Below are 72,089 nucleotides of genomic sequence, written 5' to 3'. Positions count from 1 at the left end.
TGGTTGCTTAGGCATTGGACCCGACTACTGTCCCCCCAGCCATGGGACAGCTGACATTCGCTTTTGAGGGCGAAGTCAGAAAAGGGTGAACACCTAAGGCAGAAGCGGAGTCGGGCAACGACCCAGGCTTCTCCCCCAAATGCTCCCTAGGACTCCGCTTGGCCCAAGCCTCCCACCACTGGGTATGGACGAAAGCAGAAAGAGTCCCTGGATTCTTTTAACAGAATACCCTTATTTTCAGGGGTAGGCCCAACCAATTTCCTACCCCTGCCCCGCGCATTCAGAGGTAGGCCCAGCCTATCCATACCTCTGAAGCAGCGTTACTAGGGGCAGGCCCAGCCTATCCTGACCCCTAGTGCAAGCAAATTTATACCAATGCCTAACCGCCAACCTTACAAGTTGTGACGATTTGCTACGTAGTAGGCAAAACCAGTGACAAAAGCCAATCAGCCACCGGATAAATTCCTACCAGGCTCCCGCTTCAAAGCAGACAACCCCATGACAGGCATAGCAAGGTCAAGCAGCAAAAGCGCCGTTCCCAAATTAGGGAGGGCGGGCGGGAGATCCGTTGCACACCGCAAAAGTGAAACCAAAGTTTCACAAACTTAGGTTATAAAGGCAAGAACTGTCAATCAACCAACTAGCAACATGCTAAACTCCCCAGCAACTTGCCTTAACCAATCCTAGCTGTGGCCAGCCCAAAACCCCCTCCCATTAACTTGGAGCTGCTCCTTTAACCCTTCTGCAACCCGTGCTCTCTTCGATGGGAGAACACGCTTTGCATGTCGAGGTTACCGTCCCAGCTCCCCCCAGTAATTTAGACATGACACATTAATTTTGGTTTGGGTTTTTGGCATAATTTTGGCCACAACTTTATTTAAATACAGCCAATGTGAGTGGTTGCTTAGGCATTGGACCCGACTACTGTCCCCCCAGCCATGGGACAGCTGACATTCGCTTTTGAGGGCGAAGTCAGAAAAGGGTGAACACCTAAGGCAGAAGCGGAGTCGGGCAACGACCCAGGCTTCTCCCCCAAATGCTCCCTAGGACTCCGCTTGGCCCAAGCCTCCCACCACTGGGTATGGACGAAAGCAGAAAGAGTCCCTGGATTCTTTTAACAGAATACCCTTATTTTCAGGGGTAGGCCCAACCAATTTCCTACCCCTGCCCCGCGCATTCAGAGGTAGGCCCAGCCTATCCATACCTCTGAAGCAGCGTTACTAGGGGCAGGCCCAGCCTATCCTGACCCCTAGTGCAAGCAAATTTATACCAATGCCTAACCGCCACACGAGCTACCCCAGCTCGCCGCCAACCACTCACCATCCCAATCCAACCTTTCAACCCTCCGCAATATCCTCCAGCAAGATATCACTCCAACGGGAAGAAAGGTGGACTCCATCAGCCCGATAAAGCTGAACTGCCCTGGCAGAAATCCTCAGGTGCCTAATAATGGACCCACCCAGCTCCAGGACTTTAGAGGAAGCAACCAATTAATGCATTTCCTGGAATTTCGGTACCCACCGGGCGGAGGCTGCCTTGCCATTCCCGCCTCTGCCACCAATGCGATCAGAAAAGCTTAGACCCATGCACCAGCGACATTAATTCCCCCAGATCCCTCTGAATTGTGGAACGTAATGGAAGACAGTCCATGATCGGCAAATCATTTCCCCCCAAGTGCACCACTATTGCCTCAGGCCGACCATCCCAACTCCAGCGGTGCCGAATCAACGGTAAAAGTTCGCCCCACTGCAATCCATGCCTGGCTAACCATGACACCTGCACGTGATGGGGAAAGCCGAGCCCGGCACCGAGCCCAGACTCCAAAGCTCGGGCGCCATCCCAATGGACAATGCTGTGTCCCACAATCCAGATCCGGGTAGCCGCTACACCTGAGGGGTCAAACAGAAAAATATAAGTACCACAATAACGCTTCCTCACATAGCCCTTATAGGCGTCAGAGTTCCACTGCCCCATGTTCCTGATTCTGTCAATCCCCAATGAGCGGCTGTAGATGCCGCCCCAATACGGAAAGATCGGGGGGCAAAATGGACGCCACGACCCCACAGGCTGTGATCGCCGTACGCATCACCCAGGAAAACAGCTGCCGCGTCAAGGGGAGCCCATTGGCATGGATCAACAAAGGGCTATCGCCTGCAGGTTTAACTGCCAAAAATTTTAGACATGTCCCACGCTGGACGCGGCCCCACTAGCCCGATGGCCGGCAGGGAGACGGCCGTCCCCCTCCTCAGCTGGCCTGTTGCAGAGCTCCACATGGCCAGGGTAACCTCTGAAACAGGTAAGTCGACGGCCTGATAAAACAAGCCCCTGGTAAGCCCGGCCTCCGAGGTTTCCAAACCACCTCGCCCATCCGCAGTGCGCCAAAATGCAACAGGAAAGGCCGCTGAAAAAAGTCTGGCCTCGAAACGTGACCAACAATGGAATGCAACCTAGAACACAGGTTGGTCAGCAGCTCAAAGGAAATGAGCCACCTAGCAGCTGCTTGGGGAGTGCGGAGCCTACCCCAACCTTCCAAAGCCTTGCGAATCGACAGATTCTGCGCAGGATCTGTGTCGAAAAGGGGCCTTACAGAAAAGGAAATGGCGGCCAACTGCAGCTTAAGTGGTCTTGGCAGCCCTCCCCCATTGGAAAAGGTGCGCAAGGTACCGCAGCACCTGGGACAATGGGGATGTAGTTCCACCCCCACAGTCACAGACTCCCGGTGAACTGCCAGGAAGTCTCTCCAGGCTTTATCATAAGACCTAAGGGTGTCCAGCGAAACAGCCACCGCTACTCCCTGCCCAAGTACATGCTGCCAATATTCCACCGGTGCACTGGAAAGGGGTTCCGGGAGAGGCTGAGCCTGAATTGCTCGATCTGAAAATGGGAAAGGGCGACAGCCACCTCGTTAGTAACCCCCGGCCCAAAGCGAGCCGAAACCAATGTTGAAATGCAAACCGTGGAGCACAAATGGCTGAAGCAGGGCTGATACCCGAGGCGAGCGGGAGTACTGTGTGACCAGAATGGGCACCACCGCCTGGTTGACCGTCCAGAAACACAGACAGCGGTCCTTGAAGTCCTCGACCCAAATATAGACTGCTATAGGGAAAAAACTCCAGAAAATTAATCCTGTGTGCCGGCCTCCCTTTGCTAGGTGTGCGGCCAATGTCGTGCCACCAAAGCCCATTTCAATAGAGGCCGAAGCTTAGCGACCCCGCTGCGTCCGAATGAACTAAAGGCCGATGTGCAGGTTCCCTACGACCTGCCACCATAACCACCAATTGAAATCCTCCAGAAATTGCAACCAAACCTGCAGGTTTGCCTTCCCTCTCTAGGCAGCCGTTGCCCATGGTGCGTGTGCAATGGGAGGAGGTCCTGCATAACCTTCTGCAAGGCAACTAATTTATCTTCAGGCGAACGAGACGTTTGCGATACCATAACCCATTGGATACCCCAGTGAGTTAGCTAGGTGGAAGGGCCCTCCGTCTTCCCGCAGCCAGGGAAACGCTCAATTCCTCCGACAGGGCCGTGAAGGCCCACATCAAGGTCAAACAGTCGCCTGTATCGTCTGATGAAACCAGCAGGAAGTCAACGAGATAATGGGTGACCCCCCATAAGGCCAGTGTAAAAGTGGAGGGCCCAATCAAGGAGTGTGCTGAAGCACTCAAAGGCTGCCCAAGCAACCGAGCAGCCCATAGGCATTGCCTTGTCAAAATAATATGGCCCATCAAAGCGGAACCCCAGGAGCCAGAAGTCCTGGGGATGAATGGGCAACAGCCGAAATGCTGACTCAATGTCGCATTTGGCTAACAAAGCCCCCGGGCCAAATCTCCTGATTAATTTTATGGCGTAATCTAAATCGGACGAAGCAGCACTTGCTTCAGAGTAAGTATTACAAGTTAACTTCCTTCAGGCAGACAGCATCTGCATAGGCAAGCGGTATATTTGGGCAACGATATCCATCTGGATCCCTAAATACGTTAAAAGGGAAATAATATGGCCCTCCGACTAATCCGCTGCCACAAGGACGCCCAGCTCCTCAGTGAGGGAATATTTGACATTTGATAAGCTTAATCACCTGAATCCAGGGACTCCTATGTCATGAAATAAAATGCGGGATAGCCTCTGAGTTGCAATTAATTATGTATCATACAGAAATCACATGGGGCTTCCTTAGGGACAATCCCCCATGGGGATAACTGCAAGTCAGGAATAAAGGGGGAATCAAAAGGAGTCCCGCCATAAGTCTCAATGCAAACTCCTACCATCACCCTTTTTACTGGCTACCACAGGTAGCACTCTAACCGACTTTGAATTGCTGTATTCCGGGCCACCAGCTGGCTGTGGGCCCCCTTCACCACCACAAGATGGGAGGGTGTCTGCCTATACCACAAGCAGCACAAAAAAGTGCATCCATTTGCAGGAGGATGGAATTAACGATCAAGAATGGACAAGCAGGGAGGGAGCCTGAGAGTCGTATTGGGCAAACTACCGTGAAATGCAACAGTTGGTTCACCATCCCATTAGAACCACGCCAGAGCCTGCTTAGCACTGCAAGCTTGCAAGCATTTTTTTCTTTTTCTTTTTGCTGCATCACCAAGAGGTGCTCCCATCCTGGCAAACCGCCCCCTGGACACCTCGAGGTACCTGTGAGAGGCCGTTGATGAAGAAGAATCATCGCCTTGACTCCTTATGGTCTACTTTTGGAACGTCTCTTGTGGCAACGCTTTCCGCCTGAAGACGTTCTTGCTGGAACTGACAGGCTGACCTCCACAGAGGACTCAGGCGCAGGATCCTGCCGCAAAGCACCTGGGAGAGGCTGAGGAAAGGAATAGGTGAGATACCAACCCCAGAAGAAAGCCTGTGTAAGAACTGAGAATACCTCCTGGAACGGGAAGGGGCCTTTTGCTGCCCCCTGCTGCTAGCTGCCCGCTGAGCTGATGCTCCCACCACTCGTACTGGGGCCTGTGGAAAGAAAGGAACTGGACTCCGTGAAAATTGGGAATCAGCAATTAAAAACCCCCGATTCCGGGAGCTCCTCCCCTTCCTCGCTGGATGCCGACGTAGCAGGAGATGAAGCCCCAATTGGGGGTGGTGGCCCTGCTTGTGCACTGGTTTGACGGGTGGAGCGTTGAAGGGGACCATCCAACCCAGATGCAAAGCAGGCCAACACTTCTGGATCACCATCCAAACTTGCATGAAGGATTTAAATACGGCCCCCAGCACAACTAGGATTGGGCGAACGAAGTGACTGGGATGGCCCCTTGATAGCCCTCTTTGCTGGGATAAAGGAAGCAGGCTGAGCAGAAGGCTTCTTTGGAGCCATTCTAGCTGCATACAGATAAAAGGAATCAGGCAAAACTATCACAGACCAAGCTGCTGAACCATTAAACCCCTGGCAATCAGATCCTGTGTGAATTGCCTTGTATATTCAAATTTATTTATGGAACAATAAGCCTCTCCCCCAACCACTAAGGCTGTGGTGGTTAAACAGGCCAGTTGATTGCTGTATTCCACTGGACCACTAGGCCTATTAAGGCAAAGCCCTTTTCCAGTGAAATAACAGACGAGAGGTGACCTGCCGCCTGTCTAGGTACCCCTGCATGCCCTTCTTAGAGAGAGGCACCCCCTCGGAACCCATAGTTCTTTCTTTTGGGGGGTGGGGTATCAATAATATCACAAATGGGCTTCCCTCAGGCAGGGGATATAGAAACATGATAAGCTGCACCAACAGGGTAAAGAACAATTTCTACCCATGGGCTGAGGGGCTGCTGAATGAAAGACAGCAACATTGCAGCTGACATTAAGGGTTGGAGGTAATATGACAGCACACAGAGTGTGACAGTGACTGGGAGATTGGGGGGAGCAGGGCTCACTCAATCTCACTGTAAACATGTGGTACAGTGACAATAAGTATGTCTATTTCTATTCCACCTACCCCATAATAGAATAGCCCCAGTAAGGAATACCAAGAAAAAATAGACATCTAAAATCGTGAGCGTCACTATCAGGGCAAAACATAACTGAAGGCAATAAACTTGCTCAGAAACAGGATAGCTCAAGAGCATACACAGAATGCTCATAGACATATGAGGCACAGATAGTCACTGGCTCCACTCTGTCTGCCTCAGCAATGCATTAGCAACAAGCTACTGAGCCTGCAAACAGATACATTTCTATAGAGAAAATGAGTCACATGTCACAGAGACTCAGCCACATCTGCTAACAGTGGAAGGCTTAGGCTTGATGCAGGCCGAGTAGGCCTCACTGATTCCACTCTAAGGATCTTTGTCATGATGAGGCCCACACAAAATAAAAAAGAAGCAGCCCAAAACAGTGGTAACATCAAAACGCTAGGAAAGCACCCTTGCAATAGCAACAGCTGCAGTATTAAAAGAACCTCACCACAATGTTCCTGCCCAAGGCTAGATAAAATACAGCCAACAGCGCTGCACACCCCCAAATAAAGGCAGCCATCAGGGATACTAATGAAAGTGATTCCAGCCAAATAGGAATAGCCCTGACCAAACCCCACCATTATAAAATGTGGGAAAGGGGGGAAAACATTTTGTGTGAAGGAAAGTCCCAAATGGGGGCTATCACTATTGGGAAGGATTACGCATGGGCAGCACTCCCAGGGACAGGGGGAATCTTCCAAAGGTGCAGGGGTAAGGGCCCAAACAGGCTCCTAGTGTGGCAAAGCCCCTGCCAGGGGTGGGGTGGGAAATCAAACAGGAAAAAGGGGGAATTAAAGTAATTAAGGGATTGGGGAGGAGTGGAAGGAAGGGGAAATGAAGAAATTTAACCAGACAATGAGAAGATCACTCCACTGTCCTCCAGGTGGTCCGAGTGTTCTAGGAGATCCGTTGCACACCGCAAAAGTGAAACCAAAGTTTCACAAACTTAGGTTATAAAGGCAAGAACTGTCAATCAACCAACTAGCAACATGCTAAACTCCCCAGCAACTTGCCTTAACCAATCCTAGCTGTGGCCAGCCCAAAACCCCCTCCCATTAACTTGGAGCTGCTCCTTTAACCCTTCTGCAACCCGTGCTCTCTTCGATGGGAGAACACGCTTTCACCCTCTATGTGAGTGTTACCCATATAGGCTCTTTATCTCCATCTCTTATGCAAGACACTCAAAACACAAACAAGCTTTAGTCAAGTGTTCTTCACTATTCTCTGCATGTACTTTATAGTGCCCCTCCAGCTTTTAGTTTTCTACCTTTTTATTCTGTTGTGTATGGTAGACTCCCCCCTCCCCCATATCACCAGCAAGTCAAATTTTGGAGATAGCATCCATTGCTTTACAACCTGTCTTGCCACAATGACTCCATTTTCCTTTTGTATTTGCTTTGAAATTATGTCATTTGTGGATGGTGTTTCCATGAAGATAACTGTAGAGGTTTGGAGCTTTTAGAGTTAACAAGCTCAACCAGGTTGTCCCACCCACAGGAGGAAGAGCGTCACCGGATGCTCTGTGTACTGTTGTACTGTGTAATGTGATACTTTCTGTTTCTGTTGTCCGGAGAACGGAGAGAAGGGAGAAGCCACCAACATGGCTTGCGACTCTCCCGGAATGTAGATTTATGCCTTGTAAAATAAAGCTTCTAGATTAGAAAGAAGCCGGACTCTGTTGTCTGTAATATGCTGGCATACACAACCCCGCTGCGTGAGAGAAAATAAGAGAAGATAACTCTGCTGAATAGCACAGGAGACGGCAGCAAGGAGAACGTACAGGAGAGGTACGTGCGCTGAAGGAAGTGTGCCGGGCTCCAAGGTGTACTAAGGTTGGTTTGAAGTGTTTCCAACAATCAAAAACACTTCAGGTTATGGGCCCAGGCTTTTCCCCATTCTGGATTGATTCTGGAGCAGTTCCAAGGATCCAGAACGTGTGTGCCAAGCTGAGAAGTGCCTCCCTGGTTTGGACTGTGATGGAGCATCCAGGGAAGTTTGCTTTGCCAGCAGGAGCATTCAGCAGTCTGCTGAATGGCTCAGGAGCCTAAAACCTGCTGCCAGAGGTTGGAAGGCAGCAGGGAAGCCCAGATTGAGGTGTGCCCAAGCAGTGTGCCCTCTCTGGTGAAACCCCCATCTGTGGAGCCGGGTGAGAAGCTACAGATTCGTGAGTACGCTACCCCTGGGCAAGATGGAGGGAGTCATAGCATTCCCAGCAAGGAGGAGGGAAGCTTTTGTTTGCAAGCACCTCCAGCCTCACAGCTTCAATGCAGAGGGCTGTTCCCTGAGAGCGTTGATGTTTTGGCCAACACCTGTGAGGAGGAAGGTCTGGCCAGTGCTTGTGAAGCCTGGAAGAAGACCCTAGCCCAGTTTCATGGGGCTGAGGGACTGGCTGCAGTGGCTTTGGAAAGCTCGCCCCCAGCTCGGCTTATGGCTGTTGTGCAGCAACAGTGCCATGGAAAGCAGGAGGGGGGCCAGATCGCCGTGGGCTTTGCTCCCAGAAAGGGAGGGGCTGTTTCCAAGTCTGAAGCCAGCGTAAAGGCATTGATTGTGGATCTGTGTTTTGGCACGTAGCCTGCACCTGGTCTTTTGTTGACGTGCATGGCTGAAGATAAGGCCAAGGACATGACGTGTGGTACTGGCCATGAGAATCGCAACAGCTCTACCACAGCCCAGGCGGAAGAGGATGCCTACTGTTGTCGTGCAGTTGCCGTGGCAACGAAGGCCAACCCTGGTGGGCTGCGTGTGATGGTTGCCGTCGTCATCGTTCCTCCTGGTGGACTTGTGAGGAACTGCAGCTCTTTTTCTATAGAGCAGTTTGGAGAACTGACTGTTGGAGGCAAGAAAACGCTTGACTTTTTGCTAACAGTCAAGGGACAGATCCAAGGGACAGAACTGGCGTTTTCTGTGGCTGTTGACATAACTGTGTATTGTCTGTTTATGTCAAACCTTCTGTCCAATGTTTTTGCTGTTTGTTTTGTGCTTATCACCTGTTCTGCTTGCAGGGGCCAGAAGATGCTTCTACGCATGGAATGCAGCCAGGACGGGCTGTTTGCTGTTAAGAAGCCTCAATCCAGAACAGGGGGAGGTGGCACTGATGGAATGTTTGCTCAGCGCACCAATGTGCCCATGCACCACTTGTGTTTGTGTCAGTGGTACCAAAGGCTGGCAAATGGCCACTGGGACAGTGTGCTGAAGCAGCCTGAGTTCTCTGAAGGGTGCAAGTTAAGGGCATGTAACAGCTTTCTTGATTGCAGGGTTTGCAAGGTCGAGGAGTCGACATCCTGCTACCCCGCGTCTGAAAGGGAAACCACGCGTCCCTTTTCCCTGGTTCATGTGGCTGTTTCTGAAGGGATGCCAGAAGCTAACCTGGGGGGAGCGTGTTGTTCTGTGTGTTTGGCTGATGTTTTCTCTCACCACATGTGGTCTGCGTTGCTCAAGGAGGCAACTGAGGCAGCACCACTGGTTGCAGTGGAACAGCAGGTTTCTACTGGAGTAGGCTGTTCCCAGGTCCTCAGTGAGAGGGGGAGTAAGCACAGTGTGACTAACCTGTTTTCTTCACAGGTATGTGGTCTTGCAGAGAGGCAGCAAAGGATGCTGCATGCTGCCACTGAAGACATACTCTTGGATGCAGAGCTTCCACAAGGGTTCTGGGTGGAACTGGGTGGTACCAAGGTTCCGAAAGTGTTTTTCTGTGGGTACGAACCCAGCTTGCGTAGCTGGAGGTTAGTTAGCCCAGATAGTGACCAGACCCAGGTTCTAGTCAGCAGGAGTGCTGAATTCTTTGAGCAGAATGGATTGGAACACATCCCTAGAAGCCATGATGTTCTGGATGGTCCTGTCAGTGCTGGACAGGCCAATGCGCCACCTGCTGGTGGCAATGGTCCAGGTGGATCAGCCCCAAGAGGGGGTATTGCTGTGGCTTTAGCACCTGCTGGTGGCTCGGGCCGAGTTCCCGGCCATCACCAGGGTGCAGCGCAGCTAGTGGTGACTCCAAGGCAGCAGCCTGGGAGTGCACCCGCAACTCCTATGTCACGGACTAGGAGGCAGGCCACGCATGGTGACTCTTTGTGTGGCAACTCTTCTCCAGGAGAGCCTGGCGCAGGTCTCGTCCTGGTGCAAGAGCAGGGTTCTTTGGCAGTGAAGCAGGAGCCCAAAGGCGCGCCAACGTCATCCTTGGGTGGTTCAGTTAGGATGCACAGGCGCAGCAAGTCTGTAGGTGAGATGCCTGACGTCAAGGACGTGCAGGTGGAATCCAGTGCAACTGGAGCAGAGGGAGAATCTGAAGTGGTATCACAGCAGTCTGCACGATCCACTGAAGGGATTCTGCCCGAAAGGTTCACGGCCACTAGCGTGAGTGCTTGTTTGGTTCAGTGTGAACCGGAGAGCCTCGTAAAGGTTCAATGGGTATCTCAAGGTGAGGCCCAGAAATGGCAGGATGCCATGGTAGAGCAGGTAAGCTCAATGAGGTCTTTGGGTGTGTGCACAACCACGACGCTGTCAGAAGGTCGTTGGGTGTGCAGACTCAAGACGGTAGCAACTGGCGAGTTGCAGTGCGAGGCTAGGTCAGTAGCCAGAGGTTTCACTCAGGAGGAGGGGGTCCATTGTTACGAGGTACTGGACGCGCCCTCTCTCAGAAGCGAAACCACGCGCATGCTGTTAGCGGTCGCGACTCAAAGCAGTTTTGAGGCAAGCCACTTTGGTTTGGATGCCTGTTTGGATTCCGACCTGGATGAGGAGAGGTACGAGGTACCTCCGCCAGGGTTCGAGGACAACGGGCCAAATCAGGTGTGGAGTTTGCACGAGGCAATCACTGGCTTGAAGGAGTCAGCCAGAGATTGGTCCTCAGGCGTGCAAGAAGCTTTGAGAAAGCTAAGTGTCAGCCAGAGTCATGCTGATAGCTGCCTGTTTCTGGCAGGAGTAAGCCCAGAACAGGGTCTAGTTCTGCAGTCCGGTGCGGACATGCTTTACCTGGTGGAGACCAGGGGACAGGTGCAACGGTTCGCAGAGGAGCTTGGTCAGTCTTTCCAGCTCAGGAACCTAAGCCCTGTTGGTGTTTACCTAGGTGTGCAGGTAGACAGAGCCGAAGACGGTAGTGTCTTGCTCAATCAGACTGGCAAGGTAGTGCAGTTGTTGAAGAAGTGCAGAGTGTCTGAATGTGCTATTGTCAGAACACCCATTTTTCTTGGCTTTTGCTAAAGTAACAGTGGACAGGAGGTGCTTCTGAATATTTTAATCTCTGAGGCCACCACAGTTCACAAAGCCATCTGTAGATTGTCCTCAAAACTGTGGTTCTCCCCCAGCCTTTAGAGTGCATGCAGTTCCATGAGTTCCCAACCCTTATTTGGTCATTATGCTTGTAAAATCAAAGTCTCTGCAATCTCTGGGAGTTTTGATGTAAAATGTTCCTGCAACAAAGTCACAATTTCAGCAAGGTATTCAGAGCATGGCTTCTCCAGGTGTGTCAAACCACAAAGTAAGTGCACTGCCATTCTCCACATATGAAGCCATGCAGGGACTTTGTTTTCATGTGGAGTACCATGGAGTAGGAAATACTGGCACTGTGCCAAAAATTTCTCCTGCATTTTTACAACCATCCCACAACAATGAATGTGAAAATAAATGCCATTCCAAAATTATGAAGGGGGAGAGAAATATTCAGTGAAATTCTCATGGATGAGATGTGACGTTTTTGTTGTGCTTCACTTACATTCCAGGTGGCCAAGGGGTGTTTGTGAGTCTACAAAGCATTTCTCCGATGGTCTGAATTCCATAGACTTCATGGGACCCCACATTTCCTGAAAAACCCATAATGTGCTGGACTTCCCTGCAATCCAGAAATCACTTACCACATGTCTGTTTATTGTTGTTTTCAAATAAAGTACTGGTAATGTCTTTTTACCTTTAAAGTTATCTATTCAGAATTTTTTTAATTTAAGATTAAAAAGGACTTTACTGAAAACAAAACCATTGAACACACTGACCTCAGGTGCTCTGAATCCACCACACTTCAGTTACTTCAATTAAAAACCCATGTCATGAGGGGAAATGCCATGAAGTTAACTTCTCCCATGAGGCCTTTTGAGACCAGACTGCTCAGGGAGCTGGGCAGCTGTAGAGTGCTGGGAAAATGTTTACTGGAAAGGAAAGGAACCATCACCCAGGGATGCCTTGCAATAATAAGGCAAGCTCAAGTCACACCCGCCAACAGTATAAAGAAATTCTAAAGCTCCCTATGAAGAAGGCTATAAAACAGAAAAAAGACACTTCTCCTGTGAAGAATACTGTGAAATTGGAAAACAGGCTTTGGCTGAGCACTACAAAACACTGCTCCAGACATTCAACATATTCTTCTACAGTAATATCAGAAGAGTCCATATACTTTTTCTGGAATATCATTTTTTAAAATATGAATCTTCATAAAGTTATTAGATGGTCACCTCACACACCCTCCCAACTCTTCCTCCTTGAAGACTATGTTCAGGCCTAGTTTTTATAACACCCTTTAAATTCCACTGCTCTTCTACTGATAACTGTTGTACTACAACAACAGTGCGAGTCCTTCCCTTCCCATCCTCATCACCACCACTCAGTATGTGTGCTGCACTAATAATTTCTGGAAGACAGCACCGTAACAACTGCTTGAGATCTTGGCAGTCTATGGGAGGGAAAGGCAGTATGCCTCTGAATCCCAGTTGCTATGAATCACAGGCAGGGACAGGGTTTGGGTGCTGAAGGTCTACTTCCCAGCTTTCCATAAGCATGTGACTCCCCATTATGAGAACAGGATTCTGGACTAGGTGGGCCATTGGCCTGATCCAGTAAGTTCTTCTTACGTTTTTATGCAAATAAAGTATTTTGCTGGGGCGTGTGCATAGTGCCCACCCAACACGCCAGCAGATTGTGCAAATGGAAAACCCAGAATCAGTGACGGAGCAAGCCGATCGGGTGCTTGGGGCAGTGTGCGCACCCTGCACCCAGGGGCGGGGCCAGCTGCCCACAGGGCGGGGTGAGCCGCGGCAGGATGCTCCACAGGGCCTCCAAGGACTCTGCCTGCCTCCTTCCACTCAGCCGCCCTACAGCTGAGGGGGAGGCAACGAGGGGACCGTTTGGACAGCGGGTGCTCAAGCCACCGCATCACTCCCAGGAGGGACAGGTGGCTCAGGCGCACTGCAGGCCCCGCAGTGAGTGCCACCCAGCATTTTGTCACCCCCCTCAGTGATGACATTCGGGTCAAACTGCCCCCACCACACACCCCTTCCTCTGCCCCTGCCCAGAGCAGTTACACACAGTTGTAGCATAAAGTAATCCTGCCTCAGTCTGTCCCAACAGACAGCTTACAGCCAAAGTAATAAAAGGTATTCCAAGCAACATGTTCTCCTTGCAGCGTTCCAACATAGATTAGGCAGGAGCTGAGAGTAAGTTTGCTACAAACACAAGGGTATTTATACTTTATTTATTTATTTTTATTTATTGAATTTATATACCACCCTATACCCGGAGGTCTCAGGGCAGTTCACAGAACAAAATCAAAATAAAAACAACAATCCAATAACACCCCCCCCCCAAGTCACTCTCTGACTCAATCTCACAAGTTTGCTGACTCACAATTAACCAGCTGCAGGTGTGGGGCAACCACACCTATGTTAACGCTTTCTTGTCCTAGTGTATGCACAAACCCACATGCACTAACATATAGTTGTATGTATGGTATTAAAAAAAATTGGGGAGAATACGGCACTATTCAGTTAACCCATCTATACATTAAGATCTGCAGAAAGGGATGGGAGGTGGTGAGTGAAAAGAGGCTGATTTAGATGAAAACTATAAAATGTTTGTGAAGCAGATTCTCTCACCTCTCTTTCCCCTCCTGTATTTCATCCCAGCGAAGAGATGCTCAGATTGCTTGCCAGAGGGGGAGGAATGTGACACAGAAAGTGAGGAGGATGACACGGCTGCATTTAGATTTAGGAACTGATAGATATAATGAGGCATGTTTTAGTGAGGGTGGACTTCGTTATCAGAAATAGAAAATAAGTCATCTGAGTGTGGGCATTCAAACACCTGCTTCCCAGCTGAATTGAGATGTCAATGTGCTACTTTCTATGCAAACCTCTCACCTAAATTTTGATGCCTCTTCCCTTGCTTTTTGTCCAAGCTGTACTCCTAAATCCTTTGAGCTATTCAAAGCATTGAAACTTAGAAGCTGCCCACCAGTCAGTTCAGGGCTGTGTAGTCATGCATATGCCTATATTTCCAAGTAATAATTTCACAAGTGACAAAAATGGGATTGACTGTGATAAAGGACAGGCTACCATGGAAAGGTCAAATCTTCTGGACATACGTCTCCAGTGGAATGTGAATGCCATTAACGTACCTATTTAGTTAACCATAATTTAGGTCACATTTCATGACAGAGTCCTCACAAGAAGTGTGAACCATAAACAATTTTGCTAATACAGTGGTACCTTGGTTCTCAAACTTAACCCGTTCTGGAAGTCCGTTCCAAAACCAAAGCGTTCCAAAACCAAGGTGCGCTTTTCCATGGAAAGTAATGCAAAATGGATTAATCCATTCCAGACTCTAAATAACAACCCCTAAAACAGAAATTTAACGTGAATTTTACTATCTAACAAGACCAATGATCCATAAAATGAAAGCAATAAACAATGTACTGCAGTCACACAATCAATCAATCAGTAGCTGAACTGGGTTCCACACAGTCACAAAAAAGAGCCGCAAAAACAAAAACACAAAATAAATAGCTAAAACAGACAGACCTCAGCTTAACACTCAAAACGGAAGTGTGGCACCCCAAACAGAGCATGCCCGGCTTCCGAAAAAAGATCGCAAACCAGAACACTTACTTCTGGGTTTGGAGTGTTTGGGTTCCAAGTTGTTTGACTACTAAGGCATTTGAGAACCAAGGTACCACTGTATGGCACAATTTAGGAACATAAGGAAGGCCCTGCTGGGTCAGGTCAGGGGCCCATCCCATCTAATGTTCTCTTCTTACTGTGGCCAACCAGGTGTCTAGCTATGGGAGCCCCCAAGCAGGACCTTTCCCCACGTGTGACTCCCAGCAAATGGTATTCCAAGGCATGCTGCCTCCAACACAGGAGGAAAACATAACCAAAAATAAAAACAAAAACAACCAAGTGCAATACCTAGAGCTAATAAACCATTATAAAAACTCAGCACTTTCGGCATGCATGTGTTTCCTCTACCTTTCCATCACTCATTTCTCAGCCCCTTATCTCGCACTCATGCCTTGCTTCCATTCCCATTTTCCAAGCGTCTAATGCCCATCATAACCTTTCTGAGCAAGAGAGCATGTCACTTATGTTCTGTTATCACCCTGCCTGGCACACCATGGGCACTAAATAAAATTTAAATAGTAAGGGTAGAAGTTACTTGAGCAGTAAATCTTCCAAGCTTTTGAGCCTCACAACATTTCCTCCCATAAATCAATGTAGGCTGCGTGCTCCAACATTTTTAAAATTTCATGACAAAAAGCTCCGAAAAGGGAGACAGCAGCAATTCCAGGACGCGATCAGCCAACGCAGTTTGTTAGCAGACATATGCCTCTGTCTAGTCATGTTTGCTTCCTTGGCAGCTAGAGTCATTTGCTGTTGTACATTAGCCGGCATTTCATAAAAAGAGACAGCTTTGCAGTGCTGGATGAACAAGGACATGAAAGTGCCCAGGCTGAACCGTGTTCCAGAACTCTGACTCATATGCCACACTGTCTCTTCCATTTCATTCACCCTAAGGCAGTCAGAGAGTTGCAAAGAACCACTTCAGCCAAACATATTGGGAACATGGTGAGCTCAGGCTAATTTTCAGTGGACTTCTTCTTTTTTTCTTGTAAAATGGAATAGTCTTATGACTATCCAAGCGGGATTCATGCAGCCACCCCATTTCTGAGAAGTCGTACCTCCACATGGGCCTGTCCATGGTTTGCATGCTCACGGCAGTCTTTGTGACTGTCATGGACTGAGGCAGCTGTGGGAAGGTGGGGACCTTTGGTTTCTGCAACTGCTCCATAGGGGCAACTCACAGAGAGAAGCACCTCTACTTTATGCCTCTCCTCTATTCAGAATGGATAGGAGGCTTGGTGTCCAGTCCTGGCATCCAATGAAATGTGAGCATGTTTACGGGAGTGTGTTTAATGTAGGGGAGGCTGAGCCAGTGCAAACAGGAATGGAGCAGGAAGAGAAAACAGACTCTCAGGCAGCGTTAATTTTTGAGGGGTTGTTTACTGAGACCTTCTGTGGGCACCATGACAGGTACTGGAGGGCACATTGGACACACAGGTGCTGGATTGGTGACCCCTGCTTTAGCATGTAAGAGTGTGTCTGTGCATGCATGTGTGTGTTGCACGCACGCACACACACACACACACATCTTGCAGTGGATTTCAGATTATGCTTTGTTATTTTCATTTTTTGAAGCACGTTTCCCAAAAGAAAAGAAAAAATCAAAAGCTTTATAGCAAGCCAGATTGGTTTTTATTTTTACTTGAATATTTGTCAAAATAAATATCCCTCAGGAAACAGTTTGGGCAAGTAACTGACTACTTTAGCTGTTTATTTTCCTAATATGGATGTAATTATGGGTAATGCAGTATGTTGTTATTGCATTAATTGTGGCGGAGCTGCTAGTATTTACACAGCAAGATTCTCGGAGGCAGAGTTTGCTTTGTATTGCAGCTGGTATGGGTGTCTTCCGATTAAAATAAATGACCTTTTGAGTAATTCTTCATGTAGCATTCTGACCTAGGATAGTGCTGACTAAAACCAAATAAAAGTGATGAAAGCTTTAAATCCTTTGAGATTAATGAAGGCTTTCCCACACAATCAGCCAAAACATCACTCAAGTGCATTTTTGACTTTTTGATGACAATAGCACAATATCCCATCTGTACAAGATAGATTCATGGAAATGGTGAGAATAGCCTTGCTGTTCTCTCCCCTCTCCCCCCTCCCCATTTTTAGATCTGGATGCATGAGCGTGAGCGGGGAGGTGCACAGCTTCAAGTATATTTTCAAAATATCCCTGTCTCCTCCATGAGTACACCACCAAACCCACACTCAGAAAATTCACAATACAGTGGAGCACTTTTGAAGAAGGAGGTAGTTATTGCTGATCCTTTCAGTTTGATAGATATCTATAGCTCCTGCCTACTCTGCACTCAGTGTGCTTGACCGCTGGTTTGGGAACTGGTGTATACAACATGTAAGACACAACAATATATATCCTGTAGTTCCTTAGGAAATGATGTTTTCTCCCAAACATGCTTCAATCTGAATTGAGAAAAGGAGTGTCTCCACCCCCATTGTTCTGCTCGGACACTGAGGTCCAGTTCCGAGGACCTTCTGGCAGTTCCCTCACTGCGAGAAGCCAAGTTACAGGGAACCAGGCAGAGGGTCTTCTTGGTAGTGGCACCCACCCTGTGGAACGCCCTCCCACCAGATGTCAAAGAGAAAGAAAACTACCAGACTTTTAGAAGATATCTGAAGACAGCCCTGTTTAGGGAAGCTTTTAATGTTTAATAGACTCTTGTATTTTAATATTCTGTTGGAAGCCGCCCAGAGTAGCTGGGGAAACCCAGCCAGATGTGGGCGTGGTATAAATAAATTATTATTATTATTATTATTATTATTATTATTATTATTATTATGCCAATAATGTGCGCACAGCCACAGGGGCGGAGGAAGGCTCCGCGCTGAACGGGGCAGCAGTGCGGAGGAGGTACCCCCCTGGGGGCAGGGCGTCCTGACGTTGTGTCGTGACATCACGATGCAACGTCAGGACAGAGTGCGCACGTGCAAAATGTTGCTCGTGCGCACTCCATTGCTGGGCCCCCGCCGCCGCTTTTGCGGCGACATTGTGAGCCCGCCAGGTGAAAAGGCGGCTTCTGGGGCTGCCACGCACGATTGGCAACTCCCCACAAGCCGCCTTTTCACCCAGCAGGCTCGCAACGTTGCCACGGAAGCAGCAGCGCCGGCCCAGACGGAGTGCATGCGCACTCGCGTCTGGGCCGGCACTGCTGCTTCCGCGGTGGCTTGCTCGGGGGCCGCTGGCAGGGCGGGGCGGGGCGGGGCGGGGCGGGGCAACCCAAGTGTCACCCCCCTCCCCTGGAACCCGGGGCGGCCCACCCCCCACCCCCCTTGCGATGCCGCTGCACAGCCATAAACTGGCGTCATAGTCATTCTCTTTCCCTGTGGAAGGGAGAAGTTAGGAAGGGACCTCTAGCGGAGAATACTTTGCCCCCTGACCAAACTTCAATTCCAAACGTTCATGAGAAGTTAAACTGTTATGAGCCAATATAAGTTTGCATGGCAAAATTGTCCTCCAAAATAAGTATATCATTGAATGCTTATATGCAGGAGTATAGGGAGCAAACAGATTCTGGGTTTTTTTTAATTGTAAAGAATATGCAATCCTTCCTCAAATAAGTAACAGCCAGGCAACGGACAACCTTAGTGATTCATTTGAAGATAATATTTGATATGCCATTCAGTGTACAATTAGTGTCAAGCTTATTATAATGACAGGGTAACTATCAATAGAAATTCTACTCAGTGGGTTATGTGATTTAATGAGGCAGGCTTGGATGGCAGCCAAGGGACATATGGTTTGGGGAAAAAATGACCTCAGGCAGATATTAAAACATGATATTTCTTTTGTATGGATTTTATGAGATTAAAAAACCCCGCACACGCACAATCTTGTATGGAATTGTTCTAATGAGTGTTTCTTAATGCCAAACACAATTTAAATAGTTTTAATGCAAAATTTCAGAGGAAGTTAGGCATGCGGTATAGTGAGAAAAGATGTGTGTTACAGGAATAAGGATCAAAGTTGCATAGGCAAAAGTCCTTGCACGAATGGAATAACTTCATTGGATACAACCCCTAGTCTTTCATGCCTGCAGCTGACCATCAGCAGTGTGGCTGAAGAAATGGTGGAGTCATATGCATACGGTCAGTTCCTGACAGCTCTTTCAATGCTATTAATATCACCATTTCTTCCCCACCCTTCACAATAAGGTCCTAGGGTAACCCCATCTGATGGGATGGGTAAGTATATCTTCTCACAACATCTATCTGTGGACAGAACTTAAGTCTTTATGGGATATGCATATAAGATTAGGAAATAATAGTGCATGTTGATGTATCCAGTAAAGAGATTTCCTTCCAATTTCGTTAGCTAGCCTACTGTTTTCATAAAACAAAATGAAACAATAAAATGGCTCATTAGCTTAACTTTGATGCAAATTCACTGTTTGTAGTCCTATTCCTTCTCATAAAAGCATAGGTACTATATACAGGTAAATGTCAAATGAGACTCTCCTTGGAGAAAACACCAAACCCTGCATTTCAGAAACAGCCACCAAACACTGACAATGACGGACAATCTCAGAGCATGGTACTGGGTGAGATTACTCAGTCTCTTAACAATTATGCTATGGGGTGCCATCTTATCATTAGTGCCTTTTAACATCTACGTGAAGCTGCTGGGTGTGATAATTAGGAAATCTGAAACATGATGCTATAATCATGCCGGCAATGCCCAACACTGTTGCATCTGTGTCAGGTGCAAGTGTGCAAGGCTGAGATCAGTGCATAGACTTAGTGGTGGGCTAGATGTGGAGCAATAATCTGAATCCCAAAAAGGCAAAAGCCTTATGAGTCAGTTCCCTGTATATGGGCATATTGTCAATTTGTTCAGATATATAATGTCCCATGCTTTAGATGAGGGGTCAGCAAACTTTTTCAGCAGGGGCCGGTCCACTGTTCCTCAGACCTTGGGGGGGGGCAGACTACATTTTGGAAAAAAATAATGAACGAATTCCTATGCCCCACAAATAACCCAGAGATGCATTTCAAATAAAAGCACACATTCTACTCATGTAAAAACACCAGGCAGGCCCCACAAATAACCCAGAGACGCATTTTAAATAAAAGGAGATATTCTACTCATGTAAAAACACGCTGATTCCCGGACCAGATTGAGAAGGCAATTGGGCCACATCCGGCCCCCAGGCCTTAGTTTGGGGACCCCTGCTTTAGATGACCATTCCAGTTTCCCTTGATGATGATGATTTGTCCTCCAGCTCCATTCTAGCTGCCATAAGGTTTCATATACATGACGCATTTTATAGTAGCAAGAGAAGTGAACTTTGATATTCAAGTTGTATGTCTTCTTTAAACTAGAAATGGAAGCACACTAACACTCCCAGGAGGCCAAAGGAAAATTTGCTGCTGACTTTGGTGCACTTAAGGGACGCGGGTGGCGCTGTGGGTTAAGCCACAGAGCCTGGGGCTTGCCGATCAGAAGGTCGGCAGTTCGAATCTCCGTGACGGGGTGAGCTCACATTGCTCAGTCCCAGCTCCTGCCAACCTAGCAGTTAGAAAGCATGTCAAAGTGCAAGTAGATAAATAGGTACCACTCCAGCGGGAAGGTAAATGGCGTTTCTGTGTGCTGCTCTGGTTCGCCAGAAGCGGCTTAGTCATGCTGGCCACATGACCCGGAAGCTGTACGCCGGCTCCCTTGGCCAGTAAAGCGAGATGAGCGCTGCAACCCCAGAGTCATCCATGACTGGACCTAACGGTCAGGGCTCCCTTTACCTTTACCTTTTTGGTGCACTTAGCCTTTTCCCAGTGCTCAGAGTCTTTTACCTCACAAGAAATGGTAACCTGCCCAATGACAGAGATAAATGGCTTCAGTTAGCAGATTGATTTTCCTTGCAAGATATTTCCCCATTTAAGCCCTGATTCTAATGCATTAGACTGGGCTTAGCAAGCAACAGAATGTGTCTTGCCAAGATTATCCCAAGTGCTTTCTACATAAAAAAGAAACAACAATATGCCTTCGGATATTTTAGCGCACAAAACAAGGAGATTGAAAAATATGTGCCAGAAAATCCTTCTCAAAGCAAGGGAAATGATTTCCACGAAACATTAGTAGTAACATGTCCAGATTACTGTCGAAAGGGAGTAGTTGAATAATAAGAATTCAATGTGTACAAGTTCCAAAGGATAGGTAATAAAGTTTTTCTTCTCTTATGCAATATATACAATAGGATGGTCCTATACACTTTCTCAGCCTCAGTAGTGCCATGCGCAATATGAGGAAAATAATACCAAGTTACCACTGCTGCGAAGTACTCTAAGCATGTGAAAGTGCTATGCAGGGGCGCCAATTCTAGGGGGCCAAGCATTTTTGGCCCCTCAATGTTCCCTGCCGTCAGGGGGGCAGAGGAGGCCTAGCACAGAGCCAAGCGCAGCTTCAGTGGTTGGCTCCACCTCCTCCAGCCATGAAAGGCTGCCAAGTGCAAGAGAAGAGGAGCCACCAGCCACTGCTTGCAGCTCCGCCCCCTGGCTCTTCCTGAAAAAGCACGCAACATCAGTCATCCTGTGCGTGACATCACACGTGCTACCCGACCCCCTCAATCTTCGGCGTAAGTTGGCACCTCTGGCACTATGCAAATATTATCAGTAGCAGCAGTCATGGTGGTATTTTAGAAATGTATTTAAAGCAAACGTCAAGGGAAAGCTTTCTTTTAAAATGAAGTGATGAGAGGAGAAAAAGAAACCACATAGGCAGATGTAGTCTGTTAAGCTTCATTTTGTGTACCCGAATTGCTTCCACTTAAGACACCACAGGAAAAATTAGCTACTCAATATTCACTACTCAGCAGTCCGCACTGCATTTCTTGATCTTTCACTAAAAAGTGACTATGCTAGGATAAAAGATACATGATCCCCCTTTTTTCTCCTTGGCTCACTTGAGCTTTTCCTGGATGAGACTTGAGCCTCCCCCGGAAACCTTAGAACCCTTTTGCCAAATGAAAGTGGCAAAAATTGCAATTTGACACCCACACAGAGAACTATATAAGTAGATTTGGAGGCTTGAACTACCACATACAGAATAAAGCACAGATTAATTCCATTTCTGCTTTTTGCCTTGCTTTAGAAATGTGATACAATTAATGTTGCATGCGATGGATAGATGTCAGCATTTTACAGGTAAGTAGCTTGGGGTTTATGACACATGATAATCTAGGCGATAGTATGCCAACCACATAAATGTCACAGATGGACCATAAAACATGGTTAGAACATGATTAAAATCTCAGTTAGAGGCCAGATAGATGGCTATAAAATAAGAAACATTTGTTTTTTAAAAAAAATAATAATCCCAGGAAAATAAAGTCAGAATGATTGAGTCAATTGCTTAAAAATGAAGTAAACATATCAGCAGCCCCGCTATAAAATGTGGCTAGTTTAAATTGTAGCAGTTGCTCCTTATCAACCCAAAAGGCTATTGGCAGCAGCAGCAGCTGCAGCAACAACAACAACAAAAAAGCTGCTATAGAACAATATAGTGGTGAAGAGTATGTGCTATTGATCAGGAAGGTCCCAGTTTGAATATTTTCTATTACCATGAACTCCCTAACTGGCCTTAGGCAAGCTATTATTTTTCAGCCTTAAAACACACACACACACACACACACACACACACACACACACACACACACTATGGGAGATAATAATGGAAGGATAATGATACAGAGTTTTTGTAAGAATAATACAGGTGGGACACTTTTAACCCTCAGAGAACTTTTTTTCACCATTTGCTTTTCATTCTGACTGTGTTGAGGAGAGAAGAGATAAGCTTCCTATCCCTCACCTATGCCTGTGAGTAAGAACTAGACATGTAGCTACCGGTGCATGCCATGTATCTGGTAGCAAATGTCTAGTTTGGCCCTGGGTTTTGGTTTAACTGGTTCAGTTTGGTTTGGCTGGAATCTCTCTTTCTTGTTCATCACAACTTTAGCAGAAGGACCATAAATCTGGATGTGGACAATGCCGCTAACATGCTGAGGGGAGCAAGGTCCCCAGCAGATTCAGATGAAATGGAAGATAGCAGGAAGATGCTCACAAGGCTGGAACAGCTCAAGGGGGAGGATGCTTTCCATATTTGTGAAGGTACGGTGCAACCAGCAGCTTTAGAATCCTGTCTCATACCTGCCTCTCCCCACAAGTGGATTGGGTTATCACCCATCAGGCATAGGTCAGCTCAGGCTTGAGCTTAGTGGTAACAGAAAGATACTGTGACCTGCTATCTATCTATGTCAGTCTTGCTGGACCACTCTTTGGGAGGGATTATTAGAGCTATCCTCTCCACATGGGTGGAGCTATGCCATGTTCACCCAGAAAAGTTGTGTGACCTGTCTAATTCCAAATACTGGTGTCCAGCTTTTTCTCACCTTACTCCACTCTCAACTGTAGCAATGGTTCGTTGGAGACATGCTGGAAAGATCTTTCTCTTTCTGTAATATTCCAAAGTATAAATGCAACTGAAAGTTAGGACATACCAATAGAATCTTCCTCCTTGAAAATATAGAGGAAATATGACATTCCAAAGACATTCTTCATGTCAAACCAGGACACTATCCACATTGCTGTGTGACCCTTAATCCCTGGTGAAAGAAGGAAGAGACTGCCCCAGTTTTATCAAAGTGATGCAGAAAAGAATGTACTGCTGACAAGTGCAGGCATGATGCCAAAAGGTGACCTGAGCACTGTGTTGATCAGAAGGCTAATTGCACATAAGATTGGAGGAAAACTAAAATGTAACATATTTTTTACGATTGTGGAAACACCCCAGGCAAACTAAGTTGTCTTTTCATTCTATGTAGTCTGTAAGAAAGTGAAGGCAGACCAATGATATTTGGTCTGTATTCCTTTGAGCTGACTTTAGATTTGCACATTTTATAGCCAGTGATGTCATGTTTTTCAGATTGGATCATGACATGGTGGCTAACAATAAAATGCATTGCATAGACAATCACATATTTGTGGCTTGTGAGTGCAGTGGGAATAACACCAGTGTCAGATGAAATTGGGGCACAACTTTATTGATGAAACAACAGGTAAGTGGGCTTGGCATGGCAGTGGGGCAAGAATTAATTCCTCTTCCCAGTCATCCTTTGCCCATGGAATGGCATTGCACTCAGGATAGGTAAGAACTCAACCTGCTAGCATGGTAGTTGACCAGCATTGAACCCTGGTGTGGTGGAAACCAAGTGTTCAGGGTCCCACTAGGCAACCAGTGGAGAGATTCTAGCCAGGCAGAGTGCCTGCCAGGGCTTAGGACATGCCTTGAGCCAATTCTCTGTCCAGGGCCCCTATGCCCTGCTTTACTATGCCGACCCTGACTAATGTCATTTTATCATAGAACCATGGAATTGTAGAGTTGTAAGCTGCAATGCAGGACTCTTAACTAGATTGTGCATGACAGATGCCCATCCAACATCTGCTTTAAAACATCCAGGGAAGGAGACTCCGCTATCTCTTGTAGGAGTCCGTTCCACTGTCCAACAGCTCTTACTGTCAGAAAATTCCTCCTGATGTTTAGTCAGAATCCCCTTCCTTATAACTTGAGTCCATTGGTCCCAGCTTCCAGAGCAGGAGAAAAAAACTTGCTTCATCCTCAATGTAATAACAAAGTTCTTGCAATCACCTAACATAATGAAGCATTTCACTGAGGGAAAGGCAGGAAAAAACCCTAATCAAGGTACGTGTGAGGTTGGGAGGAAATAATTCCTTTCTGGACCTGTCAACCAGTGGCCCAAGTACCTCCAAGGGGGTGCATCTAAGACCAAAGTGTGTGGAAGGGAGAAAACTTGTGGGGCAAGATAGCTCCAACCGCTTGTGAGCAAGGCCTTTTTAGACCTTGGCCTCTCCACCCTCTCATGGAATCTTGTGGGACATTCGTCATCCCATGAGATATCACTAGCTCCTGTGCCACCAGATAAACTTGCCTCATACAGAAGGCTTATCTGGAGTGAGACATAATGCACTTGTGTTGTTATTCTGATGTTATGTCCCAAGTATGAAGGCAACATGCCTGCTGTGTGTTCAGTGCTCGGTAGGATCAACTTTTGTTTACAATATTTTCTTGCCAAGATGGCCAAATAACACTACTTATCTCCCACAGGGTACAGAACATCCAAATCTCAGCAGAGGTACAAAACACTGTCCCGTTTGTCATATCAAACTCCTTCGTTTTAGAACAATTCACAGTTCCTGTAGTGATTTGGCTATTAGGCTGTCTCAATTAGCACTTCGGAAGCTGCATTGGGGACCGTTACTGAGCCCATTTCCCCAGGGCTGCACAATGGAGCTTGCATGACAGACAATTCAGTGTGATGACTTTGGAGTATTGAGGCTATTTGATTGATGGCTGCTGCTTTTCCAACACTGGGACAAATCCCAGGTCCAGTAAAAGAACATAAATTTGCTAATGCAGCACCAGAATCAAGACTATCCCTGGAAGGGCAAGACAAGACGAGACAACTCATTTCAGCCAAGAGATGCACAGTGAACAGGTTAACTGCTTGCAGGTGTCTCAATCTGCCGGTAGCATTGTGACTCAATGCCCACTGGCAAAAGATCCCACCTGTTCAACTCTTGGGCATTCACATTATGCAATGCTGAATGCATAAATTGCGGGGGGGGGGGGGCGAGGGAAGTAGTCACAGAGAAGCTGGAGAAAGAAAGCAGTTTAACAAAGAACAGCTTTACTATTATGTCCAAAGCCCAAGGGATAGCAGCTCCATAGGGGGAGGTGGGGGGAGGATTAATTCCTTCTTAGATAAGGCTATATAACTGAATATGTGGATTTCTTAAACTATGTTGTGATTTCTTTTGTCATTTATCTGATTTTAATACAGAGTTTTACTACAGGGCAATAGAAAACGCTGTCCTGATTTAAAATGTGAATAAAATCCCAGCCCATTCAAACTAATATGGATGGTTACACAGGATAACAGAAATGAATGATTTTTTATATCTATATAACTAGTGAAGATCTGTTCAACATTTGTCCAACCATTTTTCTCTAATTGTAGACGTCTACTAAAAGAAAAAGAAAAGGGCAAGCACGTTATGACAGAAGGACAAAAACAGATGATGGAATTATGAACAGACTTATAATGCGTAAGATTTTATGTTGTTAATGGCCGAGGGCCTTTTCTTCTGTAAGTTTTTCCTGCACTGGAATGCTTTTTGTCATAATTCCTATGGAGCAATAGGGCTAAGTTTGAAAGGTGAGGTTTATATCTAACAAGCCCTGCACCAGGTCTTCCATTTGCGCAACAGGGGTTCCACTCTCTCCTCCCATGACCCCAAGTATTGGCTCAGGGCAGACCAGAGAACCCACAGAAGAGCAGGGAGAGAGTTCTATCTGGCAAGCTGAAATACGCTGTCAGAATGATCAGCTTAGCGCTATGTTGAATTCATCCCATTGTCTTGGCGATTCCCCCAAAGAATCTAGAGAATGGTAGTTTGCCCCTCACAGATCTCTAATTCCCAACAGCCTTAACCCATGACATCTCCCAGGATTCTTTGAGGGAAGCCATGAACTTTAAATGCATGGTGTGGATGTTTAAATTTCCAGATGAAGTTGTGTCAATAGCTACTGATAATTCTTGCATATCATGAACACACACACACACACACACACACACACACGCTGCATATTCTTATTAGATCAACTTCACAATTGAAAATCACCAGCTAATTTTGGCATGCATGAGCCTTTTACAAAGAAAAGGGGGCATTCAAGGAGACAGAACGAAATGCCAACATGTTCATATTACATTGTTCTCGAAGACAGATTTTTTTTCATTGAGTGAAAAAAAAATAGATTTTTTTTCACTAGGAATGGAAAAATAGCTCCTTAATCCTTTCTTCCAGAAATAGACAAAAATGATTCAATGACAGGGGAATCTTATTCCTTTGAAAGGAGTGCACCCTTCAGCTGCAGAATTGCTCACTAAAACCAGACTGAAAACACATAAGTAATTGTAATGGTAGCTATCTATGGTTCAGACCAATCTCATTCCTGTCATTTTTAGTGGCTAAAATCATAGTACTTGATAAAAAGAAAGCTTAGGTCACAACACACTCAGGGCTCCTTTGGCCATTGCTCGTGGGAATGCACTAGAGACAACCAGGGTACAAAGGTCTTTTACAGCATGTCACAAACTCAGGTTTTTCTAGTTATGGGCCACCTCATATTTTGGGCACTAACAGAAGGCATAAATAATATATGCTAATTGATCCAGTACAGAATAAGAGCTAGTGCATTGGTCATTTCTTTGTATCAGACTCTAGAAATACAGAAGAAATCTTCAGAAAAATCAACCTTTTGAGGTGTGATTAGGGACGGGGTGTGTGTTCAGTTCACATTTTAATGCAAATCTATGTAATTTACCTCTCCTAAAACAAAATGCTTCTAGCCTTCAAAATTCGCACCTCTCAGAATTTTGCAATCCACTTATCCACCCAAACATGCATATATTAGGGGAAAGTATGCATAAAAGTGCATATTACAGTGAAAGCAACAACTGAAATGTAATGCATTTCTGTAAAGATGGCTTGTAAAAATTAGACAAAATTGCATGCAAAAATGTGTATATTGAAAGATGAATGTGCCGATGAATTTTCATTAGGACTTTTAAAAAATGGAAAAAAAATTGCAAACAGATGCAAAACTGTGACAAATATTGGGAAAATGAGAAGCTGTGAAAAAACTGAAAGTAACAGATTCATCCATCCCTAGCTATGATTAAAAGTTTTATTGGCTAGTAAGATGATGAAAATTTGATTGCCTTGTACTCACTTCTTAGCTCCTTATTTACTTTTAAGAGCTCCTTCACGTTCTCAGTGATGATGAGTTCTATGAATTCAGAACCTTCCATAATCTTTCTTTGCACCAACTCATGATTCTCTCCCCCCCCCCCAGCCACATCTGCAATCTGAAGTCTAAAAGTTTGAGGACAGTTTTACCATCACATTTTTTAAAAAAAATTATACCAAATTTGGAATAGTGATATTACCTTATTTCCTTTACAAAAACATGATGCTTATATTTACTAGGCTTGGTTGTTATATTAACTGTTGTGTTAGTATTTTTCATTTAGATGTAATGTGCTTCTCCTTAAAGTCCATGGCAAAATTTAAAGAGGGATGTTGTTATTGTTTAGTCGTTTAGTCATGTCCGACTCTTTGTGACCCCATGGATTAGAGCACACAGGGCACTCCTGTCTTCCACTGCCTCCCGCAGTTTGGTCAGACTCATGTTGGTAGCTTCGAGAACACTGTCCAACCATCTCGTCCTCTGTCGTCCCCAGCCAGTGTGGTGTAGTGGTTAAGAGCGGTAGACTTGTTATCTGGGGAACCGGGTTAGCGTCTCCACTCCTCCACATGCAGCTGCTGGGTGACCTTGGTCTAGTCACACTTCTCTGAAGTCTCTCAGCCCCACTCACCTCACAGAGTGTTTGTTGTGGGGGAGGAAGGGAAAGGAGAATGTTAGCCGCTTTGAGACTCCTTCGGGTAGTGAAAAGCGGGATATCAAATCCAAACTCTTCTTCTTCTTCTTCTTCTTCTTCTTCTTCTTCTTCTTCTTCTTCTTCTTCTTCTTCTCCTTGTGCCTTCCATCTTTCGCAACATCAGGGTCTTTTCCAGGGAATCTTCTGTTCTCATGAGGTGGCCAAAGTATTGGAGCCTCAGCTTCAGGATCTGTCCTTCCAGTGAACACTCAGGACTGATTTCCTTCAGAATGGATAGGTTTGATCTTCTTGCAGTCCATGGGACTCTCAAGCATCTCCTCCAGCACCATAATTCAAAAGCATCAATTCTTCAGCGATCAGCCTTCTTTATTCAGCTCTCACTTCCATACATCACTACTAGGAAAACCATAGCTTTAACTATATGGACCTTTGTTGGCAGGGTGATGTCTCTGCTTTTTAAGATGCTGTCTATGTTTGTCATTGCTTTTCTCCCAAGAAGCAGGTATCTTTTAATTTCGTGACTGCTGTCACCATCTGCAGTGATCATGGAACCCAAGAAAGTAAAATTTCTCACTGCCTCCATTTCTTCCCCTTCTATTTGCCAGGAGGTGATGGGACCAGTGGCCATGACCTTAGTTTTTTTGATGTTGAGCTTCAGACCATATTTTGTGCTCTCCTCTTTCACCCTCATTAAAAGGTTCTTTAATTTCTCCTCACTTTCTTCCATCAAGGTTGTGTCATCAGCATATCTGAGGCTGTTGATATTTCTTCCGGCAATCTTAATTCTGGTTTGGGATTCATCCAGTCCAGCCTCTCTCATGATGAATTCTGCATATAAGTTAAATAAGCAGGGAGACAATATACAGCCTTGTCGTACTCCTTTCCCAATTTTGAACCAATCACTTATTCCATATGCAGTTAACAGGAATACATTACATGAACACACATGCACACTTCTTTCTTTTCTATCTTAAGAAAAGATAAAGTCCTTTTTTGTGAGAAAACCTGCTGTGATCTTCAAATTGAAAGAATACTGCCACTCAATCTTTGTATAGCTGATTCTCTCAACATTAAAAGAGACAGATTTAACATCTTTTATAATCTTTTTATTTGACCTGTTTGATGCTCACAGTGGTAAAATTCCATAAGATAGAGGAAGAAAGATTTAACAATCAATATAAACTAGCAGATACAGCAGACTACTAAACTGTTTAATTTATAAGACATTTGCTCAGTTCAGAGGAACATGGTATGGATTTTTTGGGAATGTGCCATGAGCTCTTGTCTCTCTCATATCCTCTTATCAGTTCCCTTCTCCATAACTGAATTACTTGTGACCAAAGTTTGCCATGCCAACTGAACTGAACAACTGTGTTTAGTACTTAGCACTTACCTCCAAACCATTGTTCACAAACCTACTTCATAACAACACTTTGAACGATAATTCACATGTTCCTGATCAGCTTATGTCCAATTATTCATGTGCAAACACATCTTTTGTCAACTAATCCAGCTGTCACATGAAAGGACCATTGGTAGAAATTTTGTCTGGAGATTACAGTTTGCTTCTCTAAATATTTTGTCCGCTGATGCAAAATGATTTTGTCTGATGATATAATCAGTCTTGGACCATTAATTCTATGGCCAACAATTTGGCCCTCAGTTCTATAAGTTTACATTCCTATGGTGGCATAGAAAACCGTTGTTCAGAGGTACCATGATATCCTGTTCTTGCAAACATATTGTTTCTATTTGGAACTGCTCCAAAGGTCCATCTTCCTTCTCAACCAACCTATTGTAGAAATCCTAGGTGGAGGACTCCTGAAAGTAGGATGCAGTTCTAGTGATAGAACCTCCATGGTGGGTTGTCAGAACACCATTATATTTTGCTGTATGAAGAGACGTATTCACAAGGGACAAAGGTGGATTGCACAATGCCACTTATTTCATATAGGTTACTTCTTCTTGTGGGCCATCTAAACATCTTTAAGGAATATGATAACACATGTTTGATCACTGGAAAATATTTGTCTTCTGTTTATGAAGATGAGAAAAGGAGAAAAAGAGAGAAATAATCCAAGGGTAAAAATAAATCACATTTATTAGTCTCCCCCCCCCCCAAAAAAAAAATGTGGGATGGTTTCAAGTATACAGTATTCTTCATAGATATTTTTATACACAACAGAAACCCTATATACAGTTTACTTCCAGACTTTCATCTAATAGTCATCTCAAGCAATCATCACAGTATTGTAACACTTCCTTTTACTGATTTATCAGTTTATTTTCCTACTTTTTCATTTTTGGTTAAGGTACAAACAGCCCTGGGTTTTCCTTGTATTCATGAAGACCCACTCTCCCTTTTGTGGTACCTTTCTGAATTTATTTGTGAGATACTTCTGCAAATTGATTATCTAAATTGCAAAGGCATTGAGGTTTCCAGTTCATTTCCAAAACTACTAGAGACATTTGAAGGAATAACAAAATCGAAAATTCTTTCTAGTAGCACCTTAGAGACCAACTGAGTTTGTTCCTGGTATGAGCTTTCGTGTGCATGCACACTTCTTCAGATACCAGTGTGCATGCACACGAAAGCTCATACCAGGAACAAACTCAGTTGGTCTCTAAGGTGCTACTAGAAAGAATTTTCGATTTTGTTTTGACTATGGCAGACCAACACGGCTACCCACCTGTAACTGGAACTATTTGAAGGAATCTTATACAAAACCAAATCCTTGTTCATCTGGATCAGTACTGTCTACCCTGACCAGCAATGGCTCTTTAGGGTTTCAGGCAGGAGTCTTTCCATATCTGGAGATGCTGGGTATTGAACCTGGGGTCTTCTGCATACAAAGCATGAGCTACAGTCCTCCCCCAGGAGTTACTAGTACCATTTCCTCTTTATTTAACCTTCCTCTTGAGAATGATAAACAGTGCATGGTAGGGTGCCAAGGTCACAGCTTTGCATAATGGTAGCAGTAAATTAAATTTGATCCTGTATAGCACTCTCCCCGCTCCCTTTCGGTTCCCAAATCCCAGAAAAAAAATTGCACTCAAGACTGCAAGCCAGCTAAAGAGAAGAATGACTTAAAACTAAGGCAATCTACTATTTAAAACAATGTTCCCCATCCTTTCATGCAGTGAAACATGCCAAATATTCCATTGTGTTCCTAAAGCCAGACAAAGATGCACTGTTGTTTCTTTTTACTGGTATAACATAAGTCCTTATCTTATGAAATCATTGGTTCCCAAACTATGGCTCCATGGCAGGCAAAGTTTGGGAACCACTGTACTAAATAATCTGATCCACAGGCAAAAAATGTGTTCAACTAGTTACTTTGTACTAAGTTCTTTTAAAACTGTGTTTCTCCCCGTTCTCACTGGAGATGGTGGTGATTGAAGCTGGGACCTTCTGCATACAAAGCAGGTGCTTTACCACTGAACTTTGACCCTTCTCACTGGCAAATATTTGACAGATCCATGGAACTGAGAACACAAGGAGAGGTACTTCTGGCTATCTTAGAAACTGGTGTGTGAAGTTGGCAAGCCATAATGCTTTGGGCATCAGTTGCAAAATGAGTCACCTAAATTTAACATATTGCTGAATAACATCTAATTTAGTAATAGTTTATAATAACATTTATTTAAACATGCTATTTCCTTCCAGGAAATTGTGAAAACGGGAGAGATCTACACCACACATTTAGAGCACATTCAATGCACATTTAAAGCATAAACTACAGACCTTTATTCAGGATTCACCTCTCTCACTACTACTTTATTTATCAAAATATTTTCTAAAACTTTGTTTTCAACTTATTTAGTGGTATGGAAACTGTGCTGAACATGCACTTCACTAAACTACTGGGATGTCCACTCTACTATTTGGCATTCACTGGCTCATTTTAGCATAACGTCCCATCCGTCCAGGAGCAGATAATTTTGAATATTAATATATAAATAAACTGTTTCATTAAAAAAGAAAGAAAGTTCTCAGGTTCATCAAATTTCAATTGCTTTTTAGTTCTCATATTCCTACCATCATCCTCATTGCCTCTTACACATTAAGTCAGTTTTATAATTCCCCATTGGCTTCTGTTGTTTTGTGTCATAAGTTGAGGCTGTACTTCCTGACCTACTTTCCAATTTGCATCCAGCTAATATGTTTTGCATCCTTTGCTCCCTCTTTCATTTTGTTAATACTTTTGAAGGTTAAAAGCAAAGGAAGCAAATAAGCAACCAAGACCTAGAAACGTCTGATCTCATAGATCATTAAAATAAATATTATTGTGTATGTATTAAGTGGATTTGTCTTATATCAACACGCTTAGCGTGATCAATTATTTGATAAAAATCTGACTATTTATATAACTATATACCTTACTAGACTTTTTTCACTGTAGGGAATATTCAGCTCTATTGCTTACTACTGTTTGTAACACCCATGGAAATGGGAGGATAGCTTCAGATTTCCTAGGCAAGAAAATTAGAAACATGGCATGGGAATGGGGTAGTCCAGTGGCCCCCAATTTGCTAAGTACTGTGGACCCCCTTTTTTCAAAAGCCAAGCCACAGACCCCCCTACTTTTGAAAATGTTGATATCTCTGTGCAGGGTTCCCCCCCCCCCTGATGGAACTTGCCAGAACTTAGTTTGCATCACCTCTCAGGTGGGTGCCATTGCCATTATAAGAGAACAAGGGAGGTGTTCATGGTGAGTTCTGGCACCTCTTTTTCTAGAAAAATTGCACTGTCTCCGTGGTAGTTTCTGTTATGTGAATCATGCCATCATACTTTCCAACAAGTCCCAGTGCAAAACCGAGCCGTACTACTGCATGAGTCACAAAACCCATGTGAAAGCATGGTGCCCAAAAATGCATGTCCAGCTGCGAGAGCACAGCCCCTCAAAATGGGATGCCCCAGACAGTTGATGGGTATGTGCCATGGACTCCCCAATTGGGAACCACTGGTGTAATCCAAGATCCTTTGGCAAGTAAAACACTCTCATTGCATGCATGCAGGCTAAACCCAATTTCCTGCAGCAAATCAATGTGCCATGTAAATATGCCCATGAAGCGAGATAAGAAAATAAGGCTATGTTTTGTGAGGATGCATAGGATAATACACTTTGTGTTAGTTATCAGATCATTAATCCACTCTCTTTATGGAGGTAACAAACCATTCTCTAAAATAAATGCTTCAGTATAATAGAATGAAATATTAACCTCTACCATGCACCCCAAATAAGGATTTTCCCCTAGCAGTTAAAGAACACTCAGAGGGTGCTGGTGCACATTTCTCCTTCCAGCAGAAGGACCTCATGTCATTCAGAGAGTCTCCATCCTTTGGAAGTGACCTTTGAGGAGAATGCAAGGGGTTTCTTTTAGAAGGGGATAGCTGAAACGCCCCTGTGTGCTTGTTGTATGTATCCTTTTGGATCACAGCCATAACGCACCAGAACTCTGTGGATTCCTTAATAGTTCCCACCTGTACTTCAACTTGTGTGCTGCCTGATTTTTATTTTTTATTTTTTTGAAGTTTCCTTTTCAGAAGTTATTTCCACAGAGTCTCTGAATTGCTGTCTGAAATTACCCCTAAACTCAAGGAGCAACTTGCTTAGGGATTGGAGGGAAAGAGAATCTTGGAGGAGATGCCATGTTTGTTTAAAAAGGTTGCTATGATCCCAAACTGCTTTTTGAACTGAGCTAGGGATGATGGTTTAAGTAGAAGTTTGGGTTAAGTAGAACAGGGTTCTATGGAGACAATTTCTAAACAGAAACTCTGCGATGACACTGTACAGAAATAATGTCCCTGCATACCTCTTCAGATGGTGGCCTATATGTTTGTATTAAAGGGTAAGAAAGGACAAGGACATGCATTTTATTCAGTGAACTTCATTATTCCAGTTTTGCTGTTTGCACTTCCACATTCTTCTTGGATTGAAATGGCCCAAATGTGTCACCAATCAATTAAATGCCTATTAATGCTTCTTCCAGGGTCCCTTGACTCATTCACTATGCTGAAGGACATGTGTGGCAGGGAGGGCATGAAGTTACCGGTATATACAGACCTAAGAAGAGCAATCCCTGCTCCTTATGTAGAGCATTTCAAGGGGAAAGGCCTTGACTTTTATTAACTCAACTACGTTTAAAATGTGACAAGCCCCCAGTGGGTGAGGATATGCAATCTTTACCTAAGAATCCAAAGAGGAAATAAAGTGCCAAGGTTAAACATACTGCCTAAGGAGCAGGGTTTTATTACCAATTTGTAACAGATTTAATAAAACAGAAACTTCCAATAAATAAGTAACTTCTGTGTAATAACTCAGTACAAAACTGCTGCTGTTAGCATATTTCATTGGGCATGCACATTCAATAGCCTAGACAAGACATACAGTTTCGGGGATGACTATGAACTAGGATGAATTTAAATTGTGAATTAAAAATAATAATAATACCAGGGAGAAAATCATATTCCAAACTGCCTCATTTGTCTCAACAGCAGTTTCATTTCATTGTATGTATGGACAATCCTGGGAGATACTGAATGAAATTTATTTATAGCTCAAGGCATTCTTTAAATTTATGGATGAATTTGGGACAGGGTAGAAGCATGAAAGGAGAAGAAAATTAGTGAAGCCACATACCAGTGGTGGGTGGGTTTAGAGGCAAAAGTGGGTGGGGTGGAGTATGCCACACTCACACACACACACACACACACACACACACACACGTCTCTCTTTATTCCATCCATCCAAACAAAAGCCATTACCAGGATTCAATAGCACAGAAGCAAAAAGCACTCTGTGTGTGAAATAGAGCCAGGGAGTGTTGTGGCCTGGGAAGAGTTCCAAGGGCCAGGGGCAGAGACCTGGAGGGCTGCATTCAGCTCACCAGCAGAAGTTCTCCAATCCTGTGCTAATCTCTCCAGAGGTGGTTTTGGGTAGCACAAGTGGTGTGGTGACACTAGGCACCACGCTTCAGGGGGCACCATTCTCTAGAATGGAGCTCAAGAGGTGGGGGCACCAAATTTTAGCATCGTACAGGACACCGCTGACATTTGAGAACCCAAGGTCTGCCACTGGTCCCTTCCTCTCAGCTCATTCCAAAACCAAATGGTCCATCTAGCTTAGTATCGTCAACACTGACAAGAAGTTACTATCCAGGATGTCAGGCAGGAGTCATTCCCAGCCCCTTTGGGCATGCCAGGGATTGAACTTAGGCCCAGCTTTATCAAAAGATATAATTATTAAGGAAAATTTGCATAAGGATTTGCTTTGGCAGCATAGTTTTCAAACTAGATAAAGATTTTTTCCCCCAGTTTTGCTTATATTAAATGGTAACAACTAAATTGCACTAAATTTTTGTGCTTGGGCCAAGAAATGGTGGTGGCAGCAAGGGGTGGGTGCACAGAAATAAACACTGGTGTGTTTGTTTTATCCAAGGACATGGGTGAGATATAATGGGGCCCTTTCTCTCCTACCTTGGGCCAGGATGTCCTAGAGCAGGGATGGGGAACCTGTAGCCTCCTGAATCTTATGTCTCCCCTCACAATTGGTCACACATGCTGGGACTGATGGGAGTTGCAGTCCAACATCTGGAAGACCAAAGGTTCTCTAGCCCTGTCCTAGAGCAGTTGATACACTCCTGTTTATCATTCTTCATAGCCTAGATATCCAATGCATGGTCCATCCCCAGGCACATTAACTTTGGGTTGTTGTAGAGTTAGCACCAGCACCTGACAATGTCCTGACATCCTTGGGCAACTACCAGGGATTCAGGTTTTTATTGTTCTAGTCCAGCACTCCAAGCATCAGCTGGTGGCTGGATCTAGCCACTGTCTCTGGAAGTTAACTAGCTCTGTGAAATTAAAAGGGATTCTAGACCCAGCCACTTGGAGAACTACAACCACCAAAGCCAGGCAAGTGTTCCATGAACCACTGAAGGCCAACCAAACATAACTTTGCCCATGGCCTCTCAAATGGCCTCTCAAATCTGGAGTGGCCCTGGGTAGGAGAGTTGGGCAGCCCCCCTATTTCTCTCAAGCCTTGATAGTCAAAAAGGGCCTCTACATGACCTCTGGATGCTCATCAATTTTCTATCTGTTCTGTCCCATTAACTATTCTGTTTTAATTATGATAGTAACTTGATAACCGCGTCACACCTGAAGTGGAGTAGGCATTTCATTTATTTATTGAAAAGGTGCTTGCTGAAATTCCAACTCTATTATAACATTAAGAATTTGGTATCAAAAGTCCAATTTCTTTCTGCACTTGTAATTTGTCCTTCATTTCTTTGGATAATATTCTCCAACCATTCAGATCTCTTGCATCTTGGCTATTAATACAGTGAAGTACTGATAAATAAATGTGGCAAAATGTGACCTGCATTCCCTGTAGAAATTTGACTTTGATGAGACTGGAAACTATGGCTGAAATTGAAATTTATCTGTGTGCTCTTGGGCTGATTCAGTGCTTATGTGCATAGCAGGTTTAAGAATGCAGTGGTACATAACCCAGCAATTGGAGAAGGGATGGATTGTTGCCCTCAGAGAACTATTGATTGCTAGTAAGTATATGACAAAAATGAATGATTATTCATCTGGTTGTTGTTGTTTTTGAGCTCTGAAGAAATAAGTGAGAACAAAGCCAACTGACCTAAGTGAAAGGAAGATCAAATCTGGGCTAGTATTTTGAATTCCCTTATAACAACTAAGTCTACAGATAGATTTCAGCTCCAAAAACACTTTCATGTATACATTTAGTCAGTACCAATTCTTCAACTTCAGTTCTATTCACATTTCACTGTTGTTTTATAGCATTCCCATTTCAATTAGTTACTCATAGTTTTCTTCATGTATTCTACTTTTTAAAGTAATGGGTGCCCCAAAATCTTGTTGTGTCAGTGTCAGTTCTTGTGTGTTTGACTAATATGGTATGATCTTCAAGTAAAGGCAGCATCACCTCAGTTTAACATGAGAAAACATTTGCCTCAAATAATCATAAAACATACAACACCAGAGATAAATTTCCTCTCAAGAGGGCTAAATGCTGTCCTTTTCATATAGGGGTGATTTCGGATATATATCCTTGAATGTGAAACAGAATCTTTATTGTAATCTTTATTTGATGTATTGTACCATAGAGATATTGAGATATTAATCCTAAATCAGAAACTTATAACAACTTTCTGTAACCCCTCTTGCTAAACTCTCTTGTGTGTGTGGTGTGTCTGTGTGTGTGTGTGTGTGAAACCTGCTTTATACTGAGTCAGATTATTGGTCCTTCTAGCTCAGTATTTTCTACATTGCATTTCTTGTTAAATTTTAGACCAATTATCATAGAATCATAGAATTGTAGACTTGGAAGGTTCATCTAGTCCAACCCCCTGCAATGCAGGAATATTTTGCCCAATGTGCGAGATTCAAAGAATTTATATTTTGTTACTCCATCACACTTAAATCTCTGGAGTCCAATAGAATTCACAATTTAGAATAATGAACTCCAAACTCATTCCAAATTTGTAAAGAATAGAAACTTCATGTAGAGGCAGAGAAACTACTGTGGGCCTTCTTAAGGGAATCCCCATATAGGGAGAGAAAAGCACTGGCAATTTCTTTCCTTCCAAACTGTAATCCCTATCCCTCCAAAAGGAAATGAAAACAGCATGTTACTTCCCATTGCCCAGGAAGGATTGAATGGGAGTAATAATGGTAGAAAGAAGATAGTATGTTTCACCACAATTCATTCATCTAGCTTCCCAAACAGAACTGATTGGATGGAAAGGAAAAGCACACTTCTATTGCCCTTTCCAAGTGACAACAATGGAGATTAGAACAAAACAGTCCTGGTTCAATTCACTGTGGGGAAAGAGAATTATAATGCAGGAAGAAAATAGGGGTATACCTCTGCAATATACAAGGGAGTCAACATAGGAATCTCCCCAAACAGGGGCCTGTGGCTCTCCAGGTGTCATTGAACTTCAGCTCCCATCAGCTACAGCCAGCATGGCCAATGGTCAGGGATGATGGGAGGTTCAACAACATCTGAAGGCCTATAGGTTCTTCATTGCTGCCTTAGGGGGAGGTATTTCTGCCTTGGGGGAGGTATTTCTGTCTTCTTTGCTCATGTTGCAAATTGCCTTCCTCACTTTGCAGGCAACTGTCGAAGTTTAATATCCCTTTAAAATGCTCAGAATGGCACTCAGTAAAGGATCAAGTCCCTACATAATCTCCTAACTTAATCAATGATAACTGTGAGTCTGCATTAAACCAACAAGTTGTGCTGGGGTAATCCCGAGCACCTCAGTGAGAACTGAAGCTCTAATTCAGAAATGATGAAAAACTCTGGAAGCGCTGAACAGATGACATTTTGCTTCCAATTCAATATGACGAAAGCATCTCAAGAATGAATAAGAAACTTGGAATATTTCAATATTGATATTTCTGGGCTGAGAATTTCTCAGACTTTAGTTTCAGTTTATAAAAACATGAGTCTCTAAATAGAACTGTGTGGCTTTAGTAGATTTTACTAAAATATTTATATCTGTTTGATATTCAGTAGTGAGATTTCAGGGCTGGTGGAGAGAGACGACTATTAGCTCTGTTTTCAAAGTTCTGTAGTTCACAAAGTTAATCTTTGTAGCCCTTTTCATGTCTATACTAAAGGGATTTAGAAACTGCTATCTCAGAGTTCTTATCCTGAAATGACAATCTTTCCATCCATAAAGGAGGTGTTTCAGGGGTTTTTTCAGTTATACTCTTATGCTGACATTTTGCTGCAAATTCCACCCATCAGAGACAACAATAATAGCCATGCTATTATTAACTTCATTACTCATCCCATAGAAGGTCCCTATATTGAGCTGTTTCAACATAGGGCACCCATTTTTATTACATGTTTTCCTCATCAGGGTACATTAGCTTCAAACACATCTGGAGCTGTCATAAAGAGCATGGAGAGCTTTTCTGTACACAGATGAGACAGAGTGTGACAAAGCAAGAAACCTTATTCATCTGCTTCTCTATCACATATTCTACCATGTAAAATAGTTAGCAACACCAGAAGGGACCTTATGCACCACCCAATCCTAGCTAACTGCTGCAGAAGTGACTAATCCTACCTTGAGCTGTGAACTCACAGCATAAATGAGAGTTCATAAATGTCAATCATGTTTCATAGATGCAACATCCATAAACTAATACGATATAATAAAACCACTTTAGAGAACACTCCCCCCCCCCAAAAAAAATTAAGCTTCCTTGAGCAATTGTGGTAATCAGAGCTGTCCTCTTGGACTACAGAAAGCATAGGGTACCGGTAGTAGCAAACTTATTTGCAATGTTTTCCTCTTAGCCAATGCACTTTAACATGAAAAGAATCTCTGAACATCATAAGCTGGTTTCTGTGCACGGTTAGAGTGTAGAACTAGCTGTCCTTTAAGCTCTGATGTGAAAACTTGTCTTAACAATTTGTATTCACAGCTGGGAAGAGAAATGCAACTGAGTTTATAATACAGAAGGCCAGATGGTGATGGGAGGCCAAGAGTCATGAGTTTGTTGAACTCTCTCTGCTCCTCTCAAATTCAGACGACTTGCTGTTGAGATTATGGCTCTTCTTGATGAGAGAGATAGGAGGCTGGAGAGCTAAACAGTTCTCATTAAGAAAAGGTCAGGGCAGCTAGTCAGAATTTACATAAAATCAATTGAACTTTTCAGACATTTTCCTGTACTCAAATTAAGGCAGAACTGTTGTTTTCATCCAAATATTGCCTGTGGGTAGACAAAAGCACACAAGCATGCACATGAGCAATCTCTTGTGTTTTTCACTTTATACATGCATAAAGAATTATTGTGAATTTGTGTGATACACAGAGATGGGTGAACTCCCCAGACTTTATTTATATTAGGCTCAGCAACTATGAGTAAAATAGTCTTTATTTCTTTTATCTTTCTCTTCCCCTCTTTGTTGGTCCAGTGGCAGTAGTGCAGTGAGAGCAGAAGAGGGGAGGTCTGTCTATCTATCTATCATCTATCTATCTATCTATCTATCTATCTATCTATCTATCATCACCTTCTCAGCACAGGAAACACTGTTTCATGAGTGTGTCTGCAATTTTTCCAAGGAATCTGATCTTTGTAAATCATCTTGTCAGGTGCACTAGGAAAAATATATTTCCCAAGGTTCCCTGTAGATGCTACCTAGATATATTTCATGTGCCAGATATACAGTGGTACCTTGATTTATGAACAGTCCTGCTTATGAACGCTTCGGGTTATGAGCTCCACAAACTTGGAAGTAGGTGTTCCAGGTTGCGAACTTTGCACCGGGATACGAATGCAATCCACTTCCAGGGCCGCGGGAGGCCTATGTAGGGTATGTGTGCCTTGGGTTAAGAATGGGCTTCCAGAATGAATTAAGTTCGTAACCTGAGGTACCACTGTACAGGGAGACAGGGTTGTGAGATAAGGGAGTTTCAAGATCATTCCCCCACCCACAAACTACTGGAGTTACTGCAGCAGCAAAGTTGGTGGGGAAATGTTGGGTCACCTTATTGCACATTGAAAGGTACAAATGTTGGGGATGGAGCCATTGAAGTGATGCCCTGAGATGTAAAATTCTCAGTTACATTAATAGTAATTCCAGACATGGAATCATCAGCAAAGTTTAGTTTTGAGTTAGTTTTCAGTAGGCTCAGCCTAGAATCTCTGTTCACATGAAACATGTCTTCATGGGGTGGTGGGGGTGGTGGAGTTCAACAACTGAAGCACCTGAGCATGTGTACATACTGTTCCCTTTCTCTGTATAATTCCACCATACATCACATACAGCTTTCAGATCAACCTGTGTTACCTCTGCATTTTTTAAATATATCTGTCTGAATTATTTTATTGGAAGCTGGAGAGGAAGCTGGAACATTGACAGGCAATTACACATGTGTAGTCTGAGTGGAAAGTGTGATATGTGTACCATTTCTAAAGTAGAAGTCTGACAAGTGAATACTTGTAATTAATTTCTGGTCATCAGCAACCTCTTCTTCACAGTTAAGAATGACAGTCATTTAGTTCCAGGTTTGTTTGTTTTTTGAGCCCTCTTTACTCTGTGCAAGTCCACTATATTGGATGGCATGCAACATAAATTTGTCCCATTATATTCAAGAAACAGCCAATTTGTAAAACCTATGGGATGAAGATAAAAGTACTTGTTTACATCTGACCAGCAGAATCATAAGATATACATATCAAATTCTGGTTGCTGACACAGCACCATAGATCACACAGTAGATGCACTTAGCAGAAAGATGCACGATCTTTCAGGGATGCATGCACTGAGAATGTATTGCCATATATTTTATTTTATGTGTGTGTTTCTGTAGTTCATGCACAAGACATGGATACTGCTAGGGCTGCCATATTTTGAAGAGCAAAAAAGAGGACGCTCTGACAATTCTCATTTTCAATACCCCTACTTTATGTAGGCTATAGAAGCTGTGATATATTGCTGAAGGGAGCAGGAGAAGAGAAGAGGAAAGCAAATCTTCAACCACCAGTTACGTCTATGTCTCATCCAGAAAGTATAGCCAGAGACATTTTGGCAAATTTTAAAAAATCCACCTGGACAGAAATTTTACCCCTGAAAAAGAGGGCGGGTCCTGGGAAAAAAAGGGCACATGGCAATCCATGCAAATGACTAAGTGCAAAACAATCTGCAGGTGAGGCAGGCTGAATGGAATTCATCATGAAAGTACTTCTCTGACCATAGAAATTGTCTTGAAACCCCCCTTTCTCCAGTGATCTGATCAAGCATCTTCTAAAAGCTACTGGGTAGTTACAGAGTGCTGTGGAGCACAGGACCGAGTAGCTGGGGGATCAAACACACACAGGTTCTATAACCCATGATCTATAAACAGAACATATAATTAGGTAGGCTAATTGGAACTAATCTGCATTATTACTTCAAATGGGGTTGCCTGAAGACTATCACTTTCATCTGTAATGATTTGTAATGCTTCAAGCAGTGGTTGTTGTTGTTTTTGAAGGTCTGTGGACTGGTGAAATATCTTGTGTCAGTATCACTTTGCTCTATCTCACCAGTATTAAGAGCTTGGGAAGCTGCCTTATACCCAGTCAGACCATTGGTGGTTCATCAAGCTCAGTATTGTCTTTGCTGGCTTGCAGCAGGTCTCTAGTGTTTCAGAAAGACTGTGGGTGATATTCAGCTAAATTGTACTCAGAGTAGACCTATTGAAATGGCTCTTAATTTTGATGGGTCTGCTCTGAATAACACCTAGTTGAATACCACCCTTTCTCAACTAGCCCTATCTAGAGCTGTCTGAGACTGAATTAGGGAATGTTTTGATGCAAAGGATTTACTCTACTACTGCTATGGTCCTTCCCCAAATAGTTCTTCCAAGGAGACAGAGCACCTAGCAACACTACTATCCAAGACAAATGAAGACTGAGAATACCCAGGAAACCTTGGTCATCTTTCTTTTGGTCACAGAGCTGCAAAGTTCCACAGCCCTGAAGCAGTACATTAGTAAATCATTTCAAATGGATTGTTTTGGAGAAAGTGATTTGAGCACTATGACCATAATCAATCAAGTTTTTGTGGCATAGATGGAAAAGGTTATTCAAGTGTCTGGCATAAGTATATATTTTAAATGGTCTACTGGAGAAGGGTGTCTGGAAACTTAACAATGGTTTGGTTAGTTCAAGATATCAGGGTTTGCTATTCCAACAGAAGCAGAAGTCAGAAGCAGAGCTTTTATATTGAGTGGTTCCATTGGGAAACTGAACACTGGCCTTGTTTAAAGGGGAGAACAACTGGAAAAGTGTAGCAGTAATCTATCTTTATGTGCCTTTCAACACCATAAAATCCTTTAGATTGCAGTTTGTGCATTTCAAATATAGACATTAATAAAGCTGTACTGGAAGCTATCCATTAGAATTTATTGTCTAAATTGCACAGCACTTCTCAGCTATTGTGTTAGGCTAATTTAATAACTCTTTTATAAGGTGAAAAGATGAATCAAATGCACGTCACTTGAAGTAAATATAATCACAGCTTGACTCATCGTAAACACAAACATTATTTATAAAAAGAAATCTTGTTTCTTGGAGAATTATTTAACAAAGGTACTCTATATTTTAAACATCCACTGGGGGGGGAGATTATTTATGGCATTCTATTTGTTTTATTTTTTACTTAGCTAGAATAAGCTTTCTAACACCAGGCAGTTTTTGGACTGCTAACGGATTAAAAACAAGCACTCAGCAGAAGACCATGTTCATCTTCACACTAGTTGCCCCATTTAAGAAAATGAAATCAATATTTTTAATGTGCAGTCCAGGTGTACATGCATATGTACTCAGAAGTCAGTTCCACTGAGTTCAAGGAGACTTGCTCTTAGATAAAGGTGCCTAGGACTGCAGCCTTAAACAGTCTTCTCCACCAGTGGAGTGGCAACCTTAGTTGTGTTGTTAGTTATGTCGCAACAACCTTAACTGTGAGGTTACATTTAATGTATATGTGAGATATATACATATATGAATAATGTTTAATTTATTTTGTCTATAATTTATATTGTTTATTAATATTGAAATAATGCAGCCAGTACTTAGTCAAACCTTACACCTTTTCCATCTGGAACCTTTCGATTCAATTACTTCAGTGGCTATCAGCCCAGAATATATTTCCACAATGTTTCATGAGTGGCATACATGAACGTAACATGATTCAAGCATTAAACTGCCCTCACTGTGCCCAAACCATGTTACGAGGAGCTGTGAGCTCTCCTCCCTGTTGCTGGGTAGTTTTTAAAAGACATGTCCTTGAAACAGCTCTTTGGGAAAGGACCATGGCTCAGAGTAAATGTTTTTGCATGCAAAAGGCCCCATGTTCATTCCTTGGAATCTATTGGCAGAGCTTGGAAAGACTCCTGTAGGAAATCATAGACTTGGAAGGTGTCTGAAGGGTCATCTAGTCCAACTCCCTGCAATGCAGGAATCCTGCCCACAGCCATCCCTTGGTGGGATCAAACTACCAACCTTCAGCTTAACAGTCAGACACACTGACCCATTGCGCCACATCCTGGAGCAATGTTGCCAAGTCTACATAACCAATTCAGAGCTAGTTGGACCAAAGTTCTGATTAAGTTCACGGCAGCTTCTTGTGGTTCCTAATGGAGGTGATACAGGTCAGCTTAGCATCACTATTGCAATCAAGCTCACAGACCTTCAGAATCCCCCACTCAAAGCAATACAGCTCTACTGTAAAAGTAACTGCTGTGTTTTTTAGATTCAGTCCCAATACACATTTTAAGAAATGCTATCCATAAGTGTTGGGAGTTCCTAAATAGTTTCTTGAAGGTATCATGTTTTGTGCATTGAAAAATGGGCCTTTTAAAACAGGTGAGCTTCCCAAAATACATCAATTTTATTTTTACTGAGTTAATAAAGAATCAAGTACACTGGTGCCAAAGGCCTCTTGCGGCTTGTTTTGTATTGACTATGAAACTTGATCAATGTCTCTATCCAACTCTGTAGAAGCTTCCTGTCTCAGTGAGAATCTCTATGATGATGTCTCTGTTTATTGACCTTTCTTTGTTACATGAAATAACATGCCTGCCAGGATTAATATGTGCCTAAGGATACACAAAACTCTAACCATTTTACTTTCATGGATATTTTTACCTTTTTGAACATTGGCACTCCATGTTTGGAACTTTTATCTACAAGTACAGATACCCTGTTTCTGTTTTGGATCGATATTAGCAATTAGAGAGCCCATGGACTTCCGGTGGAGCGCCATTCCGTTCAGTCGGGGCCTCTCTCAGCTCCGAGGGGGGTCTGGTGTTTTCAGGTCAGGAGCGACCACAACCACGCTGTGGGCTCCGTTTAAACCTCAGGAAGAGCATCATGAGGACTTGGGGTCTAGCAGGAGCCAGAAGTGCTTTCCCTGCTCTTGAGGAGACCTAGTAAGGTCTGCTCAAGCGAGCGGGGCTCTGGCACGGCTCTGAAGACCTAGCAATTGCCTGAAAGACATGAAGCAGCGGCAGCTGACGGTAAATGAGTGCTTTGCTTATCATTAATTTGGATTACAAAAGAAGGACTCTGTAAGTACTGAGAACAATTGATTTGCAAATTCTATTGAAATTTGGCTTACAGAGAGAGATCAAAAGAGGAAGTCCATCTCTCTCTGACAGTGGCAAGTTTAAAGTAACATCTAAAAGCTGTAGCTGTGAAAGATCTGTTTATTTTAAGTGGAGAGCTGATTTTGTATACCCTAGAAAACCCTGCAGGGGTAGACTGAGAGTTCGATTTATTTCTTCTTGTGGATTATAAAACTAAAAGGAAAGATACCGTTAACCCCCTGGCCAAGGAGTCTGGGTCAGGCGGGGAATGGCAGCTTTGGACTGGATTGCGCAGTTGGAAAACTACTGAGACCTCATCACTTCCTGCTTACTCAAATCCCACAGTGTCCTTGAAGATTAAAGAATGCTAGACTCAACACTGACACCATTTCAGCAAAGGCTATTGTTAGAATGTCAATTGCTCCAGCAGAGAGTTATAGACAAGTTTACCCAGATTGGAACTGCTTTAGCGAACTGTTCTTTAAACCCACTCGATGGAAAAGATGGAAAGGATGTAGATCCAGAGGAATTTTCTGAAGAGGAGGATACACAAGTTGGAAAACAAGAAAGGCTCCCTTGGTGTGAGAGACCGGGAGCCCACAGTCTGGACAGTACAGTGAACCCCTGGGGTGACAGCCCAAGGGCTCAAGAATAACAACCATGGAAAATGCAATATGTAGCTGAGAGTGGAGGAGAGATACTTTATGACGATGCCAGAGCAACTACTTACCAAGAAGAAAGCTACAATCTGGAGGAGAGGAAGTTACAATTAAGAATACTAAGTTTAAAACTGAGCGTGAAGGAAATAACAGAAGAAGAAGAAGCTGGAAAGGGAGAACTTTGGGGGGGGGGACTTGTGGGGGATGGGAAAGGTAATGGGAAGGGTTGCGATGGTCAGGAGGGGGGTGGGGGTAAAGGATGAATACTTAAAGGGGATATCATAAAGGCTGATCACAGAACTCCGAAACCAGAGGGAAAACGTTGTATGAGACTGGAAGAAACATTTAGGTATTTGATAAGATGTGATTTTTTTATTATTTGAAATTGGAATCAGAAAGAATATAGGCTACAGTATTACAAAGTTAAGTTAAGAGAGGATAAAAGAAGTTGAGATGTGGAATTTGATGTGTTGTTTGATAAGAATAAGATTTAAGATATGTTGATTATAATTGTAAGATTAAGATTAGGTGTAAGAAAGAAGATTTTACAAGATTACAAAATTACTAAAGAAGATTAGAAATGAACGCAGAAGAGAGGATGCGAGGAAATCCCAAATTTAGGATTATAAAAAGGATAAGGATGGATAAATAAGTGTTTTGTTTGTGTGTATTTTGTTTTGTAGTTTTTGTGTGTTTGTATTTGTATTTTGTGTATGTTTATTATTAAAATCCAATAAATTCTTATTTAAAAAAAAACAATTAGAGAGCCCATGTGGTATAGTGGTTAGGACCTGGGAGATCAGGGCTCAAATCCACACTCAGTTCATTGGGTGTCCTTAGGCCAGTCACTGCCTCTCCACCTAACCAACTCACAGAGCTGTTGTGGCAATTAAATGAGGAGGGAGAGAATCATGTATGCTAGCTTGAGCTCCTTGATGAAAAATGGTGGAATATAAATATAATAGATGAATAATCATTTCAGAATATTCCGCATTCAAAAGCACATACAATCTGAATGTCTTGCTGTACAGCTGCATTTTTTTGTGGATGTGTAAAAATTGTTCACGACCCTGTTGCTTCTTCAAGATGTTTACGCACAATGGTCCATATGCTAAAGATACTATTTGTACTTCAAGAGTACAAAATGACCAATATTTACAGCATTCCTACACCTGCACCTTTTCACTTCATTTGTATCCCTGCACACAGGCACAGCAAATAAAGAAAAGGTGCACAGATATTTGCTTCACTTTCACATATAAGATACAAGAGCATGGCACTGAATTTTGAAGTTGTTTGTTCAAGGTAATGTTAGAGCACAAGGAATCCATAGCTCTCTTCAGATGATAGAGCTCCCATGTTGTTTAACACAACAACAGTTGTGTGTCCAGCACACAGGTCAGCAACATGGCCCCCTGTAGTGACAGAGCCATGGAAAATGTCCATATAATCCTGAACCCAATCAAACAGGGTTCCAGGCTGCATGGAAGCTTTGCATGTACTGTATGTACAAAGGCTCCATTTCTACAGATGGTTGCAGCAGAAGGTGGAGCTACAGAGTTCAGCTTTATTTGGTTCTTTAGTGGAAAGTACAGAATGAATGACACAGAAAGTCCTGTGTGGAAATTCCCAAATACTATGTGCACATTAGGGGTAAAGGAAAGAGGAACTATTAATGTTATTATTGGGATTATTAATATGAAAATAGTTGGGTTTTCAAGAAACCACCCAGGTTTATGCCATTAATAGAGGATAGCACAGTTAATCAATCAATCAATTAATTAATTTGGTGAGTAATCAGTTTATGCCACCAGTATGGATTACACTGCAAGAGTTCTTAAATTTGTTGTCAGCCCCAGCTATAAATAACTGCAAGAATGGAAACTCTTATTTGTAGATTTATTAACTTACTCTGGAGCATTAATAATGCAAAGATAGTAGCATATAATTTATTTAGTCTATGGATCTTTATGAAAATGACTGTGAAACTCTAAGTTCCACTCTCACAGTTCTCTTCCCTAGCACCATTGTACAAGTGTACCCTTAGCCTCTGCCAGTTTCTAAGCCTTATTATACTATTCTTCATGTTAAGAGGGTATTTTCTATTCCTTCCTTTAGTCTATTGTAAAATACTATCCTAGTAGGCCAGGGCAGACATCAAAATGGGCCTCTGTGAAAATGGATATAAAGTACATTGGCATAATGAAGAGAATAAAAATGTGCTGGAGGTAAAATTTAACTGATTGTGCAGGAATTGGTGGGAACTGAAAGAAGAAGAAGAAATCTGTTTAAAAGTGTGAATCAATATAATTTTTTTTATCTCTCTAAAGAATGAATTGCATTTATTTCGGCAGCCAAATGAGGTAGCTGAGGTAAATAGCCTCCCATATTAAATGGTTCCTTGAAGGATTTCTCCACAAAGAGTCATTGAGGAAGGGGAAATGGGATCATGCCTTCACTCAGGCATAATGAATGTGCCTCAGCTGAGCTCTGCCTGAAAAGGATTAGCTTTCATACTGAAGAAACCAAGAAAGAACTGGGCTTCTGCCAGGCCAAGCCCCCAACACCAAGGGGTCTGGAGGATAATCTCGCCACTTCTGCTGGAGGAATGTGACTGACTACAAATATTTTTTTGTAATGATAGGTCTCTGGTTTGGGGATCTTTCAAATATGGCCCTTCTGTTTGATCCATGACAGCAACAAGGGTGCCTATGTGTGTAGGGTCACAAGGCAATTGTTTCTTCATTCACAAACCTGAACTGCAATTTCAAAACAAAGGGTTTTTTTTTATTTAAGGGGATAATAACCTGGAGTTTTAGCCATGCAGGGAAAACTAAAACCATAATACACAGAATTAAGCACTGGCTCAGAAATCCAGTAGAAAAGGTTTTCCCAGTAGAGTTATTGAGATCTGCTATGATCTGGCTTCCTCTCTCCGAGGCTCTGTGGGGCATCTTGTTTGATGCAATCCTGTTCATGTCTACTCAAAGGTAAGTCTCACTGAGTTCAATGGGACTTACTCTCAAGTCAATTGGGTACATGCTAGGGGTACCCATGCTAGAAATGTTTGAAATTTTATCAGACTTCTAAGCATGCTTGTGAAAGAAATGTCTATAAACATCTTCCTGCCAGCTCAGCCTGCAATATCCAATCCCCGCCTTTTCATGGGACAATTTGTTAAAGGGTAAGGTTTTAGGCTGGTAAACCAAGAACTTAGTCTAGGTAATCAATCTTCCTTCTCCTTGAAAAAGTAATTGTCACAATTTCTTCTTGCTTTCCCCCCCTTAATTCGTTAAAGCCATTTAGCATGGAGGCTGTTTGAAAACAGCCCGACTACTGACCCTCCCCTCATAACTTTCATTGTTCGTTGGAAAATGGTGAACATCAGTGATGCATTTATCGTATGTCTCAGTATGCATTATGCAAAATTATATACTTCAATAAAATAGGACCGCAATTCAGTCATAGTTAAGCATTTGTTAGACCCGTTTCTGTCAATTCAATTGCCATTAAAAACAAAGGGGCTTTAAAGTGCTTGACATTGGGCTGCATTGTAGCCTAAATACTTAAGGGCTTATTTTGACTGAAAAGCCTTTTTTATATTTCAGTAGCATTTCTGGAATAGAACATCAGTGGTGAATAGATTTCTTTTCAGGAATGACAGCACAGCTTTTCTGTGACAGGGTGAGCTACAGCAGACTTCACTATGTTAAGAAAAGAACAAGAAGTGACAAACATCAAGAATATATGTAGCACTAAGAAGAATGTTATGTTTTGAGTGACAGAAAACACACCGGACACAATCCAGGCCCCTGTTAAGTGCACAAACTCATTGATTTCAAAAAGTTCGGGTACCAGTCTGAAGGTGGCTCAGTTGGTTAATGCATGGTGCAGATAATGCCAAGGCTGTGAGTTAAATTGTGGTCTTTTGGTTCTCTTGGGCAGGCTTTTTGTTTTTGCTTAATGGGATATAGTTGAAAGATTCTGTTTTCTCAAAGTCACCTTCCTGTTCTTTCTAAGCCAAAACTGGTGTCATTATTGCAGCAAAGGGAAACTATTAAGAACCCCCAAATAATTAACCTACCTAACCTCCATGTTTTCTACAAACACAGAGAGAAATGTGAGTTCCTTTAATGTGGAGACTCTATGTGCAGGAGGAAGTCTGTGAATGTTTTGGACTTCATAAAACAGGATTAAGCCTGAGAAAACAGACATGGAAGTGCCACAAAATATATACGTACATCTCATTTAAAACACTTCATTGTTCATGTAAATTTATGTAGTGGCTTTTCATACCTATTTTTAAGAAGAATAAATTTGAGAGCTCTAACAGACATAAAAAATCACTGCTAGATAACCTATGTTCTCAAAGAAACTGAACATGAAAGCTGCACTATTGCCAAAGTGGACTGTTCATACAAACCTGAGAACAACTGAATGAACAACTGAATGTGTAATTAAACATTTTGTATAGACTTCCCTTAATTAACCAACTCCACTACATTATTGCCATTAGAAAGCATTTTTGTGAGTGGATGGTGCAGACCCCCAAGCCAAGGAGATACCGGTAAGTATAATCTTTAGAAGACATATGAAGGCAGCCCTGTATAGGGAAGGTTTTGTTTAATGTTTAATGTTTTATATATTTTGGAAGCCACCCAAAGTGACTGGGGCAACCCAGTCAGATGGGTGGGGTATTGTTGTTGTTGTTGTTGTTGTTGTTGTTAAATAAGACATCCCTATTTTCATCAGAGAAGTGTGGATGGTATGGTCTTGCAGCAACGTGAAGTGTCATTTTTCATGCAGCATTTGAAGACTCTATGACTACAGCATCAAACAAGCTATGCCTTATAAATCAACTTAAGTTGTATTTCAAGTTCTACAGAGATCTCAGGAACTGTCCCCCCACACCAGCTCTCCTGGAGATGGCAGAAGTGGGTATTGCCCTTTCTAGTTCCTGGTTCTTCCCTGGAAGCACAACCCACACAGGTTGTATCTGGTAATTCTTTCATACTGTTAGATGAAGGCAGGATTTGATGTCTGAATGATGCAGAAAGACTTTAAAAGCCCTAGGTAGGTGTTTGCTATTTGAGCTGCACTTCAGGCAGTAAAATGTCTTGGGCCAGCAGTGGAGTGAATTTTGAGGATTAAACTTTTACATCTACCAACAGTGCCAAGATGTGTATCATAGAAGCTCAGAGGAACTCACCAAGCTTATGAAATCCTATGAGTCTTTAGATCTAAGACATGTACACCAGCATGCTATCTTGATTTTATTTACAACTTGTCTCAAGAAGAAGGAAATATTTTTGCTGCAATCTGATTAACTGTGTGTGTGTGTGTGTGTGTGTGTGTGTGTGTGTAGGGTAGATTCCCCCTAAATGTGCTATGATTTAGTAAAAGTTAGAATCAACCGAGGTTTGAAATAGGTAAAGGTAAAGGACCCCTGGACAGTTAAATCCAGTCAAAGGCGGCTATGGGGTTGCGGCGCTCATCTCACTTTCAGGGTGAGGGAGCCAGCATTTGTCCACAGACAGCTTTCTGGGTCATGTGGCCAGCATGACTAAACTGCTTCTAGTGCAACGGGACACCGTTACGTAAGCCAGAGCGCACGGAAACACCATTTACCTTCCCACCGGAGCGGTACCTATTTATCTACTTGCACTGGCATCTTTTTGAACTGCTAGGTTGGCAGGAGCTGGGACAGAGCAACGGCAGCTCACCCCATTGTGGGGACCTTCTGATCAGCAAGCCCAAGAGGCTCAGTGGTTTAGACCACAGTGCCACCTGCATCCCAGATTTTTCTGCTAAACACAGAAACCCCCTGGATTTGGTTATGCTAACAAGCCCACTGGCAGAGCTAGCTGGATGTACCATTAGTAGGGGACAAAGGCCAGTGATCAGAGGACAAGATTGCCAGGCAAAGGGGTGCTAGCTAGTGGCAAAGGCCAGGTTTAAGGTTTCAACTTTGAATGATGTAGGCTGAGGTTGGTTGGGGTCCTTGGAGTCAGCAGTGAGAAGGAGAAGGCGGGGCAGAACTCCATGTGAGCTGGTGATGACAGGCTGGAACTAAGAGACGGAGGAATGCTGTTTGCTGTCCTTCAAATCCTATGCTGCCTTTAATGTGGAAGCCAGACCCACATGGGAAGTGAATGCTCTGCAATCCCACCATCTAGGTGCAGGTTGTATATATTGGGTCAGGGGGAAACCATGTATCATAAGGACACCACAGTTTCTTTTATGCCTCATTGTTAATTGTTCATGACCTGGTACAATGCATTTCTTTTGGGGTGCCGTTTAATAGCAACACCACTATTTCTATGAAAGTAGATGGGTGCATGTACTAAAAGACTTTCTAGTCAACCATACCTATTGAGGGCCCTGCAATACAGAATGAAACATAGGAGAACATTTTACCCAAGCCATTATAAAATTTATGATGTTTCCTGTTTTATTGGGGATGTAAAATCAGCCCAACGGAGCCATATGGTTGTCGTGTTACAAAAATGAGCACATTGCTCTAAATACCAAGTTTGACTCATTTATTAACAAATATAATTTTAGCACATTTAAGAGCTTGCCTGTACTAGCACGTGAACTACTATTCATTCATTTAAATATTTGTAGCCTGTCTTTTGACTAAAAGTTTTGAAGAAGCTTACAAAACATCAGTAGCAATATAAAACCAAATGAGATGCACTATTCTTTAAAAACGAATTAGCAGCAGCATTGATCAGAGCAGCTGAAAGGGAAAAGAGGGCAGACCACATATGCTCTTGAAGATTACCTTAATAATAATAATAATAATAATAATAATAATAATAATACTGTAAATGAAATGAACTTCCTTAGGTTGAGCTTCCACAACTTTGGTGCCACCTCAGAGAAGACCCTGTCTTGTTTCACCACTGTTGCACTGCTGACAGTGTGGGCATATGAAGCAGGGCCACCATTGTAGTATTGGTACTACTTTATACTATTATAGAGTCAGAATCATGTTAAGAGCGAGTTGGGTGCATAACATTACAGCATTATATTAACAAATCAGAGGGGGAGCAGGTTCTATGACTCCTAGCTCCCCCTCTGATTTGTTTTTGAAACTTGGCATTGTAGGAGTGAGCAACCCACAATTTGCTTCCATTTCAGCCAAATTTTGACTACCACAGAGCCAAAGATTTAAATTAAATTTTTCATTGTTAGATTAATTTGACCACTCTGTGTGCATTTATTAAAAAAAAAACCCAACCTGGAGAATAGAACTGATCTTACTACCTTTACTTTTGCTGTCATTAATTGGGACACTATACTGTCAACTTATGCAAATTAACTGACACTTTCAGATTAGTCGTGCCCATTATGAAAGCTGTGGGTGCTGCAGTGTATGATTAGGATGCTGTCATTTTGGCACAGTTACAGTCTGAATATAAAATGCATTCAGCCCTGTGACAGGCAGCTGTTCTTATACAACATAAAGCTTGGCCCACGTGTGGCATTTGGGAATGAGGTTGCGCTCATACTGGTGTATACCAAATTTGCAATCTTGATCTACGGATGGGTACATGAGTTATGCTAATGGTCCCACAGACAATCTTCTTTCTCTTTGAAAGAAGAAATTCTACCTTCTTTTAGCAGTGCTTCCATTAATTGTGCCACCCAGTTTGGAATACATATGGTGATTATGCCTGCAAATGGAAAATCTTATCATTGTCTACTTCAATTATCAACTGCATGCCTCACACACTGATCGTATTTCAAAAAGCTGGCAAAGGAGGAAATGAATGTTCCTCATTCATGGGCAATGTCAAGAATGTAACTTTAAAAAAATGAAATAAAATGAAAAGTGGCAGGGAGAAACCACTCCCCTTCTTTTTTAAAGAAAAAAAGAAACAGGCTGGATAGCTGCCGTGTAGCTTTCCTTAAATAGACTGCTTGTTGTTGTTCAGTCGTTCAGTCGTGTCCGACTCTTCATGACCCCATGGACCAGAGCACGCCAGGCACGCCTATCCTTCACTGCCTCTCGCAGTTTGGCCAAACTCATGTTAGTAGCTTCGAGAACACTGTCCAACCATCTCATCCTCTGTCGTCCCTTTCTCCTTGTGCCCTCCATCTTTCCCAACATCAGGGTCTTTTCTAGGGAGTCTTCTCTTCTCATGAGGTGGCCAAAGTACTGGAGCCTCAACTTCAGGATCTGTCCTTCTAGTGAGCACTCAGGGCTGATTTCTTTAAGAATGGATAGGTTTGATCTTCTTGCAGTCCATGGGACTCTCAAGAGTCTCCTCCAGCACCATAATTCAAAAGCATCAATTCTTCGGCGATCAGCCTTCTTTATGTTCCAGCTCTCACTTCCGTACATTACTACTGGGAAAACCATAGCTTTAACTATACGGACCTTTGTCGGCAAGGTGATGTCTTTGCTTTTTAAGTAGACTGCTAGTTACCACTAATTACTTTTTCTGAACTATTTTCCCTATGTTTATGTTATTTGAAGACTCTGGCATCTAATCCACAATGGGCAATCTGCACAGGGAACCTGTTTCTTGCATGAATTACCCCCTGGATCAAAAGGTGCTGTATAGGGTTTAAAAATCAGTCCAGGAGAACACAGCAACCTTTTCTGGATTTAATTCATGCACATATCCCCTAACAAACTCCTTAATCCTTTAATGAGTGAGGTATGTGAGAGCTGGGAGCATATTTGTTTTGGGGGTTTTTTTGTTTTCTTTTTTTAAAAACCCTCATGCATTCCCTTTTAAGCAGGGTTTGGGTTGCAAAATTTATTTAATCTAAACAGATTGCTGCACACTGTGTTACAAAGTAATGGACTGCATAGGCAGCTTGTATAACAGTATATATTCTGCCATTAAAGATGGGGAAGGCTATTGCCGTCACTACCCTAAAGGCATGAAATTCAGCAAGGCCTCACAAGTGTCGTATAAGGTAAGCGTGTCAGGAGAAGTGCAAAATGGGTACATGGTGAACTAATTAGATGACTGCGTGCCTTGAAATGTGTATTTCGCCATACTGATATCACACTATTTAAAGGGTCTTGCGAATTGTCTCTAAGTAGTCATGGCAAGGCTGAAAAGCTTTTCTCTTTCCCCTTCATTGCTGCTCACACAAGATCAGCTAGTACTGCCAGAGCCACTTAATGCTTTCACAATGTAACCTATAACACACGTTAAAACTTAATAGGGTTTTGATGTAACATTTTCAGTAAAGTCCATAGAAGCTTGGGCAGATCATAATTGCTGAAGTGAACTGAGTAAGATCTTAAATAAAATAAAAAAAACCCTGCAGCATTAAATGTTTTTGAACAGAGTCTTTTTCATTGAAACTAATCAGAAGAGAAATGCCATTGTAAACTAAATTGTATAAGTGGGCTGCACTGATATAGTAAATGAAACCATTCCAAGTGTTGTTGCTTTTGGAGCCAAGAATGCACAGAAACAAGAGACAGGGAGCCTCAAGGTTTGCAGAAGAAGAACAACAACAAACTTGGGGGGGGGGGCTTGAGGTGAAGACCATGGAATGCTGACTGACTGTTGTCGGGGGGGTGGGGGGCAGAATGGAAAATGGGAAGAATGGGATAAAGTGGCTGGAATCCTGAAGAGGGAGCAATCCACACTTCAACATTGCTATCAGACCTCATCTGTAATACAGACAATTGATCTAGCAGTTCCTTGACAGAACAGATCGTGGCAATGTTTTCTACCTGAGCAACCATAAAGAATAATTGTTTCAATCTTTTTCGCTTACAGTTCTCATAGTCAAAAACAAGCCTGGACAAAGCCATACGATTTGCTGCATCCTTACTATGAGGGGTTAAAACATAAGCAGACCACGAGCCATACTATCACGGAAAACCATAGTTGAGATCACAAAGTTTAGTAGGACAAGGACACTAGTAGGATTAGGACAAAGATACTGAGATATAACTTCTTTTTACATTTCAATGATCCTCACTTTGTGTTCACACTCTACAATTTTGAGTGATACCAATAATTCAGAAAATATATCTGCCTGTGTATATATATTTCCTTCCTAGCATTAGTTCTAAAACAGATACCCACCATGATGCCTATGGTGAAATAACAGTTTGAGTAGCAACCTTATCATCACACAAGAGGAGGGTATGGTTTTGGAATGTGAAAATATAGAATCAAAACAAATGATGTCTCACTTTCATTTCTTCTGCTACAAGCTGCATTTCTTGCACTGGATTTATTTGCTTTATTTAGAAAAAATGCTGTTTCCCCTTGTTTCAATTACTTAATATTGCAAGGAATCACTGTTAATTTTTGACTACTTTAGAACCTTTCTGAAAATTATATTTATGGTCAAATGCATATCTGCATTGATTTCTATTTTAAATACCTATTTGTTTGGAGAAACAGAACATTAAATATGACAGGGCCTTTTCAGTGGTGATTACCTGTTTGTGGCATGCTCTCCTTAGTGAGGTGTGTCTGACTCCTTCATTACTGACTTTCAGGTCAAATTTAAAAGTATTCCTGTTTACCCAGGCATTTGATCAGTGAAAGATGCTGTTCCTTGCAATCCTCAGATCACTGGCTGAGACCGCTTTTAACTTTTAAAGAAATTTTTAAACTAAAGTAAGAATATTTTAACTATTTTTAGCTTTCTAAAGATGCTTTATCATTGCTGTGCCTGCTTCATCATTGCTGTGTAGGCTCAGAGAGCAAGAGCAGTATATAAATCAGATACATAATAATTAATAACAATTACTCAAGTTTGCTGTTTGTATTTTGTGAAAACAATAAGCTTGATGTTGAAGAAGTGCACATGGCATTTTGAAAGTCAGGAAATATCTGGTGCAGAAATTCAGCTTAATTCCCATGATGTATGGTAGTCTTCCAGAACCAATGGCAGATCAATGTTGAAAACACCTGTGGCTCACTACAGCTTTTCTATACCAATTCACACTTTTCTTCTGGCCTACCTGGTGGTAGTGCCTTGGCTAGCTCTTTCTTGGCAGCCATTACTAATATAATTAAAGAGCTTGTCACTCTTTCCCCTAGGCTGAGACCTTCTCTTTCTTACCTAGAGCAATGGGTTTTCTATTTCACACTTCAGTGCATCCCCGATAATAAGAAATCCAATCATCTAGACCACCGAGCAGGTGATGATTGTTCCTTGACATAACCTTCAAGCAGTTAAACAAATTCACAAGCCAGGTTTGGCTTGTTCCTCCTCCTCTTCTTCCCTCCATATGCATGTATTTAAATTGCAACAGCCAATAATGCAGGCATTCCAGTTTAAGCGACATCTCCAGCAAGTTACACAAGCATGTTCATATTTTGTTTTTTAAGCACATAATTAAGCCTATGAGATTCAATCACATTACTGTGGTGTTCTGATGCATGCAAACTTACCAAATATTACTGCAAAGCTGTACTTTCTGCTGGGTTTTCAGAGGTAGTATATAGATTGCCAAGATTTTGAGTGAACTGCCTCAGAGACCATGTCACTGGGAAGATAGCCAATGACAATCTTTTAGCATCTGGATTCTGGAGCATCTTCATTATCTCAAGAGAACATGAAACCATGCTTGAACTATTGCTGTAAAATGGTTTTTTTAAAAGTCACCACATGGACAAGCACACACGCACAGGCAGAAAGATTACAGGCAGTGTTCAGTTGGCAGCTTCATGACAGAGACCATGACCTGACTGAGTAGTGTAATTATGACTCCTGGAAGTGCTTTTCCAAGGTTGAGGTACTTCAGTGTGGTAGCACAGAAAAAAGGCCAATACTGAAGCTACTTGAAAAATGGAACTTAATTCTCCATAAGTGTATATCCAGTACCTTATATCATTACATTCTGACGCTTATTAAGTGAAACATTCTTTGACAGCTAGCATAGGCTAACTCTTGGCAATCATGGGAAAAGAGGATAGGTCCACTTATGGATCAGTAACTGGTTAAAGAACATGAAGCCGAAATTAGAAATTGACAGATCTCATAATGGAGGGATGTAAGAAGTGGGGTGTCTTCGCCCCCCTCCCAAGGATAAGTACAGGGGGCTGTGCTTCGTACCATGTTTGTAAATGACCTGGGATTAAGGATGAACAGGGCTTTTCCCCAGCCTGAACTCAGTTCTGGCACCTCTCAGATGAATGCCATTGCCATTATAAAAGAACAAGGGAGGTGTTCATAATGGTGAGTTCCAGCACCTCTATTTCTAGAAGAATAGCATTGGGGGTCAGCAGTACGGTGGTTATGTTTGTGGTGACACCATGACCTGCTTGTGGACTTCCCACAGGCATCTGGTTGGCCATGGTTAGAACAGCATGCTGGACTAGAGGGGCTCTTCATAAATTTGATGGTTAAGAGTAAGAAGTCATGGTCTTTGATTACAAGCAATGAAACCTATATGCATTCTGCAAACGATGACTTGTCTTAGCCATTTTACCTTAGATAATTATTGTGAGGACTTTTTTAAAAAGGTATTATTGTTCATCTTAATTAATTTCTCTCTGTTGATGACACACACCTCCATTTCAATGCTGTTTCTCCCTGTCTCTGTCAGATGTTTATATTATCATCTCTTCTAAATGTTTACTTTTACAATTATTCTTAAAAGGGGATAGTTTTCTGTTCTAAATCCTTTCTCTTTCCCATGCTGCTTAGCCCTTACCTTAGTGAAGGGGGGGAGTGGGGGGGCAACCTATTAACAAAATAGTTACAGAAGCTTGAAACTGTCTCATATATGTTTATTGAGAATTTAGCATGTAGTTCAAAAAACTTATTATTATTGGGAATTTAGCATGTAGTTCAAAAGCTTCATACAAAGCTATCTATCAAGTAGGGGGGGGACAAGAAACCTGAGTATAAACCAAAATATTTTATTTTGCCTTTGGAAGCAAGGATATTACAAAACAGTAGGAGCAATTACTTTCCATGTGTATGGCTACTATTTAGTGCTTCTAGGGGCCTTTCAGCACTTACCATTTATAGTAGCATAGTTGCTGTTTGATCCAATGTTTTTAAGTGAATTCATAACTCATTGGCACCTTGGTCACATGTTGCTGTTATTAGAGAGCGAGTGTGGAGTTTTCCTTTCCATGCAAATGTGCCTGAATTGAGAGAGGTTCAGTGGCCGTAGTCACGCCCCTTATATACCCCCGTATTCCTTCAGCCAGTAAATGTCAGAGTTATGAGCAATTGCGTGGGGACAGCCTTTTCACAGCTTTGCGTGGGTGGGTAGGGGTTATTTAATGTCTTGTATTCCAGAATTCTATTTTTGTGGGAGTGTGGGAGATTAGAAAAGGAAAAATGTGCATGCCTGAGCTATGGCGAACCTGGTTATTGTGATGAAATTTTGTCTGCTGTTAGTAACTGCTGTTAAGGGCAGTACTTTGACTTGGTACCGTTCTCTACATCTGCCATATCTCTTCTCTGAACTGAGCTCGCAAATCGACAGCTCAGAGGGATGTGGCACAAAACAGACATCTTTCAAACCACAAACATCAATCCCATCCACATAGAAACAGGGGTGATGATTCTACACACGCCACACAAATGAAAATATTGAAGGTCCATTCCAGATCTTTCACAAAGTCAGCTTTTTGTGGGGTTTTGAGTACATTATTCCAGAGTACTGGCCAAATAATGACAAAGTCAGCATACCAGAAAATCTGGAGAAAAAGCAGCAACTATGCCACTATAAATGTGAAGTGCAGAAGGGCCCTAGGACCAGAAGGGATAAGCTCAGATCCAGGGGCCAATGCAGCCCTTCAGGCCTCACTGTGTGGCCATTAGGACTCTCCTTGGGCTACACATCCTCTTTCGAGTTCACCTCCTGCTTTGTTCACAGAATGTGACCTTGAGCTCTGATAATAGGCTTGCCTGAATAGAGGGGTGTGTGTGGATGTGGGCAGAAACTAGCATACTGTGCAAAGGTAATATTCACATTTGTTGCTGCACACACTTTTGCCTCTGGCCCAGCTCACCACTGACATATGGCCCTCAAAAGGCTGCCCAGAAGGGAATGTGGCCCTCATTCTGAAAAAAAAGGTTCATCATCCCTGCTCTAGGATGATACCTTAATGAAAGCAACATTTTTTTTTCTGAAAACATGAACATATATTTTGATTAGAAAAAATCATCACCTTTGTTAATGTGATTTTTATGTTCTTTGTACTTGTGGCATTTGTAGGCTGAATAATATTTGTACAGAAAAGCATTTTGTTTACTTTGGAAATCCTAGGCAGCCATCTTTGTTCATTGTTCCACTAATGCTGTTTCCCAGTCTTTAAGGCAGCTTGCTTTGCCTGTTGTATGGATTTACTTGATTAAATGTTACCATATAAATAGCATTGCATTCATTCTTTTGTTATAAATAAGCATTCTTGTCTGACGCCTGCCAAAAGACATGTTAAGAAATCTAAGTGCATTATACTAAAAAAAAAAGTGTGTCCTTTATCATTAATGTCCACAGAGCCACAAAGTGTTGGGAGGCATGATATAGCTTAGAAGTCAACTGACACATCAGGACCATGGACCACTCACCAACAGGGGAGCAGAACGGCTGAAGTATCCAAAGGCCAAGCTTTGGTGTTGGTCTAGAGTAAGTAAAGCAGTAAAGGATTAATAACCATAACTCAGTAACAGACATATACAGAGCTGTAAGTGCAGAATATTGACATAAACTGATAATGCCCTTTAGTAATCAGTGAAGAGTCTGGAAGCACTTTGTGTTCCAGCGTGATTGAAACTAAACAGATTATATAATATATGCCCAACAGGTTGCATCCTATGGTTGTGCAAGTGTAATACATCTTGTGCAACTAATCTTCTCCCCCTGCAGTTGCCAGAAACATCTCCAGAGGTCTTCCAAGAGATCCGCCTGAACCTTATAGGCTGGGTCATTTTGGAACTGCAATGTGATAGAGAATTGCCTGAAACTGAGTGGAGGGATCTCGTAGCAATAGAGTCCCATTCATTCAAGGTCCCTTCTTCCTTGCTCTATAGTCCCACATGACATAGTCCATGCTGTTTAAGAGGTCCCCTTTCCTCTGGACAGGCTTTTGGGGCAACCAAGGGGAGGGAAAAATGGGCTGTGCAAGCTGGCTGGAACTGATAGGAATTGGAATCCAAAACTTAAGGAGAGCCCCAGGTTGGACAAGGCTGAGCTAGCCAAGCACGTCAGGATTTTTGTTAGGCTTCTGCCTCTGTTTTGTTTTGCTTTGCACCATGTACCAAGAATATTTATTTAGTGGGGAAGATTCTTGAGGATATATTTTGATGGGTGTATTTCAAGATGTACCTAAGGCATAGCTGTCAACTTTTCCCTTTTCTTGTGAGGAATCCTATTCAGAATAAGGGAATTTCCCTTAAAAAAAGGGAAAAGTTGACAGCTATGACCTAAGGATGTCCCTTTACTGATGTGAGACGTTTTTGATTCAGTGGAGGCTTCTGTGAATGCTCCAGGGAGGGAAGTAATTTTCAATGAACTCTATGGGGCCCCATTTTCCCTGTCCCATTCTGTCCCAAAGCACTGGAGAATTACTTGAAACAATATGGACAGTAATATGCAGGCTACAGATGGGAGGGGAAATTGGCAAAAATCCCCTTCCTCTTTATTCCACGGATGGAACCCTCTGGTGGTTCAAAGAGTCTCCTGTCAGCAGAGGAATACCAAACTGTATACAACCCTCAGTTAGTTCAGTTTTTGCCAAGGTAATTAAACTGAATGAGAGGTCGTATTTTGAACTGAATGTTATTTGAGGAAGAATGTGTGGCTTGTGAGTATTCAAGATTAATGTGAAGTCTAATTATTTAGTTGCTTAAATTTAACACACTTTTTAAAAGGTGCAATTATCAGTCTGAGGGCAAAGCAAGGGAACAGAATTATGACATTTAAAAGAATGTTTGTATTAAATTTTAGAACTGTGTTCTAACACAGATCCTTAGAACTATTTGAATCTGCACAAGCTATTTCGGAAGAACAGGATTTTAAGGACTCCCCCTGAAAACTAAATGAGTGACTGTCCCGATCTCAGATTATTGGTACCCAGCTTCCTGTTCTTCTGTTGATGAGGACTTCGTAAAGTAATTTCTGCATGAGATGTTTTCAGATTAGGAAGTGCAGTCAGTCAGGAAGATTTCAGAGCACAACTGCAATGTGTAATGGGAAGAAGAAGAAGAAGAAGAAGAAGAAGAAGAAGAAGATCACTACTCGTAGCCACTAAAATTTAAAAGAATTTCAAAAATGCTCTGAGAAATAAACAGGAAACAATGAAGTCTCTTTCCCAGGAATGAAAGACGAAATGGGGAAGACATGTTTTGGCACAGCACTGGTTTCAAAACATCTGCTGGCCTCCAGCTCAGAATTTCTTTTTCAGGGCAGAGGGTGTCCAGCAATGGCATGCTGAGCCACTATGTCTGTTCTTGGGGAAGCATTCAGACGATTCTGTGCAGATTCAAATAGCAGCACAAGGAAATTTTTCGCATTGCTTGCTGTTGCAGTTCTAACTGGTTTCAGAAGAATGGCTCTTTTCAGTTATCTGGCTGAGAAGCAAAAAAACAAAGCAAAAATCTTCAGCAAGAATAGTCAGTGCAAAACAAGCATTCTACCAGGTATTGAATATTAGACCCCTGGAGTGCAACTCCCTTTATTGTGCATCTTCTGCATTTTTTATATCTTTTATTGAAGTAAAATTGCTTCTGTGTAGAAAAGGAAAAGCTTTTGCTGTTCTCCCTGCCTTCTCTCATTTGAAATATCTAATTTTGCATGTGGCTGCAGAAGAGAGGCTTTGAGTGATGCTTGTCGGAAACTCTTTATGTGGGTGGGGGGAAGGCGTAATAGTGTGGAAAGAGAGATAGAAAGAAGGCAGTGGACTTGCATAAAGGAGAGTTTCTACCAGTCTTGCAAGTCAAATCCCTGAAGATGTGTGAGCTCTGAAGTGTCCTCTTTAGAAACACATGAAAAGATATAATTCAACATAGCAGGCACTAGCAGGAGCCAAGAAATATATGATTTGCATCTGCAGGAGGCACACATACTGTAGTCAAATGACTTACAACCCACTTTGAGAGAATATTGCAAAACTAAATATTATAATATGAATCTCTGATATCATATCAGTTCTTAAATCCCCAGGTTGCCAAAGAAAGGCACTTAAAAAAAAACAGAGAGCTCCAAGGCCTCTTGACTCCTAAGCCCTCTGTGTGAAGAAATAAAACATGGAAGGGAACAGAACTGTGCCTTCTGGTCCCCTTCCCAAAGGGCTCTGCCCACCAGTCATTATCATCCACCCCCACGCACCTACCAATCTACGTCCTTCTGACTTCCATGGTTTCATCGAAAGTCTGAAGGACTGATCCCAGATGTGGGCTCCACCTACAGAATCTCCAAACACATAGGGCACCCCCACTTGTGTGGAGAACCCCCCGTGCTTACATCTGGTTTCCCCTTCAGACCCCCCACCAAATGCAGAGGTCTGAGGGCTTCAGTCAAGCTGGGAGGTGGGTAGCAGGGTAGTGACCCTGATCTTCCTTATTAACATGTAAATAGAAATTCAGATTATTGGGCAAATATTTTGGTATCAGTCTGATAAAGTTTGCAAATGCCTGTCAGGAACCTGGGAAGAGGTGTGAAACTCTATGGAGAACACCAGTACAACCGGACACCTGGAAGAAACCACTACAGTCTAAAAGCACCTAGTACCATAGGCATGTTGCCTCAGCCTCAGATAATCTCTATGATCATGTTCCAAGTCCTACCTTGTCCCTGATTCTTCCCTTCTTGGATCTCAAAGGTGGCAGCATTTAGGAATGTGTATAGATGCTGGAAGAGGATATATTCTTCCTTCCTCACATGTGTGAGTTCAGCAGAGTGCACCCCTTTGCAGATTAAAATGAAAGCTTTGATAGGCTAGTTTTAGCCTTTTAGTTTAAGTAATGCAGGATGCTTTAAGGCAGACTGGATTCTTCTGGTATTTCCTCCTTTTCTCCCCATTAAAACAATAATCACACAGAGGGTAAAAAGAGCATTTACTCACTCAGAATACTGGTTGAAGAGTAACTGATACAGCAGCTTTGTTCAGGCGAGCTTAAAATGTTGACCCAGTTACAAAGTCATACTTTAGTCTAGACAATTGTTCTCACATTGCTGGAATGAGGGGGAAAGAGGAAGCGCCCTGACCAGGTGAGGAGATTATATTGAAGGATACACCCTCCCTCTGACAGGGTACTGTGGGATTTTTTTCTCAGAGTCCCCTAGATAACTTACAGGACTCTGAGCTTCAGCTCCTATCATGTGTCTATCTAGCAAACATACATTGTTGGCTTGACCGCATTGTAAATATCCCAAACAGCAGACCTAGTGGGAAACCAAGAGTGGAACAGGAGTTCTTCCTAGCTTGGCAAGGCTTTAGGGTCTGTTTGGGATGAAGGGTCTGCTCTGTAGGAGGGAGATGCCAGAGGAGATTCAGCTTTGGACAGACCAGGAAAGGGAGGGGCTGGCATAAGCCTCTCTGGTTCTTTGGGACCCTTACTGCAATAACAGTTCCTGCACTGCTCACCTGACTCTGGGCTAGGTGAAACTATGGTATATACGGATGCTTCATATTTTAGTTGTCACTAGGGAATCATTGCCACAATTGTGCACTTGGCCCTAGAAATTTCATGTCACAATTCTGGTTGTCACTGTTTAAAACAGCCACTGTATAAAACAGCAGCAGCATAATAGCTAACAAGTTAAAGGTAAAGGTAAAGGGACCCCTGACCAGAGCTGTCAGCCTTCCTTTTTCTTTTCTTTTCTTTTTTTTTTTGCATTGGGAAATGGCCATAGCTGTCAACTTCCCCGTTTTTTTGCAATGGGAAACAGCGCTAGAATATGGGAATTTCCTGCAAAAAAAGGGAAAGTTGACAGCTTTGCCCCTGACCATTAAGGTCCAGTCGCGGATGACTCTGGGGTTGCTGGGCTCATCTCGCTTTATTGGCTGAAGGAGCCAGCGTACAGCTTCTGGGTCATGTGGCCAGCATGACTAAGCCGCTTCTGGCGAACCAGAGCAGCACACGGAAATGGCGTTTTTACCTTCCCTCCGGAACGGTACCTATTTATTTACTTGCACTTTTGGGCGTGCTTTCGAACTGCTAGGTTGGCAGGAGCAGGGACCGAGCAACAGAAGCTCACCCTGTTGTGGGGATTCAAACTGTCGACCTTCTGATCGGCAAACCCTAGGCTCTGTGGTTTAACCCACATCGCCACCCGCGTCCCTAGCTAACAAGTTAAATGGCAGGAAATAGTGAGAAAAGCTGCATGTAGCTACACAACAGGAGCAAAGGCCTAATGGCAATCGAGTTGTTGTGTTTTCCTTAGACTGACTGAGGAAGGCTGACAATGCATTCAAATGGTCTAATACAGTATTTCCTTCCCACTGTGTACTACAAAAGCTATCAAATCACTCTCTTCAAATAATATGTAAATACAAAGTTTGGCAACTGTGCCCAGAGTTTAGGAAAAAGTCTCTGAAAATATAACATTTCTGTGAGCTTCTTGAGGAAAAGTGTAATATAGAACATTTACTTAGGATGATTAATTACCCCTGTCAGTCACTTTGCCTTGATTAATTTCAGCTAATGTTTATCATCAACTGGTAAAGTTTCTTTCAGTTAGTTTAAAGTGCCCCAGTACTAAAACATGGTAATAGCTGACAAATCCCAAATAAGCTGTATTTAACAGACTAATTTCATGCACATTCTGCTGGCAATTGCAAGGGTGTGCCAATTTTGTGTTCAGTGATTAATAAGCAGGTTCTATATCCACCAATGTTTTACTGGATTAATAAACAGTGCAGAGATAAATTTATCCTACAAAACTAATGCTCCCTGCACTAAAATTTACAATGTTTTACTATAGTAGCCTGTTGGGGTTAATTAACATTTCTTCTGACCCTTCAGGATAGTATTAATCTTGTTCAGTAAAACTATATGTTGTCTTCTAGTGGGAATTCAATTTGCCTGTTTAGACTATCTCCAGAGTTAAAAAAAACATACATGCTACAAGAAATGCCAAAAATTGAAACAATTATTGTGAAGCAATTATTAAGATTTTAAGAGGTCATCAGGAAACCTCAGAAAATGACCTCTCTCTCTCTCTCTCTCTCAAGAATTGAGTGCAACCTATTTTAGTGCACAAGACAGGCCAAGAGTTAGGGAAAACCAAGTCTAATCTGGTCTCTGAAAGGAGGGTTTTATTGCCAGGGCTAATCGCTTGGATCAGGCAGTAGGGTGATATAGACCAGCTAATCCCAAATAATCTCACTCAGAACCTTTAACATTTAAAAGGGCAGTTTCATTAGGAGGTAGAGCAACAGAAAGGCTTAAGGAAAGGGAGGTTTAAAATCTCTTTCTCAGTACTGTCACTTTTCTTCTTCGCCCTGCTCTCTGTTTCCTAGGTAGGCTATGATCATACTTAGGCAGAAAACTTATGCACACCTAATGAACACTGGGATGGCAGGACCTCTGAAAGGAAGCTAACTGTTCCCCAGGCAAAGCTTAAGAAGATTAGTCTGCAACTGGAAATTTACATTTTCTCAGATCTAGCAAAATTTCTTATAGAACAAGAACAAATTAATAATTTTTAAATCCTGTAAGCATGATTTCCCCTACATCAATAAAACAAATCATTTATAGGAACTGCCAAAAGGAGGACCATCTCTGCAAAAAGCAGTTGTCATCACTGAACCTCCCTCCTTTGGTGATTTTTTGGAATATAAGTGTGTAAGGCAATAACATGTTTCATGTGCTCAAAAGTAGCACCTTTGGTTTCATTTATATTCAGTTATGTCATCAGTTCAGTATTCCTGATGGGCTAGGATCACCCATATAATTCATCCAGGAAGCATTACCTTTATAATATCTCCACAATGTAGACATTTTCTGGCTTGCCCAAATAAGTCCTGATATTTATTAGCAACCAATTGAAAAATGGGTGAATCATGTAACCAAGGAACTCTGCATTCTTGATAAGCAAGGATTCAACAACCCACTCTAAACCTATTTTTAAGGTGGGCACTGTACATCATTGATCTTATTTATAAAATAAAAACTCCAATATCTTCCCAAGATGCTGCTGTAAAAACAAAACAAAACGCACACAAAACGCACATGAAGGTGTGTATTTCCATTTATGATGGAAGTGTCATTCAGTGACAGCTTTTGAGGAAATGCTGTTCTGAGAAATTAATAACAAAGCAAGAATTGATGCCAACCACTTAGCTAGGCATTGCTGGGGATATGAGATGGATCAAATCATTAACATTATTTTATTTTATTTTATTTTATTTTATTTTATTTATACCCCACCTTAGCTTGCAGATAAAAAATGAGACCCACTAAAAACATAGGAGGAAAAAAACATTAAATTCAACATTGATAGATTTTAAACTATATGCTTATATAAATCTTACCACCAACATTCACATATTGTCCGCACATCATCAAAATATTTGAATTAATATAGTCTCCCTGCAAGAACTGGGACTGATATATACACAGTTGCTGCAAAACAATTGGTTTTAATGGAATCAAACCTAGTTTCACTTTAAAGCAACTCCATTGATCAGCACACTTCATTGGCAAGCCTGACACAAAAGGATCTATACAGTCAATTCAAAGTTTCCATTGAACAGAACTGATAATCTTTGACACCAATTCCAAACAGTTAGCAGCATAATTTCCATAGGCCAGCTTTGAGCAATTTGCAGAGACGAATTAGAAAATTCTAATTTCCAACAAGTGTTTTAAATAACCTGGTTTGGGAAATTTCATTGGCCATATGGAATTGTGATTCTTGAGTTAAGGATTTGAAAATGAAACTATGGCAAGTTAGCAAGCTGCAAATTATTAGGCGAGAGACTCATATAAAGAAACTCATTATTTATTGAAACCCTGTAAGCAGAATGAAGTAAGTTCTCTATTTTGTGGGCTCTGTTTTACTTCACCTTACTATAATCCACCTGTGTGATCCTCCTGGATGCTTGTTTTGAAAAGACACGTGGCAATGTACAACCCATCTATATGTATTTTTTAGTGTCCAGGGTCATAGTCATCCTTTTTGGGGGGGGGGGGATGGGGAAATACTTTATTGTTGTTTGGTTATCAGGTATACAATGTTTGCCATAGTTGTACAATAAATGTTCCGAACGCAAATAAAGATAAGAAACAATTACAATTACTGTATTTGCTTGATTTTGTTGTTATCCCTAACCGGTATCCAATTCTGTACGCTTGTAAGAAACTACAAATACAGCAATAATAATATAAATATAAATAAAATAAATAAATGAAAAAATCAAGAGAAAAAAGAAGAAAAGGGGGGGACCAGAAAAACCCCAAAATTAAGAAAACAATTCCAACAAATTTCCTAAACCCATCTGACTTCCTATCAAGCCCAACTGTATAGTTTGCTCTTACTTATGAGTGTAGTTCAACATATTCACATATCTTCTTATATATCTTTATTACACTGTAATATCAACCAGCCCCTTCATGGATCACTGCCTTGTCGTGGCGAAGGGGCTTGAATTACTCAGGGAAACTATGGACAGGTCAAGATGGACAGGTCATAGTGGAGAGTTTGGACCAAACGTGATCCACCTGGAGTAGGAACTGGCAAGCCACTCCAGTATCCCTGCCAAGAAAACTCCATGGACAAAGACAACAGGCATATAAAAGATATGACGCTGGAAGATGAGCCCCTCAGGTCGGAAGGCATCCAACATGCTACTGGGGAAGAGCGGAGGACAAGTACAAGTAGATCCAGAGCTGATGAAGCGGCTGGGCCAAAGCCGAAAGGACGTTCAGTTGCGGATATGCCTGGAAGCGAGCTGGACCATCAAGAAGGCTGATCGCCGAAGAATTGATGCTTTTGAATTATGGTGCTGGAGGAGACTCTTGAGAGTCCCATGGACTGCAAGAAGATCAAACGTATCCATTCTCAAAGAAATCAGCCCTGAATGCTCACTAGAAGGACAGATCCTGAAGTTGAGGCTCCAGTACTTTGGCCACCTCATGAGAAGAGAAGACTCCCTAGAAAAGACCCTGATGCTGGGAAAGATGGAGGGCACAAGGAGAAGGGGACGACAGAGGAGGAGATGGTTGGACAGTGTTCTCGAAGCGACTGGCATGAGTTTGGCCAAACTGCGGGAGGCAGTGGAGGATAGGCGTGCCTGGCGTGCTCTGGTCCATGGGGTCACGAAGAGTCGGACACGACTGAACGACTGAACAACAACAACAATATCAACCAGTACCCAATTTTCAATTCATATTGTTCTTTCTACTTCCAAGGTTACTGAAAAGCTGGCATAACTATCCAACCCCTAGTGTATTTCTGAAGGGGCATAGTCATCCTTATTTTTGTGGAATTCAGTGTAGCAGGTTATAACTTTATGAACTAACAGCAACCTCACCTGGCCTACCATAGTGCTTCCCAGTTTTCTGTTGTTTTTTAATAAATAGTCTGATTCCTTGATGCCCACTGCAGAAATTCCTCACAGCATTAATAGCTCCCCGATGTGTTTTTTGTAATTAAGTTGCTGCTGTTATTTAAATACCCAGTTCTTGAGATCGGTTACTTCTGTGCTTTTAAGTCAGTACACTCAACCCGAAATTAGTTACTCCTTGGACCCCTCTTCACTCCATCACCTTCACCCTCCTGTCTTAGAACTCTCCTTTAAAATGAATTCTGTGGTTGCCCCTGGCAACCTGTCCCTTGAATACCGTGGGTATTGTAGAGTTAATTGCTAAAGATTAAGCATCAATTGCCTTTGAGAAGCTTTGTTCACACTTCAGCTAAAGCTGCTTCCAGACAAAAGCCTTTCAGATGGGGGTGGGGGTGGGGATCAAGCATGATTATTTTTTGTATCTGGCAAACATGGCAGCCTTGCTCCCTGCTAGCCATGGGGCAAGGGAATTAAAGAATCAGTCCAAAATGTGGCAAATAAATAGCACATAGCTGGCACCTCTTGCATGCAATAGTTTCTTCCAGCTCAAGAAAAATATGTGTAGCTCAAGTTTATGGACCAATGGAAAGGCATGGGCCTGGCTAGCCCTGGACCAATGGAAAGGCATGGGCCTGGCTAGCCCTGAATCTGGATTTCACACTACGAATTGTGAACATATAATTTCTCCCACCTGTGCATCCCAAGGCAAGACCAAGGCACCAGTATGCAGTTTTTTTTACAGCCAATTTTACTACAGTTTACAGAATTTAGTGGACAGCAACACTTGTGGGAACTTATCCATGTGGTGTAATCCTAAATATGTTGACTCAGAAATAATTCCCAGAGAGTGAGCCACACACCCCTGGTAAATAGATTTAGGACTGCATCCTTCATTAAGTGAAGATAGAAATGTACAGAGTAGGCAACCTTTTGTGGACTAAGGTTCATATTGAAGTGATATCTTCAGAAATCGTACTTGTGAGCCAGTGTGGTGTAGTGGTTAAAAGCGGTAATCTCATAATCTGGGGAACCGGGTTCATGTCTCCGCTCCTCCACATGCAGCTGCTGGGTGACCTTGGGCTACTCACACTTCTTTGAAGTCTCTCAGCCCCACTCACCTCACAGAGTGTTTGTTGTGGGGGAGGAAGGGGAAGGAGAATGTTAGCCGCTTTGAGACTCCTTCGGGTAGTGATAAAGCGGGATATCAAATCCAAACTCTTCTCTTCTTCTCTTCTTCGTCTGGCTATCCAAACCTACCCTTAATGACCTTTCTGGAAACATTGCTTTTAACTTATGCAAACAGAAGCAGAGGATATAAGTGAGGCTTGCAACCTGGGGAGATCACTTCGGGGCTGCTAAAGCAGCAGTTTGACTTCACCTCCAAAGGCACACTCCATTGTCTCTCAAGACAGATGGATGCCAACAACAACACAGGTGAGGCATATTTGTTAACTAAGCACACTTTTGCTTTGCACCTTCTGCATGGTTTGTAGTTCTCTGGGAAGAAAATACCCAGGAAAGGCACACTCTGTTTGTGTATAGCCCTGATGGGATTCTACGGAGTGTTTCCCACCTACAAAATACCTTCTAACAGTATCAAAGACCTAACTACAAAACAATAATGACATGAAGTTCAGAACACAATGGCTTAAAGCCTATAACACCACATAAGAAACAGTTCTTAATTTCCCCTGTGGTTTTCTGTAATCTCTGACATTGTATTTATATTCTATGTAGCCTTCCAATGTGTGATAGGATCCCTGAATAGCAATATAAATGTAACATGATTCCAGAGAGTGATATTAGGATACAAGAGTCCTCCCAGACAATGCATTAGCTATTGATAATCTTTAGGAATAATTTTATTGCTTTTTATTACTACAAGATTCAGTTTTATTATAGTCTATTCCTTGCATTTTCAAATGAATTATTTTGACAGTTTTGTCAAGCAGCCCCTTTCAAATGCAATTCTGGAATTGCAATTCTAGTTTGGATACAAAATGTAATTAACATCCCCTCATCGCTAATGTGAAATTGGAAGTAAAAATATATCCCTGCCTTCTTGAGCTTGTCTTGCTTTTTTAGTCTCTTACACACATGATAGTGTCTTACTTTTCACTTTAGAATTCAGTTTGCTGCTTGTAAGAAAACATTAATTGTTCAATGCCTTTTGTCATTAGATATTCCTTATTAAAGTTAAACATTATTTGGGCCCAAGCTGTCCAGGATGAATATGCACATTTCCATGCATGACAAAAGATTGTCCGGATTGTTCACTGCACTGAACATGTCCATCACCACAACTACATTAACTTTGTATGCTGAAATAAAATAAAAAATAAAAAAATTCCTTCCAGTAGCACCTTAGAGACCATCTTTGTTTGTTCTTGGTGTCAGGGCAGAGTTAGAAAAAGAGTTAGAATGTTCACAGAGGCAAGGGTTAAGTTATGACTCCAACTCGGGGGAGCGGAGGTACAAGCCAGTCCTCACTAGGAGGTTAGAA

General features: G+C 42.7%; 1 long non-coding RNA gene across 1 annotated transcript; it reads left to right on the top strand.

Moving 5' to 3' along the window:
- The first annotated feature begins 15,543 nt into the window (after nt 1–15,543).
- On the top strand, nt 15,544–43,523 carry LOC117045791. Its single transcript, XR_004426466.1, has 3 exons — nt 15,544–15,775; nt 36,811–36,888; nt 42,723–43,523. It is a non-coding gene; the product is annotated as an uncharacterized LOC117045791 (long non-coding RNA).
- The last annotated feature ends 28,566 nt before the right edge of the window (nt 43,524–72,089 follow it).

The sequence above is a fragment of the Lacerta agilis genome, chromosome 4 (genome assembly GCF_009819535.1).
Source record: "Lacerta agilis isolate rLacAgi1 chromosome 4, rLacAgi1.pri, whole genome shotgun sequence".
In the NCBI taxonomy this organism is placed as follows: domain Eukaryota; kingdom Metazoa; phylum Chordata; class Lepidosauria; order Squamata; family Lacertidae; genus Lacerta; species Lacerta agilis.
Note: the sequence above shows the minus strand (reverse complement) of the source record. Positions and strands in the feature narration are given on the sequence as shown.